Below are 72,089 nucleotides of genomic sequence, written 5' to 3' on the forward strand. Positions count from 1 at the left end.
AGGTTTCTCCCCTCTCACTCTCTCCGCTCCTCTGCCCTGACTCCTACAGGTCAATAGGGGTGGTGGAGTGATTATTACTAGTGTATTATTATTATTATTATTATTATTATTATTATTATTATTATTATTACCGTATTATCATTCATCATCATTATTATTGTCATTATTATTATTATTATTATTCACATAATCATAAGTGAATGAGCTGTTTCACGGTGTGCATCTGATGCTCCAGAAGGAAGTCACCCCAAAGATAATATGAAGAGTGCACACCTAACTCTATAAACAACCAGGACCTTCACATTGCATTTCGGACTAACTAGCTAGCTACTGTAGCAGAGTTCTTTTTGAGCTGAAATGTAACTTTTGACCGCAAAACAACAAAGGTAAGACGTGCACAGAGATATACAGCACGCATCTCACGCTGCCTCCTGTACAGGGGGCTCTCAGCTGCAGAGTGTGCAAGCCAGGTTTTTATTTGTCAAACAGGGAGCATTTGGCAATTACGTGGGACTTTCTGCTGTTAGCTGGGGGGCTGCAGCTAACTTATTGTTACTATCAGCAGTGATGAATACTTACTCTCTTGAAAAAAATTCGTATATCCATTCTTGTTCACGTTCTTCTCCTAATGCTGCTCTAGTCGGTTCTGTGTGCTCCGCTCCCGGTACACACACTGCAGGTACCCAGGTACCGAGTGCAACCTAGGTTGCAGGGAAAACGTGGACTGGATTTCAGTGATGTGGGCGTGCTCTATATGAACAAGTGGAATGGACTGGATAACGACGCACTGACTCTGACTCTCTACCACTTCCACTATGAAGTGAAGGGAAATTAAGATTTATGATCACATTTAAGTTAATAATAACTGGTTTATTTATTTAAACTCATAGTCTGGCCACATTATATTGAATTTGTCTGCACTTTTTTGTAAAAAAAAATAATTTAATAAACGAACATAAAATTATTCAGGGGGGCTTAAGAATATTTTAGGACTAAAACTCATAGCCAACTGGCCTACTAGGCCTAATGACGCCACTGCGGAAGATGTAGTGGCCCGCTATGCCTCTGTACGGCACTGCGCTGGGGTCTCGCTGTGCTGTGCGCTGGGCGGCACCATGTGCACCTATATAGGCAGGTGCCCGACCACACCTCTTCCTCTCTCTCTCTCTCTGCTGGATGATTCCTGTGGTGGTGGCGGCAGCCTGGCGTGGCGGAGCAGTCCGTGTGGCGTGATAACGTGGCCGCCAACGTGCTTCACGGTTGTCTCGAGGTAATGCACTCTGCCAGTATACTCTCTCCATTCCGGTGCGCAATCGGCGCCGTGTGCGCACTGGTGACACCGGTGTTTGTATGTGTGCAGTTGGCTGTTGGTGCGGAGGGACAGGTCGCCCCGCTTGGAGCCCGGGTTGGTTGGCGTCCGGTCCTCTTGGCGAGTTGGCGTTGTCTGCCCGGCTGTATCAGCTGGCACCAGACTCTCGGCTGACTGATGGCTTATTGCCCTTTTCATCTTCCTCCTCCTCGTCAGTGAGACTGTACCGTTGCCCGCCGGTAGGTGAAGGTCCCGTTTTTTTATGAATGAAACTCACCTCGACATGATTAATGTATCCGCCAAAATTGTTAATATAACTTAGTTGTGCCCTTTTTGTTAGGGGCTGTCAAGGTGCCTGGCCTGTCATCGGCCACCACCCCCCCAAGTACGCTGCTGCTGTTTTGTGCAGCTACTGACTGCAGCTGTTCGCTGCTGCTGGTTGAAGCGGCTGGTCGCTGCAGTTTTGACGTGGCTGCGCTGCTGCTGACCGCTGCTGCTTGCTGCTCTGGTCCCTTCTTCATTTTGATGCCTTTTGTTTGGTTTCCCATTTTCACTCCTTCGTTATTTAGTTATTTGTTGCTTTACGTTGTCTTAAGAATCTGAATCTGTTTTGTACTGTATTTTGTTAATATTCATTTGGTTGGTTGGATTTCGTTATTGTCTTTATTAATGTCCTTGTATTGTGTTTTTCTTCCAGACTTGTGTTAATTTTCTTTGTTTATTTGACAGGTGCTGTGGCCCCAGGCAGCAGTTCACTCCTCTGGTGGTAGGTTTCTTCACACTCCTGATTGGTTTGCTGTGTCACGGGTGATTTTTGTTTGGTTGTGGACTCCCATCCCTCGTTTTGATCCCTGCTGCCATGGTAAGCCCAGTCCTGTCTTTACCCTTGTTGGTTTCCCTTTATTGTTATTGTTTTTGGTTTAACTTTGTTTGGTTATTTTATAAATCATTTTTGCACTTAAAACGTTCTCTGCCCCCGTGAAATCTTTTATTGAACCTGTGTCCTGCGTGCTAATATCAAGTGAAAACACTATAGTAAAATAGTAACATCTTACTTTAATAAATTCCTGGGGGTGAAATTCCCCTGGGTGGCGTTGTCATGGCAACTTATTGAACCACTCTGTCACAGTAAGATGACCTATTTTTAAAAATAATCCAAATTGAAGTAGCTATACAACAGCTTTGTTACCAAAGCAAGAGTACATGTAATTCATTAATTCCACCCCTGCATTTACATATATCAATATATTCTTATATTATATAAGATAGAATGGCATAGAGAAGACAATCAAAAATTTTGTTTGAAAAATAAGAGAATAACTGCTATAAAGCTAATTACGGGTCTGATGGGATATACAGGCTTAAAGAGTGTATAAAAGTAGAAATGGACTAGAAGAGCGGTCATGAGTCGTGCAGTAGCCAATGATTTATGTATTACATAAAGAGACTTGCTCCTTTTGTGATGAGATGAGAGACTTGATGTTTTGTGATGATATTTAAACATAAATGTGTTCATATTCTGGTAATGGCTTATAATAGCAGCCAGTATGAATCAAGTCTGTTATAATACTCTCACACCTTGGAAGAATTGTCAATAAAATCAGGCAAATGTTTACCTGTGTCTGTGTGGGTTAATAACACTGTGTACATATAAGATCAGTTTCAGTTCCACTTGTGTACTATTTACTCTCAGCTATTCCACCCCAAAGCTGATGTGTTATTATAAACTTTAACATGTAAGTTATAAGATAGTATGTAAAACATGCTGGAGTACTACCTCAAAGAAGCCAATATGCGGGCAAAAGTATTAAATAGGCTACTCTATCATAAGAGTAAGAACAACTACAAGCCAAGTATACAGTACTTAAACTTTCTATATGTGAGGGCAGACACCTGAGAGAGAGAGACACACTCACTCTCTCACTCTCTCACTCTCACACTCACACTCACACACTCACACACTCACACACACTCTCTTACTGTTCATGAGGATGAGGGCGGGCACCTGAATTAGGAGCACTGCCCCTTGTAGGTAGGGCTAGAGAAAGCTCCCCCTCTTTATAAGGACAGGTGTGAGTCATTAGCACCTCTTTGTTTGAGGCCTGGTAGATGTGTGGTGGGACTGTTTTGTCTGTGCAGGTAAGAGAATTGTGCAGGAGAACACTGTAAACCCGAATAAATTAGCAGTACTCAAAAAAAGTGAGGTAATCAGTTGCCACAATTATTTTGAGTTCATAAACTCAAACATTTGAGTATATCAGAACTTATATATTTGGAGTTTATGGTAAATGTAATTTTAAATTATAATGAAATTAAATTTACTGATTAAGCCAACTCAAATATTTATTTATCTTTCTCATTGCAATAACTGAAGTGAACTTAATAATTTCAAGCATGAAAACTCAGGATTTTTATGTTTCATGAACTTAACATTTATTAGTTTTTTCAATCAATCCTTTGATTACTCATAACTCAAAAACATAGACTTGCACAAATCAAAATCATTTACCTCCAAACGTAAAATATTTGTGGCAACTGATTGCCTTAAACATAATAAGTACACTTGACTTATAAGTCAAACAAAAGAAACCCACATCAAATTAAAAGGTTTTTTTTTTCTATTCAGATGTTTAGTATAAACTTTTCTTGCCCAGTCTCTTAGCAAAAAAAATGAAATAAAAAAACAAACAAATAAATGCATAAATAAAAAATAAAAATGATCAAGTCTACTTCTGGCCTTTTTGTTTATACTTTTAGATGAACCATGTAATAGTAGACAATATTCAAACTCAGAAAAGCTAAAATTAGATTAAGAAAATATCTTTATGTCACAAATAGCTTATAAACTGTTAATACAACATTACCAGGGGGGCATCAGCAAGTCTTGGGTGGTGACCAAAAATTTGAGTTTAGAAAGATTATTTGCCCACACCTGTGCCTTTTAGCACAAAATGAAACATAAACAATATTTGAAAGACAGTAATAGTAATAGCAAAAAGGAGAATTAAAGAAACAATTACAAAGGCACACTTGTGGCCATCTGGCTGTAAACTTGCAGTGCAGCAATGTATAAACAAATTGCTTAGAAATTCTTCACAACTAAATCAAAATCAAATCAAATCAAATTTTATTTGTATAGCCCAAATTCACAAATCACAGTTTGCCTCAGAGGGCTTTACAATCTGTACAGAGACGACACCCTCTGTCCTTCGACCCTCGATTCGAGTGAGGAAAAACTTGCCCCAAAAAAGGCCCTTTTAACAGGGAAAAAATGCGGAAGAAACCTCAGGGAGAGCCACAGAGGAGGGATCCCTCTCCCAGGACGGACAGACGTGCAATAGATGTCGCATGTACAGAGCAGATCAACGAGATCACAATGTATTCAATTATAAGCGATGGTTGACAGGAGTGAAAGTACACAAAGATGTATTACAGCAATAATGATGAAATGCACATGGAAATGTGATTACTAGTGATAACAGTAGTAATGATCAATGGCAAGGATGGTATGTAGCAATGCAGTACGATAATAGTAGTGGAACGTATGTAACAGAGATGTGACTAATATTAGCGACAGTAGTGGTGGGTGTCAGGCAGGGTCATGGCAGTAGGTGCATCCACGATCAGGCAGGGCCATAGCAGTAGGCGCATCCACGATCAGGCAGGGCCATAGCAGTGGGCGCATCCACGATCAGGCAGGGCCATAGCAGTGGGCGCATCCACGATCCACGACCCGGGCGCGGCCAGGATCCAAGGGAGCCTGTAGGACTAGAAAGCACAAGGACTCCGGGGAAGAAGCAAGTCAGTGACATGCAGAGATGGGGCATGTATACAGGCATAATGTATACAGATGGAGAGGAGAGGAGAGGAGAGGGGAGGAGAGAGAAGCTCAGTGTGTCATTGTCCCCCGGACTAGGCCTATAGCAGCATAACTAAGAGCTGGTCCAGGACAGGCCTGGGCCTGTCCTGGACCAGCCCTAACTATAAGCTCTATCGAAGAGGAAGGTCTTAAGTCTACTCTTAAAGGTAGAGAGGGTGTCCGCCTCCCGGACCAAAACAGGAAGATGGTTCCACAGAAGAGGAGCTTGATAACTGAAGGCTCTGGCTCCCATTCTACTTTTGGAGACTTTAGGAACTACAAGTAATCCTGCATTCTGGGAGCGTAATGCTCTAGTTGGGTGATAGGGTAATATGAGCTCCTGGAGATATGATGGTGCCTGACCATTAACAGCTTTGTAAGTGAGGAGAAGGATTTTAAACTCTATTCTTGATTTTACAGGGAGCCAGTGCAGAGAGGCCAGTACAGGAGTAATATGATCTCTTTTCTTAGTTCCTGTCAGTACACGTGCTGCAGCATTCTGGACCAGCTGGAGACTCTTTAGAGACTTGTTAGGGCAGCCTGATAATAGAGAATTACAATAGTCCAGTCTGGAAGTAACAAATGCATGGACTAGCTTTTCTGCGTCTTTTTGAGACAGGATGGGCCTGATTTTTGCAATGTTACGTAGATGAAAAAATGCAGACCTTGAAATTTGTTTTATGTGGGAGTTGAAGGACATATCTTGATCAAAGATAACTCCCAGATTCCTGACGGTGGTGCTGGAGGCCAAGTTAGTGCCATCCAAACTCGCTATATCATTAGATAATGCATCTCTAAGGTGTTTAGGACCAAGTACTATAACTTCGGTTTTATCTGAGTTTAACAGCAGAAAATTGCAGGTCATCCAGGTCTTGATGTCCTTGAGACATGCATGGAGTTTAGTAAGCTGATTAGTTTCATTTGGCTTTATTGATAGGTATAACTGTGTATCATCTGCATAACAATGAAAGTTTATGGAGTGTTTCCGAATTATATTTCCTAGAGGGAGCATATATAAGGTGAATAGTATGGGTCCAAGCACGGAGCCTTGAGGAACACCATGACTAACCTTGGTATACAGGGATGACTCATCATTAACATGTACAAACTGAAATCGATCCGATAAATAGGACTTAAACCAGTTTAATGCGGGTCCTTTGATGCCAATTAAGTGTTCCAGTCTCTGTAGTAGAATGTGATGATCAATGGTATCAAATGCAGCACTAAGATCTAGTAAGACCAGGACAGAGACAAGTCCTTTGTCAGAAGCGATTAGGAGGTCATTTGTAACTTTCACCAGTGCCGTCTCTGTGCTATGATGTGCTCTAAAACCTGATTGAAAATCCTCATATAAACTATTTTTATGAAGAAAGTCACATAGCTGGTTGGCGACTGCTTTCTCAAGGATCTTGGAGAGGAAAGGGAGGTTGGATATAGGTCTATAGTTGGCTAAAGTTTCTGGATCAAGATTAGGCTTTTTAAGGAGCGGTCTGATTACAGCTAGTTTAAAGGATTGTGGTACGTATCCTGTTAATAGAGACAGGTTGATCATTTCTAGTAAAGATGTGCTAATTAAAGGTAAAGTTTCTTTCAGCAGCCTAGTTGGGATGGGGTCTAGGAGACAAGTTGTTGGTCTAGATGAAGAAACCATCGAAGTTAGTTGGTGGAGGTCGATGGGAGAGAAGCAGTCTAAATATAAGTCAGAATTTAGAACTGTTTCTGAGGTTCCTGTGTTTAAAGATACAATAGTGCCAGTTGAGGGCAGGCGATGATGGATTTTGTCTCTAATAGTTAAAATTTTATCATTGAAGAAGCTCATGAAGTCATTACTACTGAGCGTTGTAGGAATACATGGTTCAGTAGAGCTGTGACTTTCTGTCAGCCTGGCTACAGTGCTGAAAAGAAACCTGGTGTTGTTTTTGTTTTCCTCTATTAATGACGAGTAATAGCTTGCTCTGGCATTGCGGAGGGCCTTCCTATATGTTTTAAGGCTATCTTTCCAGGCTAAGCGGGATTCTTCCAAGTTGGTGGAACGCCATTTCCTTTCAAATTTCCGTGATGTTTGCTTCAATTTGCGGGTATCCGAGTTATACCAGGGTGCTAACCTCCTGTGCTTTATAGGTTTCCTTTTCAGGGGGGCAATAGAGTCCAGTGTTGTTCGCAATGAGCCTGCAGTGCTATCAACAAGATGATCGATTTGTGAGGAACTGAGGTTAGTGGAGGAGTCCTCTATTATATTGAGACATGGCATTGAGTTTAGTGCCAGCGGTATAATTTCCTTAAATTTAGCTACAGCACTATCAGATAGACATCTAGTGAAGGAGTTTTTGCCTAATGGTGTGTAGTCCAGTAATAGAACTTCAAAAGTTATTAAGTGATGGTCTGATAAAAGAGGATTCTGTGGAGAAACTGTTAGATTTTCAATCTCGATACCATAAGCTAGAACAAGGTCAAGGGTGTGGTCAAAACAGTGAGTTGGTTTATGTACACACTGAGAGAAGCCAATAGATTCTAATAATGAGATAAATGCAGTACTAAGGCTATCATTAACGACATCCACATGAATATTAAAATCACCTACAATAATTACTTTATCTGATTTGAGGACTAGACTTGATAAAAACTCAGAGAATTCAGATAAAAATTCTGAGTAAGGACCAGGTGCTCGATACACTACAACAAATAGAACTGGCTGTAAAGTTTTCCAAGTTGGATGTGAAAGACTCAGAACAAGGCTTTCAAATGAGTTATAATTTAATTTAGGTTTAGGAATGATTGACAGACTTAAGTCATAAATAGCTGTAACACCACCTCCTCGGCCGGAGCCTCGAGGAATGTGAGTATTAAAGTGACTGGGTGGAGTGGATTCATTCAGGCTGACATATTCTTCAGGATGCAGCCAAGTTTCAGTAAGACAGAATAAATCAATATTACAATCTGAAATTAAGTCATTTACTAGTACAGCTTTCGATGACAGGGATCTGATATTTAGGAGTCCGCATTTAATTCTCTTGTCTTGTTTTGAGATTGCAGAGTTGCTGTTAATTTTTATTAGATTTTCATGCACGACTCCTCTTCTGTGGACTTTTGATTTGATTAATTTAATTAATTTAGGTGGTCGGGGGGCAGACACAGTCTCAATGAAGTTTTGGGTGTGCAACTGATCTAATGGAAGCTCAGAGAAGCGTGTAAGACTGCAGCTCTGCCTCCTGGTCTCAACTCTGGGTTGTCAGGCTGGTTGTTGGCTAATGAAATGGGTTAAATTTCTAGAGATGAGAGCCGCTCCGTCCAAAGTGGGATGGATGCCGTCTCTCCTAATGAGACCAGGTTTTCCCCAGAAAGTCCGCCAATTATCAACAAAGCCCACATCGTTTGCTGGACACCACCTCGACCTCGACCAATAGGCCTGATATATACTAGAACTGCTAAAATTTCAAAACTGTACATTTACATGTACAAAGGCAGTGTGTAGCCTTCCTTTGGCTATCTGGTTCAAATCTAGCAACTTTAGGGTGCACTGTATAGCTTTAGAAAAGTAATTCAAACTCGAAAATCAGAATTAACAATATTAATAAGACAATAAAAAGTAGTTATTTGATCCATTTCCATAACAGAATAAACATTCCATCCTCAGAAGAAAATAAAGTCCCTATAACACTGTTTCCAACTAGAAAGGTGGCTACTTTACTGAAGTAAAGCAGCCTGAAACTCTGAGTTGTTTATTTATTTATGAAAATGTATCAATGAAGAACTTTCTTTTCAGATAAAAAATTATTTCCCAAAACTATATAGTACACCTTTTAAAAACAAAATGCCATAGTGTATAAACACTTAATTCAACCCTGCATTTCAGTTAAACAACAATAAAATTTACATTAACCAGTACAAAGACAGTGTGTACTTTGTGCCATTTGGCTAAAAACAAGTTGAGTAGAGCAGCAACTTTAACATCTACAGTTGAACAGTAGTCAACATGGACCTGACATTACATATTCTCATTGTGGACTGTGCTCTAACAGAGTGAGCCATCAGAATCCACCACTCCTTATTGGATCTTGAGTTACACATACAACATCAGGTCATTTTTAAGAGTCTGCAGCTTGGGTGACAGTTTAGAGTCATCAAGACCAAGTACGATTTTCTGTGTGAACTCAAAAGTGTTTGTCAGTCCCTTGGGATAACTGAGATGTAGTGCATAGATCAGGCCGAACATTACCAGGAAGGCATCAGCAAGCCTGGGGAGGCTGACAACCACATCACCCTCTAGGACGACAGAGACTCTCACTGGGTGGTAGTGAACTGGGCTTGTTGCATCATCGCTGACGGTTGTAAGGAGGACCACTGATGCATCCCCCAGGTCTGGCTCATCCATATCATCCTAAAAAATGAAAGGGAGATCATATAATCACATTCACTGAAACTATGGCTGTGGCAATTTTGATTACAGTTGGATGTCATATAAATAACAAGAAATACACAAGTCTGAAAGACTGTGACTTATGTGTTCCACTGTTAGGCTAATGACGGCTACTTGATTTTCTTTGCAGTTGATTTTTTTTGATGCCGTAATGGGCCCAAAATGACACTTCACACTTATGAACATCTTGCCAGAGGTTTGAAGTTGAAATACTGGTACATATACAGGAATTCTAGTGTGTTGGAAATGAAATGAAAATATGAATTGGTTAATTTACAGTACAATAGGCCTGATATCGCTTTACTTGGACTTACCACACATGTTCTGAAAAATCCAGAGACTTCCTCACGTAGATACACAGGAAGGGCATGGAGAACAGTGGTACGCCTTATGTGGACATCATGTAATTCCTAAGAAGATTAAAATAGTCTTGTGACAAGTTTACAATTCAAACCCAATGCTAAACAGTCCCAACTAATTATTAGTTAATTAATTTCCAGTATCTGCACATAAATCCACTAATAATCTGCTGACTCATCTGGTGCAATTGTGGAATTTAAAAGCTTATTTGAAGCATTAAACTCCCAACATTACACTAAGACTCTACCTGTGAAATGTACTGTATAATCACCTGTGTATCATGGACTTTGAAAATGTCTGCCAAAGCATCTGCCGTCTTTCCAGTTTTGGAGGCTTTCTGCCTAAATAAGGCCATCAAACGAGAAGTGTGGCGATCAAGCTCCGCGTAGAAAGTGTTAGGTAGGTTCTGGTTAGTTATCCGTTGGAACTCTGCATACACCTGCATTGGAGGAAAGGACAGTAACAGCAATTATTTATTTTATGATGAATGAAATTAGGCAACATTACAGACAATGTGACATAAGTAGCAAAGATAAAAACTGAAAAAGAACCTACAAAATGAATTTATTTATTAAATTTATTTAGCAAAGATAAAAACAGATGAAAGAGTTGACCCATATTACCTCAGACTGCATATGAAGAGCAGGCCAGAGGTCCATTAGCTCTTTCACCGGAGGACATGACATCACAATGGTCTGGCGTCGCAAAGCAAACGTGTTCTGCATCATCTTACTAATAAGGGGTAGGTTTTTCTCAGTCTTCTTTACTTCCTCAACAATAGCCTGCCTCAAAAGGTCAAGACTTGAGGGATCCTCTCCTTGAGGAAAGTTAGGCAGGAAGTTGACCTCTGCACGCTTAGGTCTTTTGATGTTGGAGTGTGAAGGTTCATTCTCTGGGTTTTTTTGGCTCCTTTTCCCAGCATTTACAGCGACCTCCTGACATCCAGCTCTTCTCATCTTGGTCCTGTAATTGCCCATTTTAAACTTGAAGCTGTTCTTCCAGCCATTCCATCCATTTTCAGATCCTGCTTCTTTTAAACAGGGGTGTTTCCTTACAAGAGCTTCAGCCACCATTGCTATCTCTTTATCACCGGGTTATGCCTTAAAACCATATATGGTGGATGCCAGTTTGTCTAAAATATTGTGCTTCTGGTCCCTTGACAACTGAAGAGGTCTTTCATTCTTTTCAAATTCAGCATTCCCATCTCTAAGTGTCAGCTCAACGTCAAACGCAAATGTGGGAATTTGAAAAGGACCTGGAGGCCATCTGCTCAGACGTTCTGGGGATGACACATCTGAAAGGGTATCAGTTGATGCAAGAGAACTGGAATCCTGTGTAAGTGAAATATGAACACAGGCTTTTTGTGGTAACTCCTCGATGTCAACAAGGCAAGTGAGTTTTCCATCAAAGTCTGGATCTTCGTATTGCAAACTGAAGTCACAGTCCAGTTCCAGTTGTTCTTTTAAAATCTCAATCAGTGCATCAACAGAGGCTGGACGGGAGCTGAGTTTTAATTTTCTTACACGGTCTGCCTCGATGACACGAAGGATCATGTTTTGTGGGGCTTCAGCTGCCATCACTTTAATAAATGAAGAGATTGTAAGGTTAAAAACACATCAGCACACAGACATTATAGTGAATTTATAAGTCTCACTAATTGTTTATAATCATTAATGACAACCTCCAATGTGTTCAGCATTCATAATGCTTTATACCTCCATGCCAAAGTGACTGTGTTTGAAAGAAAAATCTGAGACCTGGGTTCCACAGTACATTATGTCTACCATGACATTGGCCAGTTATATTTGTGCTTTTAATGCATTATAGACATGTTCTTTAGAATGTGTTACCAAAGAGTGCAATTCCAAAATGCAGGTAATGTATGTTGATGTAGCTATATAATGATTGGTTATACTGAGCACATTTTCCAATAAATGAACAATTAATGATTTATGAAGAATTACTCACCATAGAGTGGTCTTAATTTTGTCTCACTTGTATGAACTTCTTGGGAGTCAACAGCAGCAAGCCATCAATCGTGTATGCAGAGAGTGGGGTTGTATCATTGAAGTCAGACTGCAGGTGGATAGACTGGCTTTCCTGTGTGCCTGACAGCTCGTAGGATCGAAGATGCTCTATATACCAGGAGTCATAATCACAACAGAGAAAAGAAACATTGTGATTCACAAGGTAGATCTGTGTTAGTCTGCAAAATTTTGACAGTCCCCCACTGTTTCCAACTGACACAAACATGCCACTAGTATAGTCTGTGCCATCAATGGTCACCTTTGATGTACAATAGACAGTGTCACTAGTTGTTTGTCCTCTAATGTGAGCCTGAGCTACTTCTGGTAGAGCTGAAACCAAAACAGAGTCAACCCTGGATGTTTGTGTTTTTGGTTTGAAAAATGATGGTGAACCAAGGTGAAATGCCATCATGTTTTGGTGTCTGATTGCCAGTGTCTTCAAGACATTTTTGAAGTTTTGAGCATCATGCACCACTCTCTTAAAGAAACGATGTTTACCTTCAAATCGCATGGTCCAAACATGCACCAGGGGCCCGAAGCACTTAACTAAGGTGGGATAGTGCTCCACATAGTGATGCTTAGGACGACGCCTAAACTCAGGGAAAGCCTCTTGTAGGATCTGTCTGTGGTCACTGATTTTGCAAACAAAATAGTCCAATTTTTCATCAGAAAATGATGGGCACAATGCTAATTCCACCAACTCTTTCAAGTCCATCAAAACCTCCCATGCAACATTACCCTCTGGTACTTTACTGCCTACAAGTAACGGAAGTAGTCTTAACAGCATAGCATTTTCATGCCCGTTGCCTCCTATTGTTCTCCGGGTCATGAATGTTTTGGGAACTGGATGAGGTTTATTTACTTTATCAGTGTGCTGATATGGGAATGATGTGATCCTTTGGTTCAAATATTCTAAAGTGAAGTACTTAAGCCGAATCATTTCTCTGATGCAAAGTGCCAGTTCAACTGGAACGATTCCTTCCAAAAGATCGTGTAGTAGATCTGGAGGAAAACCTGTGATAGGGTGGAAGTGCTCAAGTGACTCACGGAAGACACAATCACCTTTAACCCCAAATTTGCTGCTTGAACTCTCATCTTGGAGGACGTTTTGTACATGAATGTCATGACTCGCTTTGGTTCTCTGGACAAATTCCTCCTTTTTTACCTCAGTTGTTTGAAACTGTTCACTTGTGGCCATGCAGAATCTGCAAACATAATCTGCTCTGAATGACTCCAAAAAGCCACCTAACCCATGTGCAGCCAGATTGTCAGCAGAAACACAGAAGATGGTGCCTTTCACATTCTGACCAACAGATTCAATGAAAACACCATCCTGTTCAAGTGTGTGAATATCACGAACCAGTGGAGCAATTACAGCTGCATATCCATATTTCTGGAGGTCTGTCACTTTAGCTAGCATGGCCAACTGTATAGTGTGCATTGCTGATCTATACTTGGGCGGCACATTTGCTAGGACCCAGTATACAGCACAAAGTTTGTGAACTTTACGTGATGTGCCGAGAGGGTTAGCGATTTCAAGATCGTCAATGTATAGCTGTATTGCTAGGTGTAGATCTTCTGTTGAGAGCAATTCATTTTCCTGGAAATGAGAGCCATCACGATATGACACATAATAACCAGGCTCAGTGTTTGGTTCTCTGATCTTGCTCAGGATATCTGTGTTTTTGAACAGCTCGTGAATCATTTGAAGGATTGGAACATACATCATGGTATGACCAGGTGCTTCTAAATGGTACTCTATTGGCATTACCAATGGATAGTTGCACTCTATAAATGTCTTTCTTCGCTTACAAGAGGACAAGTCTGCACCTTTGGAGGTAGCACTAAAAACAACATTAGAGTCCATGACAGCACTGACAACTTCATCGAGTGTGGAATCTGTTATATTGTGACCATGTCTCTGCAATATATCGTTAATTGCATCCTTGATCAGTGGCTGAGATAAAGAGAAGATCTGATTCAGGTGATCAACTATTTCTTGTGTAGCTGTGTTTGACACATGAAGGATAGTCTGCATCTTTAGAAATAAAGATGCTGCATTAAGTTTGAGCTGATCTTTTAGTTTTGAAGTATCATCCTGCATTTCTGTGCTCTGAACTGGACACTCTTCATCCAAATCAATAGTGACGTTAGAGCTGGTGGCTTGGAGATTCTGAGTATGCTCATAGACAATGTCACTACCAAAGTCTGACGCAAGACTCGCTTGATGCACTCTACTTTTATGGGTGTTAAATGAAGAGTATACATTTGTGCTATAGTTGCATCCTTTGTATGGGCATACCACTGTCTCATGCTTTTTTAAGTGTGTTCTTATGTGACTGAGGAGTACAGACTCAGAAAAAGGTTGCTGAAATGTGCATAAAGGACACTTGAACGTCACAAGTTGCTGAATCTCCTTTGCACTGCTGTTATGTTCTTGTGTATGATATCTTGACAGATGAGTACTCAGTGCACTAAGTGTCTGAAACGTGCACATACAATCATCATGGAGGCATGGGAGTGGGCTAGTTTTTGAAAAGTGGCTGTGCTGCAGTCTACAGTGTTTAAATAAACATGTTCTAGTTGTAAAAGAAGCTGAACACAACTTACAGTGCCAAGTCATATTTGTCGCAGCAACCTGAAAACACATACAAAAAAATATATATTTTACAGGACACCTGTCATGAAATTTAAACCTCCATCAGAACTATCAAAAACTGCAGTCATATTCTTCATAAGAGTACAACAATACACCAACATTGAATAAAACAAAGTAGATGTTTAAGATGCCTGATAGACTATTCAAAACACTTTTTTACACAAATAAGTCAAAGTTAGGTAAAGTTGGGCTGGTAGCACTCATAAATTCTTATCCTAGCAATAACAACAACAACAACAAAAAATCACACAAAAAAAACAGCTAACTTAATTTAACTTGGAGAGAATGACTTTCAGCTAGTCTAAGGCACGTGGAGTTAGCTTCTGCTTTCACTCACAACACTGACACAGCTCCAAAACAGATTTTTTTATTGAGCAGTCTAATACATGATACCTTACTATCCACCACTGCACGTTGGTCTCCACCAGAACTACACACCACGACAGAGCAACCGCTCTGCATTAGCCTAGCAGCTAGCTGTTGACTTTGCATGCTAGCTTGCTAACCTAACGGTTAACCGTATTACATTGCAAACGTGACTCAATTCGTCCGTTTTAAAAACACGTTGAACCTCCAGAAACACGTTTTATGTTGACTACTTACATTCACAACTCAGTGTTACCGTGCTCCGGTCGGTTAGTCTCCCGCTCTTCTCCTCCTCGGCTCCGGTGACGGTCGTCTGCTGCCAGTGCCTGAAGAGGAAGTGCACGCAAATACTACAAAATAAAATATGTGAGCGCTTCCAGTGGAAGCCTGTTTTTTTTCCCCTTGTTAAAAAAAATGTAATTTATTAACTAGCCAACCTAACATGCAAACTATTAACAATGAATTATTTATAAACGTATTTAATAACGTCCATCCATCCATCTATTTTCTTCCGCTTATCCGGGGCCGGGTCGCGGGGGCAGCTGCCTGAGCAGGGACACCCAGACTTCCCTCTCCCCGGACACTTACTCCAGCTCTTCCAGGAGGATCCCAAGGCGTTCCCAGGCCAGCCGGGTGACATAGTCACTCCAGCGTGTCCTGGGTCTTCCTCGGGGTCTCCTCCCCCCGGTGGGGCATGCCTGGAACACCTCCCGAGGGAGGCGTCCAGGGGGCATCCGATACAGATGCCCAAGCCACCTCAGCTGACTCCTTTTGATGTGGAGGAGCAGCGGCTCTACTCCGAGCTCCTCCCGTGTGGCGGAGCTCCTCACCCTATCTCTAAGGGAGCGCCCCGCCACCCTGCGAAGGAAACTCATTTCGGCCGCTTGTATCCGGGATCTTATTCTTTCGGTCACGACCCAAAGTTCGTGACCATAGATGAGGGTAGGAAGATAGATTGATCGGTAAATCGAGAGCCTCGCCTTACGGCTCAGCTCTCTCTTCACCACGACGGACCGATACAATGACCGCATTACTGCGGCCGCCGCACCGATCCGCCTATCAACCTCACGCTCCATCCTTCCCTCACTCGTGAACAAGACCCCAAGATACTTGAACTCCTCCACTTGAGGCAGGATCTCTCCCCCAACCCGGAGGGAGCAAGCCACCTTTTTCCGGTCGAGAACCATGGCCTCAGACTTGGAGGTGCTGATTCTCATCCCAGCCGCTTCACACTCGGCTGCAAACCGCCCCAGAACATGCTGGAGGTCCTGGCCCGAAGGAGCCAACAAGACAACATCGTCCGCAAAAAGCAGGGATGAAATCCTGTGGCTCCCGAACCAGATCCCCTCCGGCCCACCACAGAACCGTGGTGCAGCCATTTCCTCTTGGTCCAGTTTGAATGTGCTGTAGGCCCATGCTTGAGAGGTAGGCTGCTGACAACCCGGTGTTTAATCTCATCAGACTACAGAAATTATTAGTGATGTCTCCAATTTAATTCCTTAGGACATGAGTCAGCCTTTTCTGAGTCACAGTATAGAGCCAGTCTGTGAGGGCACTCTCTTGCTCTGTGAGTGGTGAATCAGCTCACTGCAATCAGGTGTGTGTGTGGCACTGATTGGCGGTGATAAAGCCCAGGTGTGGGGAGCCTTCTTATACCCTGAGTCCCCAGCACTCTGTGCTGACTCATTATCTCACCATCAGAGATAGTGAGAGGTTCTCTCTGTGGCGTTTCCCATTGTCAGTGTTCTGATCACACCAACCCTGAGCGTTTTTTCCCAGTGTATACTTTGGGGGTACTGGAGAGTTTATTGCGGCTCCAGCTTTTTTGTTCATCAGAGGTCTCCCGGGCAGCCTTGCCTTTTTATTTTGGGTTTTTTCTGGGGCTCCTGGACACTTTGGCTTCGAATCAGCTGCTGGGCAGCGGTGGTTTAGTTGTTCGTTTTAGTGCTTTGTTTCGTTAAGAAAGCTGGTAGTGGCTCAATACAGTTTTTGTTGTTTTTACTGTCAGCTGATAACCATTTGTGAACCAACCAAATACTAATATTGTATTGTGTTTTGTTTGGTTGTCAGGCAGTGGGAGGATCTGCGGGGAGTATCCGTGGTATACACACCCTGGTTTGCATGCAGTGTGGTAGGTCTGAAGAGTGGCAAGCACCCAAAAGTAGTCTGTAGATTTACCTCAATTGTTGCAGTGATTTGCAGTGGTCACGGTGTGCACGTGGTGGTTGCTATTGGGTTTTGCGATAGAATCTCCCCGTGGTGAGTACCCTGTCTGACTATTTACTTATCAGCAGGTAGTGTATTTTATACTCCTGCTTGTTTATATTCATTGTAATAAGTTATCTCAGCTACCTTTTTAGTTTTAAATATTTATTGGTGTTGTATTAAAGGTATTGTGCTAAAACTAATTATTGTTCTTTCTTTCTTTCTTTCTTTCATTATCAGGTTCATTACAACCATTTAAATTCAGTTTGCATAATAAATAGAATTTTTGACTTGAATGCACGTCTCTGGCTCTCCTTGTACCTGGGTATAAATTTGTTTGTGGGTTTTATGCAGAGACCCTCACGCTGGGGTTGGTCACAAACTGGCGTTGTTGGCAGGATTGAGCCCCAGACGTGTATTCAACTTGGTTGGTTCATTGGTGTGAATTTAGTGTTTGTTTGGACTGTACCCTAACTGTTTTTTTTTTTCTTCTTTTTTTTCTTTTCTCAAGGCAAAGCAGCATCTGGCAGTCTGTGTAATTTTGGAGCATCCCCACCATTTAGTGATAGGTGTAGGTCTAATCCCTCTTTTCTAGGATGGACGCGCAAAATGTATCTCAGCCACATTCAGGCCCCTCTAGTCCCTCTGGGCAACGCGACTCCAGTCGAACAGAGTCCTTACCCCATGAAAGGTTGGTTTATATCCCTAGGGAGAGATCTTGCCTGCTGTTTAGTGGTACTGGGGAAATGGGAGCCCAGAGTTGGGTTGAGGAAATAAAATCCATTATGCGCACTCGTAGGCTTGCTCCTATTGACAGGGCCCATTTCATTTATGACCATTTGATTGGTGATGCCCGTGAGGAGATTAAATACCGGCCCAATCAGGTGAGAGAAGACCCTGATCGTATCTGTGATATCCTCCTGGCTCAGTATAGTTGCCCCATGTCCTTTATTGCAGTTAAAGAAGCATTTTATGCTAGAAAACAACAGGAAGGTGAATCCTTGAGGGAATTCTCTCACGCATTGTTTGTGCTGATGGACAAGATGATCCAGAGTTGTCCAGAGAAACGCATTCCTGAGGCTACTAGCTTACTGCGGGACCAGTTTGTAGAGTGTGTGGGGGACGGGAATTTGAGCCGGGAACTTAAGAGAATTGTTCGTGACCACCCTGATTATGACCTCCGTGCTATTAGAGATGAAGCTATTAGGTGGGAGCGGGAGGGCAAATCGGGGGGGAACTAGGCAGACCCCAGCGTTATTCTGTCCCCTCAGTGTACAGCATGCAACATACAGGGCAGGCCAGAGCACAGAAGGATACTGTAGGTTCAGAACTGGCTGAACTTAAAGAAATATTAAGACAGCAGTAGGCTCAAATTAATCAGCTCACGCAGGAATTGAGGTCGACTCACACTTCATTTAAGAACAGGAACACTCAGAGAAGAGGACCAATCATCTGTCGACGGTGTCAAAAACCTGGCCATTTTGCCAAAGACTGTGAGAATGAGAGGGTAGTTGCCCCCACACCTGTTAATTGTAGCCAGAATTCAGCTGCTCCACACCTCTTGCCCACCCAGCACTCCCTGTCCCATCAAGCGGAAAACTAGCTCCCTCTATTATGCTGAGCCACATTTCAGATGGGGACATTACTGGCTCCTATGATGACTCTCAAACCCCTGACCCCACGTTCAACTTGGTAGGCCCCTGTCCAAAGGTTACCATTAGTATGGGGGGGTGGATATCCCTTGCCTATTTGACACTGGCTCTATGGTTACTACCATTACAGAGAGTCTATTTGCCAAACATTTTGAAATATGGGGCCCTGAGGGGCTGAGGGCATGCCATTGGCTAAAGTTACGTGCAGCGAATGGGCTAGAAATCCCCTACATTGGATACATGGAACTTGATTTTCAGGTATTGGGCAAGCAAATCCCCAAGCGTGGTGTTTTAGTTGTCCGAGACCCACCAGGTACCAGCCCCAACTCAGAAATTTGTGGAGTTCTGGGTATGAATGTGGTACAGGAGTGCTACAGGGAACTGTTTTTGGAACATGGCCATGCACTTTTTGACCTCCCCCCAGTCAAACAGGATCCCTGGCAGGGGGCGTTGCAGTTCTGTCGCAGGGCCCAATTTCAGACTGAACCTCAAGTGAGTGGTCCTGTTAGAGTTAAGGGCCCAAGAAAGATCTACATACCTGGAGGTACAGTGAAATTGGTGCCCACCACCTGCAGAAAGACATCTACAGTCCACACTGGGTCAGCCCTCTTCGAACCATTAGATGCAGGTTTGCCACACGGTCTCCTTGCTTCCCCAGCCCTGGTCAGAGTGGTCAGTGGCATTGCATTTATCCCTGTCACTAATGTAGGGGCTATGGGCATAACTTTATTCCCCCGCATTCAGATTGGCACCCTCTGCCAGGCCAACATTCTCAGCAAACCTAATGGCACCAGTGTGACCTTGGAGGAGGAGGCAGCAACCAGAGAGAGTGTGGCTACCATAACAACTCAGCGTGTGGAAGCGAACCCACTGGTGGCGGCAATTGAATCCCTTGATATGTCCACCCTCACAGCTGAAGACCAAGTGAGGGTAAGGTCTCTTTTGTGCGACTACCAGTCTGTTTTTTCTTCACATGACAGTGACTTGGGGTGTAAAAATTTAATTGCACATGAAATTCTTCTTCTAGATGAGACCCCAGTTCGCCAGCGGTACAGGCGCATTCCACCTTCCGAATATGATGCTGTCAAGGCACATATTCAGCAGCTCCTAGAGAGTGAAGTGATCCGTGAGAGCTGTAGTCCCTTTGCCTCTCCAATTGTGTTAGTGAAAAAGAAGGATTCTACAATAAGGCTTTGTGTGGACTATCGGCTCCTGAACTCTAAAACTAGAAAAGATGCCTTCCCTTTACCCCGAATCGAGGAGTCCCTTGATGTCCTGTCTGGTGCCTGCTGGTTTTCAACATTGGATCTAGCTAGCGGGTATAACCAAGTCCCAGTTGCTGAACTTGACAAGATAAAAACAGCCTTTTGTACCCCTTTCGGCCTGTTTGAATTTAACCGAATGCCTTTCGGCCTGTGTAATGCGCCTAGCAATTTTCAAAGGCTAATGGAAAGAATATTTGGGTCACAGAATCACCAGTCTTTACTGCTATATCTCGATGTCATTATCTTTTCTTCTAGCGTGGAAGAACATGTCCAACATTTGGCAGCTGTGTTGGAGATCTTGCGTGTGCAGAATTTAAAGGCTAAACTGGAAAAGTGCCACTTCCTGAAGACAGAGGTAAAGTACCTTGGCCATGCTATTTCCAAGGACGGTGTAGCAACTGACCCTGACAAAATCTCTGTAGTGTCCACCTGGCACATCCCCAAGACTGTTGCTGAGCTGAGGTCATTCCTGGACTTTGCAAGCTATTATCGCCGCTTTGTCCCGGGCTTCGCAAAACTGGCTGCACCTCTACATCGGCTTGTGGCTGACTTGGTTGGCCCGAAGACAAAAAAACCATCCAAGCGGTTGCTACAGGAAGTATGGACAGAACAATGTGATCAGAGCTTCCAAGATCTCAAAACCAGGTTAGTGGAATCCCCTGTACTGGCATATGCAAATTTTTCACTCCCCTTTATCCTGGAAATTGACGCAAGCCATTGGGGACTCGGTGCAGTGCTTTCACAGCAACAGGAGGGTAAAGTGCGGCCTATTGCATATGCTAGCAGAGGCTTAAAGCCCGCAGAGCGGAACATGTCAAATTATAGCTCGATGAAATTAGAGTTCCTGGCCTTGAAATGGGCTATGACAGAGAAATTTAGAGAATATCTGTTGGGCCAGAACTGTGTTGTCTATACAGATAACAATCCTTTGAGTCATCTGTCCACTGCAAAGCTTGGGGCGCTGGAACAACGCTGGGCACAACTCTCTTCCTTCGACTTTTCCATCAAGTATCGCCCAGGTCGCACCAATGGCAATGCGGATGCATTTTCTCGCCAGTATCAACCGTCAGAGCTAATGACATCAATTGAAGCTCTGCTGCCTGGCACCCCTCTTCCCACCACTCTACTTCAGACCAAAGCCATGCCTGACCAGCAGGTAATGCAAGCTGTTGTCTCTGTCTTTCCATCTCACTCCCCTGCTGACCTTGCTGCCTTACAGGAAGATGACCCGACAATCAGTGTGTTTCTGAAATTTTGGCACAGACGTGCTGGGCCAAACCAACAAGAGAGAGTGGGTTTGCCTGCACCGGTGCTGGAAATGCTACGTCAGTGGATAAAGCTGGTAGAAAAAGATGGAGTCCTCTACCGTCAAGTGTTTCAGCCTGAGGGCGGGGAGGGCATACACCAGCTAGTGCTGCCACAAAGCCTAAAAGGTGAGGTCTTACACCAGTTGCACAATGACCATGGCCACCAAGGAATGGACAGAACACTGGAACTGGTGCGCCAGAGGTGTTATTGGCCAGGCATGCTAAAAGAGATCCAGAACCATTGTCAACAATGTGAACGTTGAGCACTGGCCAAAGCAGTTCACCCCAAACCAAGGACAGTGATGGGCCACTTCCTGGCCTCTAGGCCAAATCAAATCTTAGCCATGGATTTCACATGTCTTGAACCCTCCATAGATGGCCGTGAAAATGTGTTGATTCTAACTGATGTTTTTTCTAAATACACCCAGGCCATTGCTACAAGGGACCAGAAGGCAACTACTGTGGCCCAAGTACTTGTCCATGAGTGGTTTTATCGCTTCGGGGTCCCTGCCAGAATCCACTCGGACCAGGGGAGGAGTTTTGAAGGGGCTGTGAGCCAACAATTTTGCCAGATGTATGGTGTGGAAAAGACTCGTACCACCCCATATCACCCACAAGGTAATGGACAATGCGAGCGCTTTAATAGGACATTGCATGACCTGTTAAGGACACTGTCACCTGAGCAGAAAAGGAATTGGCCCAAGTACCTGCAACAACTCACCTTTGCCTATAATACCACTGTCCATCAAACCACGGGCGAACAAGGATATTTCCTGATGTTTGGTCAAGAGTCCCAGCTGCCCATTGACTTCTTGTTAGGAAGGGTGGGGGAGCCGATGCAGGGCCCAGTTCACAGCTGGGTACAAGACCATCACAAACGCCTTAAAGTTGCTTGTGAGGGAGCCCAGAAACGAACACAGGCAGCAGCACATAAACGTGCAGACCGTCAACATGCACCCGCTTCTGACCCACTGCAATTACACCAGCTGGTGTATGTTCGCGACCACAACATCAGGGGTAGGAATAAAATTCAAGACCACTGGAGTCCCGTCCCCTACTGTATCCTCAAGGTCCCTGACGGTGCTGGTCCAGTGTATACAGTGGCGCCTATTCACCATCCAGAAAAAGTAAAGCACGTTCACAGACAACTCATCAGGCCGATTCCCAGCAACCTTTGTGAAGAAATCAAAAGGAACTCACAGAGGACTGATGGGCCCAGTAACCACCCACAGCAACAGTTGGAGACAGAGGAGGGAGATTTCTATGTGCTGCAGCAAAATGAGCCTCAAACAGGTAACATGTGCCCTTTTCCATCTACTCAGGCTGAGTCCCAGACAGAAAGAACATCAGAACAACCCAGCACTTCGTCGGATCCACAGCCCAGTGCTGGACTTCAGCTAGCCCCCCTAAGGGTACATTTTAGTGCTTCTCCTCCCTCACTCCCAAATATTGCTTTTAGAAGAACAACACGCTCTACTGCAGGACACCATGCTAATATCCATCGCCTGTCACAGTCAGCCGCTGCAATGTTGCCTAGTGCCAACTCTATCTCAGCTTTTTGTAGACCCTGGCTTTAAATGTGCATTGTTGGGACACCAATGCAAAAACCAGGGGGTAGATGTGAGGGCAGACACCTTAGAGAGAGACACACACACACACACACACACACACACACACACACACACACACTCTTACTGTTCATGAGGATGAGGGCGGGCACCTGAATTAGGAGCACTGCCCCTTGTAGGTAGGGCTAGAGAAAGCTCCCCCTCTTTATGGACAGGTGTGAGTCATTAGCACCTCTTTGTTTGAGGCCTGGTAGATGTGTGGTGGGACTGTCTTGTCTGTGCAGGTAAGAGAATTGTGCAGGAGAAGAACTTTATTTGGTATTTTGGGGGATTTTGACCAGTATCCTTACAGAACCGTGGTGCAGCCATTTCCTCTTGGTCCAGTTTGAATGTGCTGTAGGCCCATGCTTGAGAAGTAGGCTGCTGACAGCCCGGTGTTTAATCTCATCAGACTACAGAAATTATTAGTGATGTCTCCAATTTAATTCCTTAGGACATGAGTCAGCAATTTCTGAGTCACAGTATAGAGCCAGTCACCTCCACCGGTGCCAGTGTCTGACAGGGCCCCAGACTGAGAAGGTAATCTCGACTGGTATGGTAATGTAGGAGGGTTATTCCCTCAGAGGTATGTTTGCCAGCCAATTTTAATGGCTGTGTTCTTCCTTTTTCAGATTTAGTGCCAGACTGCTGCTTTGCCTGGGCTGATGTGCCATGCGGCCTGGTTGAAGTTCTCCTAATAGCCTCTGAATTGCTGTGGATGTAAACCAGCTCATCATAAGCTGCCTATTGTTTTGTATTGTTGCTGGGACTGTTTTTTTACTGTCAGCTGATAACCATTTGTGAACCAAACGAACACTAATATTGTATTTTGTTTTGTTTGGTTGTCAGGCAGTGGGAGGATCTGCGGGGAGTATCCGTGGTATACACACCCTGGTTTGCATGCAGTGTGGTAGGTCTGAAGAGTGGCGAGCACCCAAAAGTAGTCTGTAGATTTACCTCAATTGTTGCAGTGATTTGCAGTGCTTTGCAGTGGTCACGGTGTGCACGTGGTGGTTGCTATTGGGTTTTGCGATAGAATCTCCCCGTGGTGAGTACCCTGTCTGACTATTTACTTATCAGCAGGTAGTGTATTTTATACTCCTGCTTGTTTATATTGATTGTAATAAGTTATCTCAACTACCTTTTTAGTTTTAAATATTTATTAGTGTTGTATTAAATGTATTGTGCTAAAACTAATTATTGTTCTTTCTTTCTTTCATTATCAGGTTCATTACAACCATTTGAATTCAGTTTGCATAATAAATAGAATTTTTGACTTGAATGCACGTCTCTGGCTCTCCTTGTACCTGGGTATAAATTTGTTTGTGGGTTTTATGCAGAGACCCTCACGCTGGGGTTGGTCACATATATAAGGCAAGAATACTTCATTATACTTTTCTTAAGTATATCTCGATCAAAAGATTAAGTACAAGTATAGGCCAAATATACTTAGACTTTTAAACTAAAAATAAGAAAGTATGCTTTCAGTATACTTTTTTATGTACTAATCATATACTTGGCTTATCTTATATAAGTATACAGAAAAGTCTAAGTATATTCTTCTTTGAGCTTCTTTGAGGTAGTACTCCAGCATGTTTTACATACTATCTTATAACTTACATGTTAAAATTTTATAATAACACATCAGCTTTGGGGTGGAATAGCTGAGAGTAAATAGTACACAAGTGGAACTGAAACTGATCTTATATGTACACAGTGTTAACCCACACAGACACAGATAAACATTTGCCTGATTTTATTGACAATTCTTCCAAGGTGTGAGTATTGTAACAGACTTGATTCATACTGGCTGCTATTATAAGCCATTACCAGAATATGAACACATTTATGTTTACATATCATCACAAAACATCAAGTCTCTCATCTCATCACAAGATAGTAAGTCACACGCTCGGGTTAAAAAGAAAAAAACATCCATGTCACCTCCAGGGCTCCGTAGGTAAGGACTTAATGTTTTGAGAATATTCTTTTTGTGCATTAAATGTATCAATATGGAATTTAATATTTGTAGTACTATGTTTTTGATCCAATGTTAATTTGGACCATATGCAACAAACTCTCTCTGCTTTGTTTGAAATTGAAATAACTTCCATCATAAATCACATGTAGTGACTACCTGAAAATAAGGAGAGCAAGCCTCGGCAGAACTGAGTGGGTTGACATAAAATGGAAAGGAGGAGTTCTGACCCATCCAGTTCAGCGTGATGGCAGTAGCTGCTGGGTCATTGTCGTAACGGTAAGTGCTTTCAGTAATTAAAGAGCTAAATATGTCATGTTATTATCAGTCGTGTTAGCTCACAGTCTATGTCTTTGTTTAGCTACCTATGCTATTACTGTATCTTTTGCCATCTAATAATATGGTACAAGTGTACCTATGAAAGATTGAATAACATACATTTTGGTTAATGTAGTTATGCGTCACAGCAGCTGTAAAGTACAGGAGTCAGACAAATATGATGTTTTGAATATTTGTGATGGTCTAGATGGCAAAGGAAGTGATTAAGGCCTTCCCGACTGTCCCAGTAATAACATTTGGGACATCCAAAAAGGAAATGGCAGATGAAAGAAGAACAATGGCTCTGCAGATACTGGAAGCATCAGGTTTGTAAGGAAAGTGTTTTTCTTTGTTCTGGAGGAATACTAACCTAAATACAGCTTAATCAGGATATGTCAATGTCTGGAAGATTTAATTCACATGTAAGTTAAGAAGTATTCTCAAAGGCTATTTTCAGTTGAGGCGGTTGGTCATCTCATAGGGATGCCACCTGGTCGCCTCCCTAGGGAGATGTTCAAGGCACTTCCTGCTGGGAGGAGGCCGCAGGGCAGACTGAGGACTAGTTGGAGGTATTATATCCCCTGCCTTGCCTGGGAATACCACAGGATCCTCATATCATAGCTGGCTAATGTAGCCTGGGAAAGGGAAGTTTGCAGCCCCCTTCTGGAATTACTACTTCCTCAACCCGAATTCAAATCAGTGTTTGAAGAACAGACAGACGGATTCATGGAAGAATAACTCCCAAAGTTTACACACGGATCTCTTAATGATGTTAGACAGTTTGTCTGAGCATAGAGCTTAAAGCTGGGGTCTGCAAGTTGGAAAAACCATCAAGACCGTGAAAGATTTTGAAAGTATCCAGCCAGTAAACTCCGCCCCCTGCACTCAGGCCTCTCTCCGAAGCCGCTCCCCCCAAACAATGAACGCGCACCGTCCGAAGACTGCCGAACACCGCCGACGGAGTCCGAGTCCTCACGAGCGGTGAGGAGGACAGCGCATCATTTTGTCTCACAACGTCCGACTACCAATAACTTTACGATGTCTCATTCACCTGTAAGTAAACACCTAATATAATCAAATTGAATGTATACAACCAACATAGCCATTGCTAGCACTGATAGCTGTCAACTTAGCTTTTTTTTAGCATTGAGACATTGTTTTGAAAGTGTGTTTTGATGTTGTAACTCATTGCTGGTTAGCTAGCAGCAGCTGGCTATGCTAACATTAGATATGGAAAAGCTAAAACATCAAGATTAGTGGTGGGCCTGCTACGTGTTTTATTTTTTCCCTCAGTGATTCAGACGAACGTGAATATTGTATTGGACTCATGATGATACGATGTTTTGCATGTTAGAGCTTCCACGATGACAGCATTGTTGACTGATGATGAAGACACGCCAGAGCGAAGCACATCATCCCGTCACAGGAGGACATGAGTGGAGGCAGAGGCCGTGGACGTGAGGGCGACAGGTCAAGGAGCAGGTGTTCATAGATCGAGTAGATCTTCAAGCTCAAAGGATTGCACATGAGCAGGTCAGCATCTAAAGTAGAACATTACTGGTGCTTTTTGTCCCCTGATAACCACCTACAACTATTTGTGTTTGTACAGTATATTGACCAGGCATGTAACTTGGACACACGTGCCCTGTTCAGAATCACATTTTTTGCCAAGTAGTTTTTCACCATTTGAATTTGTGTTTTGGTGCATAACAATAAACACAGTAAGTAGAAACATGTAAAGAAAGATCAACGGCTGGTCCTTTTTATTTTTTAATGTAATATAAACTGGGACATCTGTACAGTTTTGTCCAGGAATGTATAAAGTATTGACCATTGAAAGTGTGTATGTTTACAGTATTCTGAGGACAGTCGAGTTCTGTTCCATAAAAATATCTAATCATGTTGCTCATCTGTTGCTTTACAGGCCACAATTCAAGGACTATGTTTGGAGCAGTCACATCAAGTGCTGAACTCTGCCTGACACCTATTTATTTGTCGTTCTGTATTTTCTCCTTGTTTTGCATTATCTCTAACTTGTTTGAATAAAGTCTTGAAAATGATAAATGCCTTTTCTCTACACTTCCAGCATAAACAACCATCCCATTACAGTTCTTACACTTTACATGATGCACTAATAATAACAACTGAATTAGGTAAGACTCTTGTTTATTCCATTTCTTGGAACACATGTAAGTAAATAAAACTACAAATATAGTATACAAATAGTATACCTTTTATCGTTTACACAATATACAGTACAATTAGCATAAACAACTATATACAGGAAGGACATCCAGAGGTTTCTTGACTGGTTATGCTGTTGATGTCGGTACTGTCTTGGCAGCAACTGTCCTGTAGAAAGAATAGCACAATTACTATCTGACAGTAAATGCAGCTTTTCAAGGCCCTTGAAATTAATTTCAATTTATTATAACACCACAACCTGAGTTGCATTTTATACAGTGACAAATATTCCTGAAAACAACCAGAAATAGTCTCTGTTACATCAGAATTGTGCCATTTACAGTCATTTCATATTTACCAATTCTACTTTTTGAGGGGTGAGCAAAATGTCACTTTCAGAGTAATTTACATAGTTTCACATTCTCATTGTTTTTTCTATGCATTTTGACAGTAGTGTGTACAAGCTCTACTTGCTGGACTTATTGTTGTACACCTTAGAGTACCTGGCCTAAGAGAAAGGAATGTCATCCTCTGCAAAAAATTACAATAATTACAGAAAACTGGATAAGGATGGAGAACTCAATGTGTTTACAGGACATAAAGTTACATCTAAATGTGTTTATGGGGCATAAAAATTTTATTGATTCGCTCAAAGACAACACAGGACTGTTGCTATGTAAAAAAAAAATGAAGTCTGGGGTTAGGTGGGTGATGGGAAGCTTATGTGATGGTGGCAAGCGATTATTTATAGGGATTGTCAGGTGCATTCTGTGTTTCCCACATTCTGCTGTGGTCAGCTGACAGTCAGATGATGAACTGAAATGCAAAGTCTATTTTCTTTTAAAAAATGTCTTACTAATATGCAATAGTCTCAAGCAGTAGGCCAACATGTGACTGCTAGGACCAGTACTTGAAGCATTTTCCTGGTGCAGCTAAAGAAATGATGTAATTCCTTTTCCTATTGTATCCCTGCTAAGGAGCACATTCATGCACATAGAGCAAACCAACTTGATATGAAAGAAGGACACATGCATACATGAAATGTTTCCATCAAAGACACATATTACATGAATAACAGTGGTTTGATCCATGTTGCTATCAGCATCAAGTTACACTCACCTGTCAGAGAGAGACTCTGCAGAAATAGTGGAAACATCAGGGCATGGTTCTGCTGTGAACTGACGCTTCAAGGCTGGAAGTTGATGCGTCCCTCTCATAACTATAGGACACAGAAATAGGCAACATCAGCACATTTCTAAAACGTCTAGTTCAAAGGCTATAAAAATGAACGTCACATGAGTACCATCTTACAACAGCGGCTAGCAAATACAATGCAAACCACAATCACAGATGTATGTAATCTTCCTATGACCTCTGAACAGTGGACTTGGCCTTTCACATGTGTTGCACACAAGAACTAGTCCGCCCCTCACATACAGCTCGTCTGGCTAATGTCCAAACAGCCCAGAGTAGCAGTGTATGTGTGAACACTTCTGTATGGATCAGATCCACAATATATGTAAACGTTGGTCTGCGTGTAAACGGTGACGTCACATGTAAATATGTTTCATACGGCAGCAGTCTGTTATTTTAGCTAGCTAGCTAGCTAACGTCAGCTACAACCTGCTAACGTTAGCTAGCTAGCTAACGAGAGCTAGCTAGCTAACGTTAGCTACAACCGGCTAACGTTAGTGTTGGGTGAATACATGCGACAGCAACATAAGAAGCTAACGTTAGCTACGTTGACTACATAATGCAGAGTAATAATACATTCCCCCTATGGCGAGTGGATAGTGCCAAACCAAGGATTACCAGGAGAAGGAGAAGGAGCAACCTCCCCTCCCGTCGCCGTCAGACCGTGTGGATTTTTGAATGGGGGTGAATGGGACAGCAGATGAGAGACCGGCGGCGACGTCACGGCGAGTGCACTGAAAGAACGTGTGACGGCGGCGACGTGACGACGGCGTATGTTAGAATTACCAACAAAATGTACGCCTGCTCTGGACGTCTGAACTAGGTACGTCGCCACCAAAGACGTGTGAAACTCACGTCGTTTCTAAGTACGTCGCCCCATGTACGCCGTCGTCAGTACAAGTCCTTGAGTTTGTTCATTTAGTCAGCAATGAATACAACATTTTCCAAGACGTGAAATGTTTCAATTAGGGCCTAAAATTTAAACAGTAAAGTTAATCAATAAAGCTAAGCATAATTGACCATAAGGTAATATTTTTCATCCTTGTGTATGACTTTTAGCCTACACGGAGTGTAATCCTTGCACAGTTATCATCAATTTGTAGGCTATTTGTGAATATCCAACAACTGGTAACAATGCACTTAAATTTTTAATGTGGGTATAATGTTTTTAGTGTATGAGGTGCTTGCAAACGTAGCCTACTGTTGTTGAGTTAGTAATCAATGTAGGCTAACAATCTTTTGTTTTTTTTATGTAGCATACTATTCAGCCATCCATCTGTTCCTTTCTGCAAAATAGTAAATTAAACATCCCAAGGACCTTGAGCTTTTTTTTGTTGTTGTTTTTGTTCGTACACTACACATATAGAATATAGCATACTGCACACAAATCTACACTTCTGTAGAAAAGTTTGGACACACTATCCTAGGCTATTTATTTGAATTTAAAAGTCCATTTCCAATTTTAACAATGTTTCCCTGCGAATTTCTATATTTAGAGGCTTTGAATCAAACCCTGGTCCTGACAGTGGAGGACACCTCACAGTGCAGACGTCTGCAGCCAGACTGTGTTGGATCTTACCAAAGATACTAGGCTACACCTTACCAACTAGATGTTGCCATTGTTCACAGTGCAAGTCTGATAGCTCTGAGTTTTTATTTATCCGTTTCTCTATTTTTTGTGTTTCTGTATGTTTTTGTCGTATTTTGTCTACTGATGACTACTTTACTTTACTTACGCTTCTGTCAGTCTGCCCCAGGGCAGCTGTGGCTACAGACGTAGATTACCACCACCATTGTAATGTGTATGAATGAATAATGGTTACTGTAAAGCATCTTTGGGTGTCTTGAAAAGCGCTATGTAAATGTAATCCATTATTGTTATTATTATTTTGCATGGAGAGAACATTCTTCAGGACAGGAGCTTCTTTCAGTGACAATGGAGCAAGTCTGGAGGATAACACCCTGTTCCAGATGAGATGAAGAGGTGATGTCCTGGTTGCCATGCTGGTGGTGAAAGGGTTGAAGGCCTGGAAGTGGAGATGAATCATGGGAAATGTAAACTCTCTGCCCAACAAGAGTGATGACCCAGAAACTTGACTTATTTTTTCATATCATAACAACACTTGTGTACATCCCACCAACGGCTACTGCTGAAGTTCTATGTAAAGTTCTGCATGTCTTTGCTAGGATACAGGCCAAACATTCTGAGGCACCTGACTTCAGTCCTGTTTCCCTGATGGACTAACTGGGGGATATGATGAGGAGATGCACACTGAAGATGTAGGAAGTCATTCTGAACAACTGGGATCATCCACTTAATGGCAATGTGATGGACCAGGAAAGAATGGAATGTGTCAGATTATATTGTTATTCCAATTTCTTTTCACAGATCCTTCAGTCAATCTCGGTTCTTTTCAAAAATACAAATTTTTCGTTTTTTCTTTTATTCTTTTAAATATGACTAAAAATGTCAGCTTAAAGGAGATTGGAAGCGAGTGATTTTTTATTTTTCAGAGCCTTGGCTCGAATATGTCAAAGATTAGTATCAAACTGATTTGATGCATTATTCATTTATTTTTGTAGTTTCATTAGGAAAAATAATAAATAAATTCACAGTTAAAGCCTACAACTACATAAAACATGTAACATCTGCAATAAAAGTGTTTTTTCTTTAACAGAGGGGGTGATTTTGGCAGCTTTTACTGTTCATGTTCATGTCGTGAGTGTCACAAGATGGCGCCATAGTAGTGCCGGTGGAAACAAACTGACTAAATTTGTCAATGGTACTTTAGGGTTTGTAGGTGGTGTTGAGTTGTAGAGCAACAGGCAAACTGACAGATAGACAGTAGTAGAGCTTCCCGGGTCACTTGAGAGAAAACCAGTGTTTCTTGCCCATCATGAATAATGACTGTAATTCAAATATTTCAGCGTCCTTATGATACTGATGGTACCCTAATGGTATTATGCAGCATAAGTCATCTTTACATTGACATTTATAGCTTTAACAACGACGAACATGTTGTTGTGTTTGTTTGTTTTTTTCTGTTTTTTCTTTTTTCCCCCCCAAGAACCATTGCCCCCCCTGCATTATACCTGTTTGACTATAGTTTCAGAGAATATGAATGTGACATAAAAACCTATGTAATGTTAATAGTCGATGAGGATGATCTAGGTAAAATGATTTTTATCCTCTACTACATGTTATTATTATTATTTTTTTTTTAATTTAAAAAAGAAAACGATTATGTCTACGCTGGGGTGTGTCTAGGTCAAGACAAGTTATATGTATTTATGGAACAGAATAGAATATAAGAAACTAATCATCCCCAGTAGGGAAATTCCAATTCCAATCTATATATATATATATATATATATATATATATATATATATATATATATACATATATATATATATTTGACTGTAGCATATAGAATAGTTATCAATTTGGGTATGATGCAAATTAGCGACAACAGGCATTAGTGGATAAAAGCAGTAATAAAGTAGTAAATGACACACATTTCCCATCTGAGGTATGAAACTGATTTTATTAATGCCAACATACTATTTAAATTTATATTGTAATCTGGTTTCATGACAGACATTCAAAACTTCATCATGACAATGATAACATAACAACAATAAAAACAAATATGTGCGTGTATGTATGTGTAGTTCAGTGCAGGACCTGACATGACTTGCCTGGTTGAGCCAATGTCAACCACTTGTTTCGGACTGTCTGTGTATGTCCTCAATGACAGGCCAGATGCAGCATACAGTATGTGTGTGTGAGTGAGTGAGTGAGTGATGCATTCGTGAGCAAAGTAAGTTCAAAACAGTCATGTAAATTACTGTGCCACTAAACTGTTCCAGTTCATTACGATCCAATTTTAGCACACAGTTAGGATTTTTTTGTATGCAGTATAGATGGCTCTGTTCCACAATACTGTTTAGAAGCTTGGTGTCGAAGAAATCTTTAAAGTACTGATTTGGCAGTGTTATTGCATCTGCCTCAGGAAGAGCAGCTTTCCACACTGGGACTTCTTTTGCAGAGTTTGGTTTCACTGACTCCCACTCTACCCTCTGTGTTTTCGTTCTGATAGCAGCTGCTCTTGCAGGAGTAGCTGTGCTAGGAAGTGGGAGGCAGTACATTAGAGTCACGACGGCGTACATGTGGCGACGTACTTGTCAACACGACCCTGACGACGGCGTAGGTGAGGTGACGTACTTATCAACGACGACCTACACTGGCGGCGTATGTGTGGCAGACGTCAATTCCACACGACAGTCTCCTTTGGCTGGGTAACCGTGGCACTATCCACTCGCCATAACCATCACTGAAAACCCGCTCCGATGTTGACTCGTTTTACTTCTTGCACTGTCTAACTTCTTTTCTTGATAGCCTTCTTGAGTTCAGTCTTTCTTTTCTGTCTCTGTTCAGCGGTGTAAGCTGCTGTAGGTACCGCTGGTGATGAGAAGTGTGGCTGTAGTTTCTCTGCCAGTCTCGTCGTAAACAGTCCGCCATAGCTCCAGTGTAGAAAGCCGGTCACGCGCAATGACTGCTGCGCAGACTCAGCAGAGGGTGGGGCGGGTGGTCAGGTAAGGGCACATTGATTGACAGGTAGTCCGTCCATACAACATCCTCGGGCCGTTAACAAGGATTGGGAGACGTTTTTACAGCCCTGGAGCTGCCAGAGATAATGGACTTATTTTGGGGGTTTGACAAGGGTGCCAAGACAGCAGGGCCCAATTTCAGAGAGCAGGATTAGTGAATACTCTGAGTTAGTTAAGCCTGAGATGAGGGGAACTTTGGGTGTTCTGTGTCAGAAAAAGAGACAACTCTGGGTCAGTTAATCATTTTTTAATTTATATAAGACACTGATCAATGATCAATCATTGTCCTATTGTCATTGATTGCACTGATTGAACATTCCTATCGTAGTCATCATATCATGTTGGAGATGATGTGAATATTTGTGTGTGATGGTGATTGTAGTGCTGATTTAAAATGCAGTTTGAAAGTAAACACGTTGAAATGTAGAAAGCTGTCGAGCACATTAAAAAAAAAAAGATTTACAGTGGATTTGACTTAGACTTAGACAGACTTTATTGTCATTCTGTGAGCAACAAGTAAACAACGAAATTTAGTTTCAGAGGCTCAGAATAGAATTAAAATGAAAGTATATAAAATACCACGATAATAAATATCAAAAACAAAAACATACTAAAAGTGCAAATTATTGGAAGCGACATAGTTGAGTTGGGTAGTGCAAATGTTTGAAACTGATAATGGCAAAATCATTATTACTGTGTCGGACTCTGACTGTACAAGTAAGTGTAAGTAAACTATGCGTCTGACTTGTTTGATCCATATTTTCATCTTCAGTTGCTGTCACTTGTCAAATGTAACTCTAGGATTCCAGCACATTCAAGAAATTCATGTCAACTGAATTTAAATGATAATTATGTGGAGTACTCTAAATACAATTTGAAAGTGTTGAAACTTCTTGACTCTCCATGCTAGTTTTTAAAGATAAATGTCATGGTTTGCACCGGCTCACATTCATATGTCTACCTTTGTTTTGAATTGGAGGCTCTGTCTTAGTTGTTAAGCTTATGTGGAATATGGGAATATAATATGGAAATATTATGGAAATATGGGAATTTTACACAAAATTGCTGTTGTTCATATGATACATTTGTTTATATTTCTCCTTACATTTTAGTGTTCGACTCGGCGAATAACTGTGCAATGTGTTCTACGACAAAGCCTCCTGGACCTTGGCCTCCACTCACAAATTGGGTGAGTTTTTCCTCCTTTTTTTAGGGTTGGTGTGTGGCAGGATTTTAGTGACAGGCTGTCTTGATTTTATTTTTGTTTCATTGCCTTTAAACTTTGAGATAGTAGCATTTGTAGCCACCTATGCTGGTGGTCTGTAAGGGGAAATGGGTTAGGAGTTGAGTATTTAGATACATTAACATACTGTCAATAAACTAATTTATGAAATGTTAATATTCATATGTATTGTATGAATAAAAAAAATTGTGTTTTCAGTGTTTGGCTGCAACACTGACTTGAAGAAAGAATACAGACACTGAAGTTATGTTAGCAACATTTTTCTGAAATACTGACAGGTCTATATTTGTGAGAGTAACATGAGAATCATGTTTGAGATAACCATCTTTTCATTTTGTAGATACAATGCGAAACATGTCAACGATGGTACCACGAACAGTGCCTAGGCATGGACACCGCAGCCCTTGAAAAGGCCAGGGCAGACAGCTGGGATTGCTGCTTGTGCCTTTAAATAACTTGAGTCACTTTTGTCTTAGCTCATTAACAGAGAAAACATTTAAATCATAACGTGGTTATTGTATTTTTCATTTTAATTATGAAAACAGTATAGAGATTTTTTCCTTTTTTGATTGACCTATTTATTTTTTCACTTTATTTATTTTGTCAAACACATATTTAAACATTTTTGTGTTGTCACGGCCGTTCATTTACCTGTTCAACCAGCCCAAGTAAACTCGTGAATGTGCCTTTATGTAGCCAGTGAACATGTTTTGTGGTCAACTACTTTAGTTATTTTTTTATGACAATAAATTATTGCCATACATACGTTTTTGCCTGCTCAGTTTTCATAGGGAATGTATTTTTTTCTTATAACTTACTATTACTTATGGTGACTTTAATTTTATGTATCTGACCTTTTTTTAAAATGTAATTTGCTTTAGTATTACATTATATGATTATACAGATTGCATTATTTGTATTATAAGTGTTATAAATAAATCTAGAGTTTTAATGACTGGTATTAGAATGAGGTCATATGTAAGGCTTCAAACTGACATTTTATACATCCTATCTGGGTCCCTGTGACAATGTAAAAACAGTATTTATGGAGTATGATCCCATTTGTCGATGTAGAAAAAATCTTTGCAAATTGACTAATCAAGGTATCAGTGGGCTTTAATTTTGAAAGTCCACATCGGAACTTCCTGATATTACATGAGTGAGTCTCTGAGGTGGGGTACTATCATTCTGAAGTGAAATTAGTCTGTGGAAACAGGGAATTTCCTTTTAATGTAATTCTAAATTTGGGGAAAATATTGTAAATATTTGACATTTTAGAGGGCTTTAATTTTGAAAGTCCACATCAGAACTTCCTGATATTATATGAGTGAGTCTCTGACATGGACCACTATCAGTCAGAAATGAAATTAGTCTGTGGAAACAGGAATTTTCCTTTTAATGTAAACCTCAATTTTAGGAAAATATTGACAATATTTGACATTTTAGAGGGCTTTAATTTTGAAAACCACATCAGAACTTCCTGATATCATATGAGTGAGTCTCTGAGGTGGGGTGCTATCATTCTGAAGTGAAATCAGTCTGTGGAAACAGGAAGTTTCCTTTTATTGTAAATCCCAATTTGAGGAATATATTGACAATATCTGACATTTCAGAGGGCTTTAATTTTGAAAAACCACATCATAACTTCCTGATATTACATGAGTGAGTCTCTGAGGTGGACCACTATCAGTCTGAAGTGAAATTGGTCTGTGGAAACAGGACGTTTGCTTTCAATATCGATCTGAATTCAAAGGGAAGTATTGACAATATCTGACATTTCAGAGGGCTTTAATTTTGAAAACCCACATCAGAACTTCCTGATATTACATGAGTGAGTCTCTGAGGTGGGGTGCTATCATTCTGAAGTGAAATCAGTCTGTGGAAACAGGAAGTTTCCTTTTATTGTAAATCTGAATTTGAGGAAAATATTGACAATATCTGAAATTTCAGAGGGCTTTAATTTTGAAAAACCATATCAGAACTTCCTGATATTACATGAGTGAGTCTCTGAGGTGGACCACTATCAGTCTGAAGTGAAATCAGTCTGTGGAAACAGGAAGTTTCTTTTTAATGTCAAGCTGAATTCACATGGAAATATTGAAAATATTTGACCATTAAATTGGCTTTTATTTTGAAATTCCTCGTCGCAAGCTCCTGATATTGTGTTTACTTTTTTCGTTGGACTAATTATTCATACAGATGAATTGCCAGGGCCTCCATCTGCTAAGGCTTCAATGTGATCAGAGTGAGGCTGGTAAAATGATTTACATGAATAATCAATGAATGAATTCCTTAAATGCACAATTAATTAATCAATTAACTAATCGTTAAATCACTTCAACAATTAATTAACAGACTGACTGACTGAATGAATGTGAAATTGCAAATTGCGTTCATAGGTCTGTGCTTTTATTTTGAATTCTGTTCTTGGACTGCATTACCGTAATATGTAGTATATGCAGGCACCACCAAATGACTGGGGGCTAGCTTGACCGGGGTTTTTAGAGTGGAGGCGGGCTTGACCCATGGATCTATAATATAACCTGGATATGACGACGCCTCTCAGCAGGCACGCCGATTTTTTCCAGTGGCCACTCGCGGTATTGCAACAAAAAATCCCATGGGGCCCAGAAAGCATTTTTCCCATAAGCCGTAATAGTAAAAGAGAAGCCTGTAAAACTGTTCTCAGGACACCTCCAGCTGTCACCACTGTTAATTGCTAATCTTTGTATTCCATTTTTTTAAGTCATGGACTTTTAAACCGTCAAAAAGTTTTCTAAAGGCCAGAAAAGCCCCCCCAAAGTCTCATTTTCAATGGTGACGTCACAGCTGTGTGCGTGAACTCCCAAGCGCGGTCGTGCTGTGTCTCGGGAGCGAGGATGCCTGTTGGCTTAATGACAGCTCTGAACGGGGCTAAACGTGGTGGGAAAAGTGAATTAAACGACTCCAGGGTGAGTCTTTTTCGAGACAGAGTTGTGATACAAGTTTCATATTTTAATGCCATGTATTTTTAAATGCAATTTTAAAGGTATTTTGGCGTTAAATCACCCGCTTAATGACCACATTTTCACTTACTGCCGTCCACTGCTGTGGAAAAGTCAAAAAGTTATTTACCATGCATGTGATAGTGTCGGTGATGATGACTGTTTAATATCCTTTTCATCCTGTCATAACGACCTTTTATTACGGTTTGAACCGTCTCAGTCTGATGGCCTGGAGTCATGCAGTCTGCAGCAGAGCATACTGATGATGATGCAAGTATAAACGACAACGCAATAAATAATAAAGCTGAATAAAATAGAAAAAAAAGATAAAATGAATTAAGAAATGCACATTTTAGTTACGTAATGTCAAAGCATTCTCTATTTAAAGAAAGTAAAAAACAACAGTCAACATGCAGTCACATGTTATACTCTCACTTGGCTCTTACAAACTATTTTTCTCAGGTTTGCAGACTGTAATCACAAATTAAACAATTTTTACTTGGGACAGATTTGTTTGAGCCTTGGAAATATTTTACAATTATTTTTTTTATACATATATGAACAATCAACTTAATGCACATGAATAATGGCACTTGCACTTCGGTAGATATTTGCACTTTATTGGATTCGCACACAACATTGTTTACACATCACAGCAGCTCCACCTGAAAGGGAGAGTCAGGATCCTGAATAGAGGGAGACTGGACATGCTGTATCACTTTGTTAGTATTTGGTGGAACATGTGCCATCATTACTGTGTCTCACATGTGTAGAATATAGTGCCATAGGTGTGTGCATTTAGTTGAGTCACTGTGTTCAGTATGAAACACTAAACAGACAGTCGCTCTGGCCACAGGCTCAGCTCTCTCGTCTCGGTGAAAAAAAAAAAGCTCCCATCTCTGTGGCACCGTGAGTCCACGACACGTTACGCGCCCCGTAACATGTAATCTGTTGTTTATGACAGATCGGACTACACAAATACACACAACATAACATGTATATGATAATCCATCGATCCACCGATTGACTTCGCTGAAAACAAATGCATACGACCGGGAGGAGGGTTAGGAAAACAGCGGAGAACAACGTTTTATCCTTACTTAAAAAAAATGAAACAACACAAATTTACCATGTATAGTCTATAACCATGACTTTGAGAACATCATCGGTTGATGTGCGCTATAAATCCATCATTTGATTGTGTAGATTTGTCGTTACCAGTCAAACTCATCCACAAGCACTCATGAGCGCGCAGCGCTTGTCCAGAACGCAATTTGCTCGTTCTCATTGCCCCAGGGCATGATGGGAGGCCCCAGAGCATCATGGGGGGTGGCTCAACTGCGCATGCTCTATGGGCCCCATAACGCGGAAGTAAACCCGGAAGTCAGAAACTTTTTCGGCGTATGCGCCAGGCGAGCAACTCCGTTGAAATCAACGGCGGCCATTTTCCGGTCCTGTATCCACTAATAATACATCCATGGCTTGACCGCAGTCCGGCAAGTCACTTGTACTAGCAGCAGTGGCAGCTAACGTTACCTCAGCACCTGCTGCGTCTTCGGAGCACTCAGCGTCAACTTCACGGGTCCTCTGTTCTGGTAGGGAGTGGGACCACTGTGCTAGCTGCACCAGCATCGTCTTTCGGTGCCTCTTCATCTCTGAGTGTCACCTTTTTGGATGTGAGCCCAAAGTGTGTGACTGATACACTCTGGTTTAGCTTTCGCTTGCTAGCCACTTTTAGTACGACTTCTCAACGTTATGTCTTTCTTCTGTTTGGCACACATGGCTAATTTGCATACGTGCACAGGACCAGCTGGCTCCGCTTGGCAAAAAATAAAACATATTTGTGAATAAATGTTTTGGATTCTGAATACTGGACATGGTGAGCTTAAACACATTTTAGTGACCATTAATGACAATAAAATATTTTATTTTTTATTTTTTTGACAAAATTTGGGACCCCCTTCAAATGTTGCTTTCGAGGCTTTCAGGGGGTCTCATGGGTTAATCGGGGTCGAGCCCCCTCGGACCACCCCTGTATTTCGCACACTGGAGTCATTGGCCATCAGTGATGATAGTTTTGTTATCATCCTCCTCTCTACCACCACCTGCACTGAGTCAAGGGGGCAACCCAGGACAGAGCTGGCCTTCCTGATCAGTTTGTCGAGTCTTTTCCTGTCAGCGGCTGAGATGCTGCTGCTCCAGCAGACCACTCCAAAGAAAATGGCAGAGTCGTCAGAGAAGATCATGGTCAGGTGTTGAAGAAAAATAGGTAATAATTGAACCTATACAACAAGTAGTTCTGACCAAGCAATCTGATTGGTCAGCTAGACATTTAGAATATGCTCAAAGACAGCACACCTAACCATTGTCAATTGAAAACAATGCCTCATCACTATCATATATCGCTGCCTATAACTTATTTACTGAGACTGTGTGGTTATCTATTGTAACCCGCTTCAAAAGCCAGTGTTGTCACAGAACAAAAAAAACAAGTGATGCGTGAGAACTTTATATTATATTATTTGTCATATTCTATGTGAGCTTTGCCTGTATTTGTATTGCTTTTCTCCCCCCACTGGCATTTAAGAGTAGCTCATTACCTTGTGTTTAATTCAAGCTTTTATTTTGAAAGGTAGATTTAGTCACATGACAGTGTGCAGAGTCTGATCAGGAAAAGCATAGCTTCTACATGCCATGCGGTCTGCTTGCAGCTCCAGCTATGTCTCCTTTCCTCCCACTGTTTGTGCCTAGGAAATTATCGCTTGTGAGTTGTGTTCACATTTTCAGTTAATTCTGTTCTTACACGGATTCCTGTAGTGCATTTTGAAATATTGCATAAATGTTTACTTTCTTTACATGTAAATTGTGCTAATGCTAAATTAACAGTAGACTACAACTACAGCTATTTGTATTATAATTTCTGTGAATATATTATGTTATTTTAGTGACAATACAGTAATTTGTATTTGTTCCTTTGTATCATTTCAGTTTTACAAAAAAGTTGTTTCATGAGAACGAAGACCTCAGTAAAGGCCATTCAACTTTATTCCCGCCTCTGAGTTTCTCTTGGAGCTTGTTCGCTATCTGTCAATTTGTGTAAAGACACACACTGAGGACAGAATATTAATTGTGTATTTTAAAAGCCTATTGCATAGGTTTTTGATTGAAATAATCTGTTTTTTTGTTGCTCTCAAAACTTTTCCTACATAGGCTGAATATCCATTTGTAGGCCTACACTGGAATCAGCTTTTAATCAACAAATCTGTGATAACCCTGATCTTAAAACAAAAAAAACTGAATGGTCTATTAGCAAAAGCCCCTAAAAATGTCTTGAAAAATGTATTGAAATGATATTCCTGTTCAGCTTTGACCTCACTGGATGCGTCTCTCCTCTCTCAGCTGGCGCTCTGAGTCTGTGACAGCGTGTATACAGTAACATCTAGGTTGCTATGGACGTTACTAAGGAGGATCTACTTGCTGTTGGACATGAAAAGTAGCACAAAGTGATGCCAACTGACCTCGGCGCAAGCGCGTTGGTCCTGACTGCATCACTGTCATGCCCAAGCATAAAAATCAAGAACCATGATGAACCATTTGAACCTCACACAAACGGTGAGCTCTGTGAATAAAGGCAAAGTAGCTGTAAATGCATCTCAAGGTGCAAGCGTGTGGCATAGCGCGCAGGCCACCATCACATCCAAGCCACATTAATGTGTTTGTCTTTTCCTGGAGGCTTTTCATCAAGTGTCAAAGTGACTAAATCTGGCTTACTGTGCAGTCTCTTGCGGCCATCTAGTGGCCCTGGCATGAAAACACATTTCAACTTCCTCTCACAAATGACTGTTCTGAAGACATCAGCAAGATATGACTGCCAGTGTCAGGCATCAGTCATGTAAACAAGATGTTTTATTTATCATATATGCAGAGTATTATTATTGCACTTGAATATTTAAACAATGTTGAATGACAGTAGCCACAGTTATAATTGTGATTACTGTAATAATAAAAAACACAATCCAAACTATATGTTTTTAAGGCCAGTTTTTACTTTTTAAATTCTCTTTCCACTGTCCTCATTCCCGCCCCCCTTTTCCCCCCTCATTCATGCCATCAGCATCCATTAGTTTTAAAGACAAAGATAATAATAATTGTGTGACCATGTGAGCTGACATCAATGTCCTGTTTAGCTTCAGCACCCTCATCCATAGCATCAAGCACTCCCTTCAGCAGCTCCAACCTCAACCTCTCCTTCACAGGGAGTCTGAAGACCTCCATGCTGGGGCCCGGACCCCCTACATTGGTCTTCTAAACGGCAGGAAATCTCCCTAATTTTCGGCAGTTAACGACAATTCACAGGCCGAAAATGCCGGGGGAAAAAAAGTGCCGAAAATTGTCGGAAACGAACCATGACGTACGTGGAGCTCGCGGAGGTGCGAACGGCTCTAATTAGCGTATGAATAGCAGCGAAACCACGTCTGGCCAGAGAATGTGTGGCCTGGCTTGAGTTTCCCCACTCAGGATTCGATGAAACCACTACTTTTAAACACGAAAAATCACTCGTGATTGGTTGGCAGATCTGTCACTATTGGTCACCCTGGGTCATTATAAATGTAAATGCACGGGCGTCAGTGCAAAATTACTTCTTTTCTCCGACTCTTGCTTTTTCGTTGCCATTTCGGAAAAAAACACAGCTTGCTGTCAAGCTTGCTGTCAAGCCTGCTGTCAAGCCTGCAGTCAAACGTGAGTTGTGGACGTGAGTAGTGAGGCGCAATCGACCAGACCAGACCACTGTCATGGAGAAGGGGGCACCACAGAGGCGAGGGGGGGTGGCCTATAATAATTCATTTTGCGAGCAAATAGTCCTGATTGTAGAGTGAAATAGCATCTATAACATACACAGTACTTGATTTCACATTAAAATCTCGATTATGATTACCATGGTTTTGATAAGTTTTTCATCAATGTATTTTGGTGCCCCCCAGGCGTCTGATGCCCTACGCACATTGCGTATTGTGCATAATGGTAGCAGCGGCGCTGTATGTTATTGTTATTTCTTTTATTTGAGCAGGGACAGTGCACAATAAAACATTAACCCTGCATATAACAAGGAGAGATGCATTGCACCGGGTTTTAGCAAGTTGCTATTTTCCACCCGTAGTCCCTGGGCAGGTAGATGGAACATACAATAAATTAAAAACAGTTACTAAATATACAAGTTATGAATACACACATTACCATAACACTAAAATTAAAAAAATTCAAAACAAATTACCCACCTCCCGCCAACTTTTATAAACAAATATACCCCCCCATCAAATACACACACACACACCCACACACACACGCGCGCACACGCTCACAAATGTCTACAAGGTTAACACAAAGTTAACACAAACTGATGCTCATCTGTTGTGGTTAGGGAGTGACCATGTAGATTACTGACTTTTTAACCAACTGGTCACAGAGGGTGCTTGTTAATGGCTCCTACTCTGACATCCTCCACACCTCCACTGGCTCCCCGCAGGGCTGTGTCCTATCGCCTCTGCTTTACATCCTCTACACCGATGACTGCAGGTCCACCCAGCCAAATTGTCACTTGGTTAAATTCGCTGACGACACAGTCCTGCTATCTCTGCTCTCTACCCTAAACCTTCACCACAGCTCTGTTCTTCAGGACTTTATCACCTGCCCACATAGCAAGCGGGTCCGGGCCAGATCCGGCATCAAGCCGGCACCTCTGGCCTACATCTGGCATGGCAAATAGTATGTTAGCCAGATGTGGGCCAGGTCTGGCAGTGATGGCACCGTTTATGAAATGGTACGCGATACATGGGCCAATTGTGTTTGAGTTTATTAGATGTGGGCCAATTGTGGTTAGTTATATGTGGCCCAGATTGTAGCAGACAAGTCTGGGCCAGATCTGGCATCAAGCCCGCACTTCTTGTCTATTTCTGACAAGGCAAATAGTATGTTAACCAGATGTGGGCCAAGTCTGGCAATGATGATACCGTTTATGTGATGGTACGCGATACATGGGCCAATTGTGTTTGAGTTTATTAGACCCTAGAGTGACTTTGACTAGGGTCAAAGGGGACTATTTAAGGTAAAAAAAAAAAAAAAGAGACAGGTTTTACACATTTGATTTTTTTTTTTTAAGTATATTTTTGGGGCTTTTATGCCTTTAATTAATAGGACAGTTCAGAGAGTGACAGGAAATGGGAGGCAGAGAGGGGGAATGACAGGCAGGAAAGGGCCGCTGAACACGGGATTCGAACCGGGCCCGCCTGCAGTGAGGACTATAGCCTCAACACATGGAGCGGGTGCGCTACCAACTGAACTAAACACCGCCCCAACACATTTGAATTTTAAAAAGGCAGGACAATCCCTTTTCTTTAATAAATGATCAGTTTGTAAAGTCCCCAGCCCATACAACCTTCAGAAACTTGAAAGGTCATGCGAGGTCAAATAACCCCCCTTTTTTTTTAAATGTCTAAAAGACTTATAGAGCATATTGCAGGTTAGACACACACACACACACACACACACACACCCCGAAACCAATGCTTAGAAAAAAAATGTAGGAACAAGTTTTTCTTAAAACTATATTTATAAATACACGATTAAGACTTCTGTAAGAAAAGAGCACAACCGTATAACTATGAGTCCATTATGCACACTAGAGAGCAGAGAGACACCAGGGGGAGAATTAATGGCCAGAGGAGAGAGAAATTGAGCTGTGGTGTCAGGACAGTCAGTGCAGAGTTGGTCAGAGACCGGTGGCTTAGCTTTCCGTATACGCATTAGCTACGGATATGCTCACATCACAACATCATACAGATTACTACCATGTATCATGCAATAAAAAAAATAGTATTGATTATCTAATATATGTCGGAGTACGGTACTGATACTAACCAATGACAGAATATATAGAATATTTAGATTGACTACAGTAACATTATGACACAAGTTTGGTGAGAGAACATACATGTTATTAAAAACTGAATGAAACAATGACTTGTGAAAGTCATGACGTCAATTCTTCCCCTCAACAGCCAGCAGATGTCACTATTGCTTCAGAAAGCTTCGGTTTCACCACCACTAGGCAAAAGTTGCAATGATGGCTAAAATGACCCATTCAATGGGTAAAATAATAATAAATAAAAGTCAGATAGCCAGCTTTACAGTGTCACATTTCATTGTTTAATTTGGTTTTCCTGTTCAACCACTAGTATGTATAGCTAGGCTATTTAAATGTCTCAAATACAATAAATTTGGTTCCACAATAAAACACACATTAACAGATACACATCATGGATGCCATAGCGATAATAAAATCAAATTACACTATCATCAAAACTGTAATTAATAAAAATTTTCCAGAACATATTCAGTTTATATTTGGCTGGCAATATGCAATCAATCCAACTATTTACAATTCAACATTTGGAGAGTACAACATAACACAACTCACCATTTAAGAACGCACTCACTCATCACTTGTATTGGAATTTAGCTCGCCTCTCTTTCAAGCAAGCAAAGCGATCAATCACCCTCTCATTGAAATCAGGACCGCACCGCAGCAGCCTCTGAAGTCTGGACTTTCGTAGATGAGAGAAAGCTCAGCCCTGAGCCTCTCCTTGTGTAGCATGGGGTATGCCCTCACGGTGGTATTCAGAGCCTCTTCGGGGAATGTTTTCAGATGCCGGTCAAACAGCTCTGCCTCTAGCAGCACAGCACTCGCAAGGTAGCTGGTGAAGGAGAACCTGTCTTTGGCATGGCCCAGGATTGTTTCACAGATCTGTTAAAATGATAAAAATGTATAGTCAGTAACACACAATTGTAAAAAAAAAAAAAATTCTGCTGGTGTTGGCATGAATGTGGCCATGATCTACTGTATCTACTGTCTCACAGTTCCAAAGTATGCATTTTATTATTCATGAAGACTTATTACTGTATCCTTGTGTGAGTATAATGGACAAGTAATGGGTGAGTAAAAAAAATGACTACCATCCATTACTGAATCTAACTCTGTAAAAACAGAGATTGTGACTTTATCACTTGGTTCAACACTTGAGTATGCCTACATCATTGGTCAGTAATGAATGCAGATACCTCTTTTGACAGCCGCTGCTACTCTTGTTCCTAAGGCTCTCCTTGATCTTGTGGTACCTGGTGCTTCTTGCTGCTTCTGTTGAGAGGAGCTTTGGTCCCTGAAGGGAGACAGATCAAAAGTGTGAAAATATGATTACAGTATGTCAATGCCATTATAAATAATTACTGTCTTTAAAAAAAACAGTAATACTAGTACGTAATAAAAAATTGCCTGTGTTGCACAACCTTCTGGAAATGGCTGAAAAAATATCACTATTTCTGGATGTGCTAAACTTACTTATGCACACAAATGCAGATAACTAAATTGGCTCCTTACTTTTGAGTTCCTATACATTATAACCATCACAGCATGCTGACATTTAGTGATGAACATGTGCACAACTATTATTATAATTACTCTATATTATCTTACCTGATGGCCTGAACACTGCTGGTGAAGTTCTGCAGGGCACGTTTGATGAACGCCATGTCAATGTCCCTCTTCTGGAGCTGTTGGTACATCATGTCAACATGAGGCATGATTTGATGAAACAGCTGTAGGAAAAATACGCAAACAGCTGTAGGAAATATACGCGGCTCTCAGCTGGATCAAATTTCGTTGTAACGACTTGTAATGACACCAAAGTTATCTGGGTGAGTAAATGATCGTATTTTATGCTAGAAATAAGGTCCAGATTGTAAAAAACGGTAATTATCCATTAATAATCAGAAGAAATATACCATCTGACCCATTTTTTAAAAACAAACAGTGTTATGAGTATGAAAAGCCTCTGTGGAGTTATCAGCGTCCTGTATTAAATCATGAATGCTGTGCAGTGAAGATGCCAACAGCTTCCTCCTTGTTGATCTTCTGGAGGGATGTGGAAAGGGGAGCCGCAGCAGACGAGGACAGGACAGTGCTGCACTCTCAGAGAATCCATGAGGAGCCAAAAATGCTGACAGACATGAGAGACATATGTGAAAGGCAGAAGATTACAGTACATAAATAACACATGATATACAAACTGAAATACAAGTTATGATACTTTTCCATCAGAAATCACAAGAAGACCCTTACCTGCTTTACTTTTGCACAAGTTCCCTCCTGCATCTCAATGTTTCCTTCGGTTGGAGTTACTTCAGTTTCTCCACAACAGGCTGGGCAGTTAGTAAACAGAGACATCAGCTGGCTTTGGCACACAATGAACTTGTCAATAGCCCTGAAAAAAGAAAATTACCTATTAATTTGCACCATGACACATCTTGGGCTGTGCCTGGAAAGCTAGGATAAGAAGAGGTCAATCTTTATACAATTATGTAACTTCATACATTCAATGGTTGGTTTACTACATATACCCTTGTCCAACCTGCAATCCCATACAACAGCTCTGTCACAGAATGTGTTAAAGTGTGTAAAAAATGGAGGTCAGATAGTGTTGGAGTTGTACCGCCTGTATGCATATAGATAGCATATATAATTAATTCTCTATATGAGTTATGTTACACTACCTGTTTCACAATGAGAAGGTCTGAGGCTGCACTGTGAGCTGCAGTGGGGCACTGAGGAGCCAGGGAAAGCCTGTTGCTGCAGCACTGACTGTCTGCTCCCCTGCCTCATTACTGCCGATGTCTCCCAAATCCTCATAAAAATACATAAAATACATTAGGAATGTTTTAACTGTGCAAACAGGGTCACTGGGCTATAACTAAACTTGACACTTCTTTTGGCAAACCGAGTGCCTTTTCATAAGATAGGTTGTGCAAAAAACGTTGCTAACGCTAGCTAGCGTTAGTTTAGCATTGCTCACTTATTAGCAAGCTAGCTGCGCTGCTCTACAACAACATGTCATGTTGCTTCTTATGTACGTCCAGTAAATGGGTAATTAGCAAATGTTATAAAAGAAGACTTACAAGTGGCTGTTCACGTTCAGCTGAGTCTCTGTCTGATCTGTGACTGTCTCCTGCCGGGGCGGCAGCACCAGCAGCTGCTGACAGACAGCGGTCTGGATGAGGCTGTCGGCACCGAAGGCACCGCACCGCACCGCACCAGGGGTTGGGCTTCGGAATCCCAGTTGAACTCCATCAGATCGCTGGAGTGATAATCCTCTGGTTTAAAGTGAGCAACACACAACCGAGTTTTCGTAGCTGACGCAGAGGTGAAGCCCCTTCTCTTCAGCTGCACAACACGCACCCGGGCACGGAAGATAGCACCGTTTTTTTTCTGTTGGGACACCGGTGGACTCAGTGTCGTGACAGGCTGGAGTTTGTGAAACCACCACAAACTCAATAATTTACCATGTCCATGATAACGCAATCCAAACCTGCTGTAAACACACTGACTCACAATAAGACGGCCACTCTGACAGATAGCCATCTGCTCCCACACTAAGCGATGGCAGCGGCTGGCATACAACTCCCTCTCATGACGTAATATGACGCGATGTTGGAAAAAAAAGAGAGTTTTTAGGCGCTGTGCTCACTTTTTCGGTTAAATTTGTGCTCTTGTGTCTTGAAAAAACATTTCCAATCCTCACTCAACTTTTCAAATGGTATTTTTCACACAACATTACATATTTATTTTGTAAACCAATATAACCTGCAATATGAAAAATCCTTAGGCACACTTGTATTGGGGGGTCAATCACCGTGCAAAATTTAGGGTCTCTAGAGTCAAAGGGGGCCGTTTAAGGCCAAAAAAGACATGTAAAAAATATCAAAACTTTATCCTAAATGAACATGATTTGAGTATGTTGCTCAGTTAAAATTGTAATACAAGAACATTTTGTTCCCATAGTTGGAGCTTTCTTTGCTTTCCTAGTGGCCAGCAGTGGTGAGCTTTTGGAATAGATAACAAGTTTCAAGTCATTCAGTTTGTTGGAATGGTGAGCCTCATTTGGTTTGAAAATGTGGAAGTTTGAAGGCCCGCCTACCAAAAAGTAGATGTCTAATCAAAGCCAAACCAATGCTTATCTACTCATCTGGGGCTACAGAACAACATATCAAAAGCTCAGACTTCCACGACCTCTATAAAAAAAATGCTATAAATTTGTCAGTATGTCAGAGGGTGTAACACCCTTTTGAATTGGGCTTTTGAAAAGGACCTTTTTTCTAAATGACTTATATTTTGCTTTCGTATTCTTGTGTAGGGGCCCCAAGACAACTTCCATGCAAATTTTGGGGTCTCTAGGGTGAAAGGGGGTCGCATGGCAGCCAAAGAGACAGGGGGTATTAAAGGTGAAAAAACAGGATTGAAGGGATTTAGCCAGATTTTTATGTTGCTCACCTATAAGTGTCATACAAAAATATTTTTGTCTCATAATGATTAGAGCTTTCTAAAGCTACTTAGCTTTCCTATTCAAAACACGCTGTACACATTCAGGATGACAAAATCTCTGTTATTCCTCTTAATCTGCACACCAATGCACCAGTCTGCTTCGAGTCGGATTACGCTGACCACTGGGGCATACCTTTTGTGCAAGAGTGTTACTGTTCTGTGCATTTTTAAAATACTTTTATTAAAACATGTTACTGTATGTCCTACTGTATAGCCTCCCTTTTCACCCCCTCCATGCCCCTGGCTTTACTGTGTGGCCCCGGCCGGTGGAGCCCCTGCTGCACCATCCACCGGGCCGCCAGTAATGCTCCACTGTCACACCAACTGGGGTAAAAGTCCTTGCAGACATCCCATGGCACACATAAATAATCAAAGTGCACATGCAGCTAGTAGAAACGAGCCAGGAAAGAGCACGCATGACAGCGTGACATGAGCATTTCCTCAGAATGATTGACATGTTGGAGGACAAATAAGATGATCCACCCGGGGTGCTGCATTTGCAATGTTATAAAAGGTTGGCCACCAGAAAAATATCTATGACCCAGTAGGATTACAACCTATATGGACAACCCAGTTAATTTTTTGCTTGAAATCCAATATGACCACCACAATATTAGCCCCTGTATAATTGAGGTGAATAGGATAAGAGATATCTCCATGAAACCCTTAACCTAACCCTAACACTGTAAAGTAACTCGGATTAATGGGTAGTCGGACTTTTGGGTGGTCGGACTGACGTATGCTCCCCTAATTCTGTATGGAGGCAATTTCCCGAGCAGCATCAGAAATCTCTCTAGTGAGAGGGAGAAGACAGACTTCAAAGCCAAGGCTGTTAAGAGAGGACTCAGGGTGGGGGAGGGGATGCCACCACAGGATGCCACTCAACAGGCTTAGAAACTGACCTTCAGTGTCACTACACTGAGCTGCCAGAGCTAAAATATCAGTCTTTCCTAAATATTGTCTCAATATTCAGCCTTCCATGATAAGTCATTTTTTACAAGTAACAAAATTTAATAGAAAAGAAAAATTCTAATTGTATTTTTTATTTTATTTTCAATAGTAATTTAAATATACATATCTGGTATAAAATATGTGAAAAACCCTATTAAAGATAAACAGCATTTCAAAAGTTCAGACTTCTGCTGCTCTGTATCTCAGATTGATTAAGTGCCATACTATGTGCTCCTCTGAAAGTTCACAGTCAGGTCAGCTGCAAGTCAGGGTGGGGGAGGGGAGCTTTCAATGCACCTGCACCTCCAAACTCCCTCCAAAAACACTGCTGCGTTCAAGGCAGGCAGGAATTACTGATTTCCTGGAACTGAATAAATAATGATTATTAATACATGTATAACTTCTTAATCCCTTTATGATTTGAAATTATTTAAAGATAAAAAACTATTTTAACTCGTTTTTACTAATCAAAACCATCCCATGGCTTGCATGACTGAGAATATTAAGATTATTTCATTTTTAATAGGCAGTTTTTGTATTCTTCACTCTGCTTAAAACTATATTTGAAGTAATTATTTAATATGGGAGTAATTACCTCAATCTGTAGTATTTTTGCAATGAAACATTTGATAAAAGTTTCCTTTCAATTTGAGGCCGTAACAGTAGTGAAGTTTCCCACTGCCTAGAGCAGTGAAGTTTCCCACTGCCTGTGAATCCAATCGGAGAAGCGGATCGTGCGGGAAGTCGACTGAGGACTGGAGGTATGTTTGCGGTACTATTTTTTTAAAATTAATTTTTGCATGTTATCTTGTCGACATTCAAATTACCCCATTTACTAAATGTTTGAAACCTTAATTACTATCGTCTATCGTATCCTCGTAGCATGAAGTCCGCGAATAAAGCCAAGCCAAGCCGTATTAGGTCGATTGTAACGTTACAAAATACATAAATTACGAGATTGAAACAAACAGTGAAAGTGATTCAGATTTTAATGATGAACATCTGTGATAGACTGCCATGAGCTGTTCTCATGGCACAATCCTTTGTGCATATGGTGGCATGCAAGGTTAGCCACAACCACTAGCCACAGCTGTAGTCACCAAGGATGTTATTTCAACCAGTATGTAACAAATTACGTTTTGTCAGCGTGTTCGTTTGTTTGAGTGAAGACATACAATGACGTTCCATTTAACTATTTATTTAGAATTGTATCATTAAGGAAGCATGATCATGGACCTTTCTCTGTTAAACAAATCACAGTCAGCGGATTGCTGTTTCTCTGTAACCCGTCGCCCAGAAAAAGGATGCAGATATTCACATTACAATAACAGTTATATTTTTGCTGTTGAGGTGTTATAACTTCTCATTGGTCAAAAAGGTGAGGAGGCCGTGGTCTAGACTTTGGCTCTCCTTTCGTTGGTGCACAGGCTGGTCCCAGCCTCTTGGCAACACGATTTCTCCAATCCGTGAAGACATCGCCCTGTGGAAAGACCCTCCCTCTTCCTGTTCTCTTCCTGTTCTCTTCCTGTCTCATCCTGCACTGCTTCTGCACTACTTTTGAGTTCCTCTAAGTTACACTTTGCTATCATTCCACAGACAGATACTGCTCACCACAAGGTCATCATGAGCAGGCAACATTTTTACAGAGATAAAGGCAGCTGTGTTCTCTCTCTTATCCTGGCTTGTTTCTCCAATGTCTTAACCCTTCATAACATGGGGTCAATGCTCCTGTCAACCTCATCTATCAACAGGATAAGTACAGCTCTATATGGGGACATCATTAAGTGAACATGTGAAGTAGTATATGACTAAAAAGGTGAAAAACTATTAAATCTCAACAATCCCTCCTTTCATACCTAATAGAACAAGTGAAAAGAAGAAACAAGAGATAAAGAAAAAACAAAACAAAACAACTCAGAATTCATAACCAATCCAAAAACAAAACTTACTAAATAAATCCAAACAAAAACAACTAAATCAAACTAAAACCAAATTAACTAAACCAAATCAAAACCACACCCATAAAATAAAAAACAAAATCAACCAAAAAACAAAACCACTAATTCAATCCACTAACACACCTAATGAAATCAACCTAACATCACACCTAATGATTCAGTCACACAACCAAGAAGAATAAATCTAATGATTTATTCACACATCAAATAATAAACCTAATGATCAAACCACTACAAAGGCACATCTAAGAAATCAAACGCTACTATTGTCAACTGGGCAAACTACAACTTATCCTTGTCAGTGATCGAGAGGTAAATAAGGATCAGTTGTAGTTACTGAACATAATTGATGCTATCCATAGAGTGATGGGGAAAGCCAATCTACACGTTCCTGTCCAAGTGGGGGGCAGGATATTACGCAAGACTTTACCACCACAGTACGGGGAGAAGCTAATACTACTAAGCAACAAAAAAAATTACACTGAGACCACAGTCTAAATGGGTGCCATGGCCTCTGTCTCTCCATCGTCACACGTGGGCAGCAGCAGGCAGAGTTAAAGCCGCTCAATCAGATTTATTTTACTGTTTTAAAGTGTTTAACTGTTTTGAGTTTCCAAATCAGTTCTAACTTCGCTCAAAGGACGTGTTGGTGGTCAGGCTGGTACACAATGTGTCAGGTGGTGCCAATTTGCTCCTGTTTAACCCTTTACTCGGACTGCATGCGAGGTGCACTCAGTTACCTCATATGGTCCTGTCCACCTGGGCTCAGACCACTTTCTCTTGTGGACCTTTACCTGTATCCAGCCTCCCAAACTTACAGCAGGAGTCTTCGGTTGAGTTGTCTCTGGCACCTCCTCCACACTCTGCACCTGTTTGCACAAAACTTGAGTCATGTTAGTCAGAGCAGTCATATAGTCGTCACAGTCAATCTAACACAGATCCAAAGTGGGGAGGTGTCCCCCCTCTCTTGGTGGGCCTGGCATAGGACTCCACTCATGTGGAGTCAGGTGTGTCTTACCATAAGGGGAATTCCCTCATTGATATTAATGCTAATGGCAGGGCATCAACCTGTTAGTTTAGTACCTGCACATATTATAGCCATTTTTCTCTTTAATGTTTATGTTTGCTCTCTCAACTATCCCCTATGAAGCAGGATGATAGATAGTTCCGAACTTATGTGTGATCCCTAATGCTAGTTCTACTTTAGCTAAGCATTTGTTATTGAAATGGGAGACATTGTCTGACTTAATGGAGCGTGGTACTCCATATCTGGGGAAGAGTTCATTTTTCAACCATTTTACCATTGATAGTGCAGATTAGCTGACCTGCACCCAACTCAAGACGCCTTCAGTAGTTTTGAGATTGATATTCTTCTTGGGGCCAGGCACTCTGGGGCATCTGGTGAGCTTGGGGAACTTGTCCTCCTCCTATTCCATCTCCTTGTATCACTCCTCCTCCGCAGGGTGTGGCCTGCTCCTGTTGTCCACTCTGCCAGTAAGCCCCTGCTTTAGGAAAGTGTCTTATTTGGTGATCGGTTTCACCACATCTATAATAATGTCCAACCATTCTGGGATATCTGTGTCCTCTTGATGATCCTCCTTGACCTCTGTAGCTGCCATATCCTCCGGGTGATTGTGTGGCATAAGGCTGGGCACTGACTGCTTCTGCCGCAACTGGCTGTTGTTGGGCTGCCATAGCAGTCTGAACTGCTTTTGCGAGTGCCTGTATGTCATCGGGAGTGAGGGCTGGGGAGGTGACCACCATTTGCTTAGCTTTAGCTTTCTGCTGGGCATTCTTCTCAGATAGTTGTTGTTTCAGCAACACCACACTCAGTTGTTCCATTTCATCTTTTTCAGCTGCCTTCTTTTTTGTGTGAGTTCTCCACCAATGTATGAGGTGTTCTCTCAATTCTTTGTCTGACTTGGAGTCCAGTCCGACGACCTCCTCTAGCTTTTGTTGCACAGCTTCGGGCAGGCCTTTCTGACATTTATCTCTCCAGAGAGCGGTCATTGCGTCGCTGGAGTCATATCTGTTTCCAGTATGTGCTTCCCACACATCTTCCGCTCTTTTGAGGTATTCTCGTACATCTTCGCCCTCCTTCATCTGGAGTGACTTCACAGAGTGTAAATCACTGGGTGTAGGGTAATGTGTTCTTAAAACTTTCCAAATGTCATTGCGATGCAGGTCGAAAGTCCTGTCATTGCTGAGGCTGGCTTTGGCTCTAGCTGCTTCAAGGAGTTTCTGGGCTTGTCTATTTCCTTCGATCCTTGCCAATAGAGCTCTCATGTCCCCGAGGCACAACACTTCGCCAGCTGTAAGGCTTTCGAAGGTGGTGATCCATGGCGAGGTTCCTCCGATGAGAGGTGGCAGCTTGTCCACCAGGCCCTGCATGTCTCTGTGTTGAAATGGGATGTACACTGTTCTTCTATCACCAGCCACCCTGAGAGGATAATTTCCACGTGTCGTTGATTCACGGCCTCCTTGGCTCCGAAGATTGTATGGGTGTGGCTTAGTTGTTGGTTGGATCACGTGTCCCCTGAAAGTTCCAGTCACAGAGCCTTCCATCAGCTGAGCGTCAGTAGGAGCCCAGTCATCTGGGTCTGGAGCCAGCAGAAAATCAGGTGGAAATGCCACCTCTGAGTCGATAGAGAGTGGATCTCCTCCAGTGTTGTCGACCGCCTGGTTCAGTGCAGGCGATTGGAAACGTATCCTTTTTCGCAGTCCTTCAGAAATCCCCATGTCATCAAGGAGAGCTGGAGCGATTTGAATTGATGATGTTCTTGGGTTGAGGCTGGCGGCACCGTTGGTTTCATCATAAAGATTTGTCAATGATTGCTCTGTGTGGGTCATGTTCTGTTCCACTTCTCCAGATGTCTGCACTGTCCCCGACTTCCTCAATCCTCTTGATGTATTTGCTTCTCGGCTGCGTTCCTTGGCTGAAAGTGACAAATCTGCAAGTTTAGCTGTCTTGGAGGTCAGTATTGCCAAAATGTCAGTTAGTGCCGATCCTTGCTTCATTTGGTTTAGTACTGGGTCCTCAATCTCCAATACTCCGCCAGTAACTGCGAGGGTGGGAGCCTGTACTGGTAAGCCTTGTTTTTGCCTGAATGGGTTTGTGTCAGATAGAGCAGTAGGTGAGTAGGGAGGGGGTGAGGTGTGCTCTTCTAACCCAATTAGGCTTGGGTATATCCCTGTAGCTCCTCCAGGGGGTGCTGTAGGGCTCTCCGTGGGGCCTGTTGGGGAGGGGGTTCCTTCACCAGCCGGTTGGGAGCGCTTCCTCTTCTCTTTGTCACTGTCAGTCTTCATCTTTCCTGCTTGGGACATGAGATTACACACCTTTGCAGTCTCATCAGCTCTCTCCTTCTCCTTTTCTACGGCTCTCTTTCCCCACAGATGTCGTCCTCTTCTCTCCCAGTCAGTTTTGACCTCCTTGTATTTTCCTGTTGCAAGTGTGGTAATGCACAGAATGGAGCTTTGATTGGGCAGGGGCGCTGTTGGGTCTCTGGAAATTAACCCTTGGTCTTCCCATTTGCTCCAGAGTTTCTCAATCTCCTTCCTGAGCTCCTTGTTGCTCATCTCTTTGTCTTTGGTTGTTTCTTCTCTCTTCCGGAAAATCCATTCCTTCAGTTTACTCAAATTGTTGGGGTTCTGTGTTCCTTCCATTGCTGGGGCGAGAGGAAAATTAATTGTGTTTAGGTTCCTTTTTTAATTGTCAGTGTAGGATATATGTATTTCTATGTTTTATATATATACATATATATATATTTTTTTTTTTTAACTCCGTGAAACCCACCTTACAGCAAGACACACCTCCTCTATTTAACTTTAACTTTTATTAATTTAATACGCCAGGTGAAACTTAATATATTTTCCAATCTACTTTTTGACCAGTAGTTGTCAGCATCAAATGTCTTGTTGAGTTTTTTTTATTTTTTTTATGCAATTTTTATTTTTCAACCACGAGGTGGGGCAATTCACAATTTTTGATGTAATGTTTATTTTAACCCACTAGATGGAGCCACACAAAATTTCGAATGTAATTCGATTTTGCTCTACCAGATGGAGGTATTTTCAAAATTTGGCGTAATTTTATACTTTGTCCACTGGATGGAGACAAGAAGTTCCACCAGCTTTTTGCTTAACACTTTACGTTTGTTTACACCGTTATTTTTCCCATCCACAGAAACTTCAACACGCAACACAACACAACACAACACAACACAACACAACGCTTACAGGATTATGAAAAAGGTTAACCAGACTTTATATACACTATTTTTTTTTTTTTCGTCTTCTTCACGTGAGGCCTTTCTCTGCTCTTTTTGGGACTTCCACCCTGAGGGATTTCAACCTAATTTGCATTACTTCCTATCAACATCCTAGTGATCTTGACGGGACTGCCTAAAATCTTAATTATCGGAATTTTTTGGGACTTCCACCCTGAGGATCATTCAAACCTAGATTTGCGTTACTTCCTATCAAGATCTTAACGACTTGACAGGACTACCTGGTCACTAATTTTTAGAGATTCAAACTCAAGGACTCTCGCCCCGTACTCTTTTCCGGCATTAAGGACGTTAATGATACAATTCTTTCAACATATAACATAGCATAGATTTCTATAATTTCAATTCATTTTCATGTCAGAACAATCTTACCTCCTCCTCACTCACATTAATTTGCTTATTGTCAATATGCAGAATTTGGTTTGATATAACAACAGGTTTCTGCTTACCTTTAGTTTGGGGCGCCCTGTGAGTGTTGAGGAGTTCAGTCGTCCAACTCCGACACGGCAGAAAAGTCTGCTCGTCTCGGGCCCAATGTGGAGGATCATGTCTCCTTCTGTCGAATGATGTCGAGTCTCCCTTCCTCAAATCACGTCGGGGTCACCAAAATTGTCAGCGTGTTCGTTTGTTTGAGTGAAGACATACAATGACGTTCCGTTTAACTATTTATTTAGAATTGTATCATTAAGGAAGCATGATCATGGACCTTTCTCTGTTAAACAAATCACATTCAGCGGATTGCTGTTACTCTGTAACCCGTCGCCCAGAAAAAGGATGCAGATATTCACATTACAATAACAGTTATATTTTTGCTGTTGAGGTGTTATAACTTCTCATTGGTCAAAAAGGTGAGGAGGCCGTGGTCTAGACTTTGGCTCTCCTTTCGTTGGTGCACAGGCTGGTCCCAGCCTCTTGGCAACACGATTTCTCCAATCCGTGAAGACATCGCCCTGTGGAAAGACCCTCCCTCTTCCTGTTCTCTTCCTGTCTCATCCTGCACTGCTTCTGCACTACTTTTGAGTTCCTCTAAGTTACACTTTGCTATCATTCCACAGACAGATACCGCTCACCACAAGGTCATCATGAGCAGGCAACATTTTTACAGAGATAAAGGCAGCTGTGTTCTCTCTCTTATCCTGGCTTGTTTCTCCAATGTCTTAACCCTTCATAACATTGGGGTCAATGCTCCTGTCAACCTCATCTATCAACAGGATAAGTACAGCTCTATATGGGGACATCATTAAGTGAACATGTGAAGTAGTATATGACTAAAAAGGTGAAAACTATTAAATCTCAACAGTTACCATGCTCGACGCTTTTTTTTTTTTAATGTCGACTCACTCGATTGTGATTTTATATAGAGGACGTGTTGAAAATATCAAGATTAAACTCTGCAGGGGAAGTCAGCACCGTTTTGGGAGGAACCCGCATAGTGAAAAATGACCTCCTACTGTTTGACAAACCACACCTTGACCTTGTTGGAAAGCGTCATGACGTCAAAGAAAGATGTGAAGGAGAATTCAAAAGGACTGAACTGTCTGCGGCGCTCAGAGAATCCGACTACACTATGTCTTCAGGTGTTATTGACATGGTCTGTGAAGGAACAGAAGCACATGGCTAATTCAAATGCAAAATAATGTCATCACACTGTTTGGACCTTCTCTTGAATTATAATCTGTAATTATAAACTTGAGAGGCAGAAGAAACTTTCCTGGAGAAATGTACTTAATAACCCTTGTGTGGTGTTCATATTTTTGTACTCAACCTGTGGGTCTGGTGGACCCGCTGCTTTTTGGGGTATTTAATTCACCACAATCAAAGAATTTCATGTTAAAGTAACAGTTGTTTACTTTATCCCTATACACACACACACACACACACACACACACATATATATATGTGTATATATATATATATGTATATATATATATATATATATATATATATATAGATAGATAGATAGATAGATAGATATGCATATATATATGCTAAGTACACACATTTAAAAACAAACTTCACTTCACTTACAGTAAAAAAAAATTTTTTAAAAAAGGGCTGTTGCGCTGCCTGGCTCACCTGCAGCTGGGCTGTCAGAGCAGCTCTGCTCTCCCTCTCTCTTCAGCCTTGTGTTTGGCTGCACTTGTACAAAAAAAATCACAAGCACTTTCAAAATGTAAAAGCGTGTGTTTTATTGTTACTTCTGTAGCCAACACACCACGGAGCGGCGCTCTGATCACAGGAGCACAGAAAAGAGAAACAAACTATGCATGATGTTTACCTTCATTTTAACCATCGTTAAACAGCTTCAGACTAATTGTGATGTTAGTTAAATGACTTGTAGCTTGTTACAGAGAGAGTTGAGGCTCCTTCCACACCGCTGCTGAAAACCAAACCTGCATGATCAGAGCGGGCGGACCCGCGGTGTCACAGCTCACGTCTCTGTTGCACAGAGTCCACATTCAGTAATGTGGACGCTGGTGAAGGCTGCAGGCCACGAACATATCTGTCCTTCGTTTATTATTTTGCTGAAGGTAATAGTTTATGCCGTGAGACCTGGCTTGTATGGTCTGTATCTGTGAATAAATGTACAGCGTGGAAATCCCTCCACTTCGTCTCCTGCCTCACAACTTTATTTTATGCTGGAGCTATGCTAATAGCATCCGTGGCTAAGCTTTCCGCCAGCTCCACGTTACAGTGTGTTGGATACAGAAATAACAATAAAACACACGCTTTCACATTTTAAAAGTGCTTGTGATTGCAGCTAAACACAAGGCTGAAGAGAGAGGGACAGCAGAGCTGCTCTGACAGCTCAGCTGCAGGTGAGCCAGGCAGCGCAAGGGCCCTTTTTTGTTTCTTTTTTTTTTTTTTTAACTGTAAATGCCGGCACTGTCCCTACAAGTGAAGTACAAGCACACAGACGTCCATGTAGTTGTTGTCTGACCTTCTTCCTTCACGGGGACTGCCCTGGATTACTGGCACACGCCAAAGCCGCATGCATTCTGTTTTAAATATGAATATTAATATTAACGATTAATCGATAATTGATTGTTAATTTTCCCGATGATCGATCAAAAAGACTGCTTCAAATGCCCATCCCTAGTAAGCAGAATCAATACCTGTCACAAAATCTGTTTTGTTATTGCTCTATTTTTTAAACACAATTTGTCTTGTATTTTCCTTCTTTGCAGGGCTTACTTTGGGCCAAAACTCCAGGTACATTAAAAAGTGTAAGCATTATGGAGGGGACTTGGGACTACAATGAACGGAGCAATATGAGAAGAAGAGCATTAAAAAAAGTTGACAAACTAATACAAATATTAGAAAATAAAACCCATGATGAAAATGTGGAGGGCTTAAATATTGAAGCATCGGGTGGGTTTGAAGAGATGCACGCTGTAGATGACAATGTGGGGGGCTTAAATAATGAACCATCGGGTGGGTTGGAAGACATTCACACTGATAGTGGCGGAGAGAGTGAACTTAGTCTGAGTATGGAGGAAGAACATAGGTTTGATGATTCTGATGAGATGGAATGCAGGGATGCATGCAGTGAGAGCGTTCTTGATTTAGGGTCTTCTCTGGCAGACTGGGCCATTGAATTTGAAATGAAATTTGCGGTAAGGTCCAGCTACTGTTAATTTGAATTGGTATTGTTATTTCCTTGCATACTAGATGGACTGTCTAATGCACCAGCCTCTTTAATTTTGTTTATTCCCCTCCTCAAGAGCATATACCATTCAGAAAACTACCAACCAAGGAGGGGCATCTTTGCAACACAAAACCAAATAAATCCAATGCTTATTATGCTGATTGCAGAGTCCATCATACACCCGAGGTGAAGCTGTGTGTCCTCCAGCCTGCATCAGAGAGGCCAGTCATCCCATCAGCTGCACCAGAAAAGCCTTTCATCACTTAATCTGCACCAGAGAAGGACCGTTTCATCTGAGCCACAGCCACTAATAAGAATACCACAAACAAATTTTAACATGTGAGCATTTTATTGATTTATAATTGTAATATGCTGTCTATAACACAATTTTTATATGGTCAGATGTTTAACTGCTTATCCCCAAAACTTTTTTTTCCTCCTACCTGACCTGTGAAATATTCTGCCAATGACAATCATTTCACTGTCCGAGGATTGAAGTCCATAACTGAAGAAGAGATGGGTGTCGAACCAAATAGCTGCCGCCATTAGCTGATCATCAGTAACCTTGAGGAGCGGCTCAATAGTTCGGATTTACGGTAACTATTACACATGACACACACACACACACACACACACACACACACACACACACACATACAAACATACACCATTAGGTAAACTTAGATAAATCTAAGTTTCATAAGGAGTTTCAAAGTCTTAGGTTAGGTTTTGAATGAAAGTTGTGAGTTCCTTGTGCTTGTACAGTGGGTACTACTTCGAAATGGACGTTTCACTCGCGGGGAACGAGATTCACGCATTGCGTGAAATGTAAGTGACAATTGAAGCCACTAGGTGGAAGCATAGTACTGTGTGAGGTGCGGATATCAGGAGGAGTCGCTTTTGCAAGTAAAAAATATAGACTTTATTTCCTATTAGTTAACAATTCTAAAATCAGGGGAAAGGTTAGGTGGAAAAAGTTACTGTCTAGCGAGAGTGGTCTTCTCTCAGTGGCGTCAACCAGGTCCCTAATAAGCCCTGAGCCCAGACGCTCACAGCTTCAGCTTCTCCACAGCTCATCTGCGATGCTGTCCATGGTGCTGAAGGTGACAGTTTAATTTGACACTCAAACTGCAACATACTGAAATGCAGCTCAAATGATTTTGGGATAATTCCACGTTTGACCACAATGTAGCTGCAATGGAAAATGGCGCTGTTTATGGGCCTACTAGGCTGGGCTACTTAATTTGCAGCTGTGGTCGAGAGAGCTAGAGAGTGAATGGAGAGAGGGACTGCTACGCCAGTGAATCAGATCAGTGTTGTTTTCTGATTGTTTCACATTGGTTACGTTCAACAAAATCAGTGGTCAGTGATCAGTGGGACTCCCGAGCGGAGCATTAATGCACATCTGTCAGCAGCTGATCCAAACACACATTTTGCAGGGACAGATTAGATGTTGATTTTGTTAACAGTGACTTTGTTGCATCCAAACATTTAGCATATATCTGTCGGGTGCTGTCTCTTATCTGGTACAAAGTGGGAGATGACAGAACTACTTTAATCGAAGGCAAGCTACATTGTTGAGAGTTGAATCTGGCCGGCGTATAGGAAGCTATGCGCAGTGCACAGTGTTTCGGCTGCCAATTCGGTCATAGTTTATTTGTAGCAACGTGTTTTCTTAATTCTTCATTAGGCTAATGTTAACACTAGAACCACTAAGACGGTCTCACAGACATTTGTGTTTTTCTTACATAAATGACTTTGTTTACATTAAAACTACAGGTCTCTCAGTCCTTGACTTTTCCATATTTGATGGTTTCTAAGGCTTACATCTCATACAAATGAAACACACTCGATTTCTGGGCATTTATACCTTGGGCCGACAATAACTTATTTTTTTCCTACCTAACCTAAGGGTGAGAAACAGAGGAGGGATCCCTCACCCAGGACGGACAGACGTGCAATAGATGTTGTTACAGACAAGAAAACAGTTTATAACACAGAATATGGAAAACAGAAATGTTAACAAGAGCTGATGGAGGCAGCTTCTGGTGGGAGGAAAGGCAGGGAGAACACGCCAGCTTAATGGGAGGACTGGATGGCAGACCGGTTCATGGGAAGGGAGTGCAGGCCGGTTTAAGGAGAGGAGAGGAGAGGGCTCCATGTAAACAGATGTGTCCCCCAGCAGTCTAAGCCTATAGCAGCGTAGCTATAAAATGGTTCAGAGCTACCTGAACCAGCCCTAACTAAAAGCTCTGTCATAAAGGAAGGTCTTAAGCCTAGACTTAAATGTAGTTAGAGTGTCTGCCTCTCTGACCCAGAGCTGGTTCCACAGTAAAGGAGCCCGGTAACTGAATGCATCTGCCACGGGCGATCAGCCGCGGAAGGCTCTACCTCGCAGACTGGGAGGTAGAGCACATGTCGACGCGGTGTGTCTTGTTGTGCTGTGCGTCACCTGGCTGGCTGAGAGTGTCACCAGTCTCATTATCACGGTTTGTGTTGTCTGTCAAATGAATGAAACCTATCGACTTTCTATCGGCCGCGTCTTGTAGCCTATTTCTATCGAGGAAAAGTTATTTCAGGATATCATTATGTTTTATCGCCCAGCCTGAAAGTGACATAGGCTATTGCCCGTTCACACACCAGCAGCAGCGCCCACTGAGTTAATTAACTGCTGTGTGGAAAACCATGCTGTGGTCCGTAATTGTGGTGCGGACGGGTGTGTTTGGAGCTGACGAGAGGATCTAAAAAATTGAGTGAAACGTATAGCTGCCATTGTTACATTTTTCTCATTGAAAAACTATATTGTATTATTATATTGTCTGTCCATTTCCCATTCATGTTCACTGCTCCCTGCTGCTGTATGTTGTCGTCGGCCTGCTCACAGATGCCACCTGGTGGTTGTTTGGGCACACTGCCGCTTCTCATGAAAATACAATTGATGCTCCACTAAAACGGCGCGTGACTCTCACGTGACTCACAGGAATGGAAGTACCTACTGTAGCAACAGCAGGGGGCTGCCATTTGTGAAGCTGCTGTGTGTCAAACACATTTTTTTTTTAGACTAGTCTAAATCAGGGGTTTTCAAAGTGTGAGAGAGTAAATCCCTGTAATGGTTTTTTTTCAGTGTGTACTTGTTTATTCATTTCTACTGTTTTGTGGTCTCTGTCTGATACAATAGCAATTAATTTTGTGCATGTTCTTACCTAACATCGTCTGATTCTTGTTTTTGACGCCTGTTGCTGACCTTGGTGTACATTGTAATCTGTTTCAGCAAGATAAAGTTCACTTGTAGGGGTTCTGACACATTCTAGAAAAACCCTCTGTTCAATTTATTATTTGTCCCATTCCTTGCAGACTGCGTTGCACTCTGTTTGACTGAGAACCGTCTTTGCAAAGAATAAAACCCTTAAAAGACAGTCGATCTCAACATCTTTATTTCAGATCTTGCCAAACAAATTTCCATAACATCCCCCCTCAGAGAAAAAAATAACAGCTGCACCCCCCCAAATAATTACTATTGCTATCATTACTGTTAATATTTTTGCTGTTGCTATACGTCATGTTTCATGCATTGTCAGACATTGGGATGGCATTTAGCTCGGCAGCAGCAGCTTCTCCATCATCACTGAACACAATTGAACTCCCACTCCCACTGTTCAACAACCAAATGCTGATATAGTTGGCACTTAGTGGCACACATTAATGAACTGAAAGTGTTAATGAAATGTGTCATCTTCTCTGACCGAACAGGACCATGGCGTCTCCGAGTTGAGGTGGTAAACGCTGACATGCTGGTTTGCGAGTGTGGCTACTGTTAGCAGTGCTAGCAGCAGTTTGCTCTCCGTGCAGGATAACATCCACATGCTTGTACTGAATGTGGTTATGCATTGCTCCGGTCGAGCACTTATACCGGTATGCCAGTTTACTCTGACACAGGCTACATCCTTATTTACTGGGAGATGCACGTTAATGGCCAAACACACTGATGGTTGTTGGAATGTAATCATATTTATTGAGCTAGTCATCAGATGTGTCACTTGTGAACGGTGATTTCTGACTTCTGATGCCACAGACCAAGAAATCGAAACCAGGATTACAAAATGGTTGCAGAAAGCACCTGATGGGAACAGCGGAGGAAGTGAGTAAATGAGAAGGATGGACAATGAGAGAAGCTCTTATGCGTAATGCATTTTAGACTTTTGATCTGAACTCTTCACCTTTAGTAAGGTGCTACTGCTGGTGGAACACATGGAGACGTGATGTTCCTAGGCATGGTGTGAAAGTCTATGCCAAGTTGTTTTGTCTAAAATATTCAATGTTGGTTTTTAAACTGAAGATATGGCAGTGAATGTTAAATTTGTAATAATGTTCTGTAGACTCTTGACATGTTGTGTTTGCTGACAGATGATGTTGTAAGAATATGTTAAGGTATTATGCAACATTCTGCTGCATTGTATGTTTTTGAACAGTCTATGCCAGTGGCTCTCAACTGATGGGTCAGGACCCAAGTGGGTCGTATATGGAAAAAAGTCAGACTTTTATTTTGAAGTCTATACTTTCTGATACTGTGCTTTTATTATGAAGGGTGTGTGTTTACCATGAATGCAGCATGGCTGCAGTCATATACTGCCAACTATACAACTTTTCAGTGTTAAAATGTTGCCGCTTTTTGAATTGTGAAAAAAGTACTGAATGTTCCGATGTATATTGAACTTGGTGAACTTTGCATTGATTATTCAATATTGGAAATGTATTTTGGTAATTAGCTGTGAAAATAAAGTCATTTGTATAATTGTACCACTGTTGCTTTTTAATCCGGGCCAGATGCAGCATTGATTAGGCTGACGTCTGGCCCAGCTCTGGTCCACATGGGGCACTTGCACTTGGCTGACATACTGCAAAGAATGACGGTCCCCCCAGTGGCCCAAATCTGGTTAGCCAAAGCTGGCTCACACATGGGCCAGCTCTGGACCAACTGAAGCACTTGCATTCGGGTGACATACCGCAAAGAATGACGGCCCCCCAGTGGCCCAGATCTGGTTTGCCAGAGCTGGCTTACACATGGGCCAGCTCTGGACCAACTGAGGCACTTGCATTCGGGTGACATACAGCAAAGAATGACGGCCCCCCAGTGGCCCGGATCTGGTTTGCCAGAGCTGGCTTACACATGGGCCAGCTCTGGACCAACTGTGTGTGTTTGCAGTTGGCCCAGAGCTGGCCCATGTTTGAGCCAGCTCTGGCAAACCATATCCGGACCACTGGGGGCCCCCGTCATTCTTTGCGGTATGTCGGCCGAGTGCAAGTGCCTTATGTGGGCCAGAGCTGGGCCAGACCAATTTTGCTATGTGGGTGGTGTGAGGGAGCCTGTCTCCAGCTGAACTCAACAAAGACTAAATAGGTGATTGTGACATTCTCCAGCAAGCAGAGACAACTGGCAGAGGCCATCACTACCACCATCTGGGGGAACCTGTGGAGGTGGTGGAGGAATACAGGTACTTGGGCACAATTTTTGACGGCCTTCTGAGGTTTTCCAAAAACACTGCGGAGATCCTGAAAAAGTGCCACCAGAAAGGAAGCTGAGATCGTTTGGAGTGAATAAAGTCATTCTCCTGACCTTTTACCACTCCTTCATCGAGTGTCCTAACATTTTCATTCATCTCCTGGTTTTATTCCATCAGCCTGCAAGATCGGACACGTTTACTTAGCATCACCAAAGTCTACTCTAAAATCATTGGACACCCTGTTAGAGCTCTGTCTGCTTTCTGTGACCAACAAACAATCCGCACTGCTCACAGGATCCTACATGACCCCTCACACACTCTACACTCAGTGTTTGAGTGGCTGCCACCAGGCTGCAGGCTGTGCTGTCCACGCTGCAGAACACAAAGGAGGAGGGCCACCTTTGTCCCCACAGCAGTCCAGCTCCTGAACTCTGATACCTCCCTGTCCCAACATCACTGCCCCCTCAACTGACTGAATGAACACAGCACACAGCACTTTACCACGAAGCACAGAGCACTTTGACTGTGACGGTCACTGAAAATACTGACTATAGCACTTTATATGATTTTAAGTTGATATTCTGTTTGTCCTTTTTTTTTTTTTTTAACATTCTTTTTAACATTTTCAAAATTATAACAGTCCAGCACAGTATATACAGATTATATGAGATATGTAGCAAATCCAGAATACATCCACAGCAATGATCTCAAAGGTCCTTATTAGGTCTAACATTTCAGGCAGTTCCCAGGTACTCCAACACTTTGCCAAACTTTGCTGTAAAAAGGTCCTTCTGACCATTAATACCAAATCTTAGTCTTTCTAGAGAAATATAGTCTGATATCACAGACTTCCATAGATGTACTGAAGGTGGTTCATCTCCCACCCATTTGGTCATAACAGCCTTTCGGCCCAACATAAGCAAAAAATGTACAGTGTTCTTATGTGATCTTAGCGATTCAGGGATATATCCCAATAGACATGATATTAGATTAGGTTGTAATTGCTGCTTGATTATCACACTAACCTCATCACATACAGTTTGCCAAAACCGTCAAATCTTTTCGCATTCCCAGAGGCAGTGAAATCTTGTCCCTAAAATAGTCTTACATTTTGGGCAGTTTGGGGAGGCCCCTGCTGTATATTTACTATACGTATGAAGATAAATAGACATTTTGTAAGATATTATATTGCATTTCTCTGAGTCTGTAACATATGGATATTTTCGAAGGTAGAAGTAAAATTTCCATATTTCAGTCTCTATTGTTGTTTTTAACCCATGAGTCTCCCATGATTTCCATAGGAATGATAGTCTGTCTGTATTCAAATGTTGCAGCTTGAAATAAAATTTGGAGACAAAGTGACCTTGACTATCTAAAAGAGTCTTTTCTAATAGTATCCATCTTAGTATATACATAGTGTCTGACCTGAAGGTATTTGTAAAATTCTTTTGTTTGAGTTGGTATGTTGCCTGTAATGATTCAATTTTTTAAAATTTCCCCCTATCCCAAAGGTCATAAATATGGTAAATTCCTGCTTCATTCCAGTTCTGATAGTTAGATCAAATGCCCCCCCTAGTTAAATCAGGATTATCAGTCATTGTTGTTAAACAACTCAATTTATGTTTAGTCCCAAATAATTTCCGTAGAGAATTCCAAGTATTACCCACATTAGTAATTAAAAAAATGTCGTTCCCCATAATTGGTAGTTAACTCCTGCGTTTATCAAGAAAGTTGACAGGAGAGTACGGTTTGGAGACTTTTGCTTCAATTTCAAACCATGGTAGCTTTGGTTGAGCAGTTGCCCATATTGAGATAATTCTGGCTTGCTTTGAGATTGTATAGTGGGGAGGCCCCATCCTACTTGTTCTTTTGGTAGTTGTAAAATATCTAAATTAATTTTAGGCTTTCTGCCAGCCCATATAAAGTCAGAGAGAGCTTTATTTATATCTTTAATGTTGTTTCTCTTCAGAGCTATGAAAAGCATAGATAGAGGATAAATAATTTTGGGGATAATTATCATCTTCATAAGATTGACTCTGCCAAGAAAGGATACAGGAAGCTTCTTCCAACTTAACACCTTGTCCTTAATGTGTTTTACCATGGCGTTAACATTTTCAGCATAAAGTTGACAAATTTTAGGTGTTATTTTAACCCCCAGGTATGTGAATCCATCTGGTGCCCAGCGAAAGGTTTTTACAAAGTCAGGTTCATACTCATACGAAAAACCGAGAGGCATGATTTCAGATTTTGTAAAATTAACCTTATATCCAGAGATTTGACCAATCTCTTTCACACAGTCGATTAGCGTAGGTATTGAGTTTGGTGGGTCTGGTGTTAATGTCAGGAGCAGACGCGGATTATTGCATAGGCTTCCCTAGGCTGCAGCCTAGGGGCCCCACATGTGGAGGCCCCCCCCCCACTTTTAAAACAAGGTGATTTCATCGACCCCACTTTCTCCCAAGGTATTAAACCGTTTGCCCGCCCTCGCGGTGTACCAGTGTATTGAAATGGAGCGCACCTCAGTCCCCTATACATGAAAACCCATTGGTCAAGTTAGATTGATTGACAGCCATCAAGCCAATCACAGCCATTTGACCAAAAACATGTATAAACACTTACATGCTAACACGGAGCTGCCGTCACTCGCTGCCGCAGAGAGCGAACAGAGCAGAGGTATGAAACGGTGATTTAACTAGTTAATAATGAAGCATTGTGTCTGTAATTAACTAAACTATGTCTTGCTTTGTGGCATGTCCGCTAATATTAAGCAAGCCAGCTGGCAAACAAAGTTAATACAAGCCAGGTAAAGTTAATGGTAACTGACAGATCGTTTTCTAGAGACATCCACTGATTTTGATATTATTCAACATTATCATTATTTATTTATTTATATATTTTTTTCTTGCTGTTGTTGTTTGTTTGTTTACCATTTCCTCCTGTGTTGTACACAAATGATGTGGTTTTGTTGTGTTTGGTTTAATAAAATAACTTCAAAAATGTAAATAAAAAAAAAATAAAAAAAAAACATTATCATTATTCTTTTTGTTAGGAATGCCAAACATGAAGAGGCAGCAGAAGATTGACTTCTTTTTCAAGTCAAGTTGTCATGTAAGTGGAGTTATGTGACAGGAGGGAAACTCCATAAATGCACTAATTCAATTTTATAGTAGTACATTCATATTCTTGCATTAATGCCATGTAGGTGTTCATTTACATAACTTAAAGCTATTTGTTGGAGCTTAAAACCTTCTTTTAAATGAAGAAAATCCCCTACATCAACTCATCCCTGCTACAGCTCTCAGAAACTAGAAAAGAATAGAAATGAAGACAATGAAATGCAATAAAACTATTAAAATCTTAAATAATAAGAGGAATAAAATAATATACAATAAAGGCTAGGATGAAAGATTAGTTAAAACAGATTAGAACAACAAAATATATGTAAAATAATTAATAAAAAGCAGATAAAAGAACAACAAAAGAAATGAATGCTTCCTTATCAAATCAAGGCTGTAGAGGTTTGTTCTAAGTTTACATAAAATATTTCAACAGTTCCATGTTCAGGAATATTAACATTGAGTTCTTTATGTAGGATGTTTATGAGGAAGGGAAGTCCAGCAGTCAGGACAAAGGAGAGCATGGAGAAGATGAGGGAGAGAACAGAAGAGAAGTTGGAGAGAAGACAAGAGGGGGAGAACATGAGAGAAGGAGAGGGAGATAACAGAAGAGGGAGAGAACACAGTGTTCTTGCCAATTTCACTCACTCACACTTGTTCTTTAATAAGACATATACATTAATTCCTTAATACCATGGTATGTGATTGCTTGTGAATATATAATATCTTGGCTTAAAGAGTGTTGTGCTATAATGTACATTTTGAATGCAATATTATTGGCATATCCTAGTGAAGAAAATCTAGGAAAGCATTGCATTAGTTTTGGAGACTGAAACAGGGGCCCAGGGTGGTTGCGGTGATCATGTGCTACCCCAGAACCCCCCCACATTTAAAATTGCTGCTCCACCCCTGTGGAGGGGTCCTTGAATTGGTCAGATTATTTTTTAGAAATTTAAATACACTTGTATAATTATGGTACTTGTACAATAATGGAAAATGCATTGACCTCTATTGGTGCATGGGGTAATAAGCAAACAAAACAGCACTGATTGGGCAGACATGGGTCCCCTCATCCAATCAAGCTCATCGATTCGATTTGACCTACCTGTGTGCTAACTGGAGTGTGTGTGGATCATGTTTGCCAAATATTCTCCCGCACTGTTACACATGGTGCAAATTTTTTTTTTTTCTGGGAGAGTATGATGCATAAGGGGGGGCCCACATAAAAAATAGCCTAGGGGCCCATGACTACCTTAATCCTCCTCTGGTCAGGAGGATATCGTCCGCGTACAGTAGAATTTTGTGCTGTGTTGTTCCTATCACCGTTCCTTTGATATTCGAGGTTTGTCGGATAGCTATGCTAATGGCTCTATAGCTAAAGAAAACAACAGAGGTGATAGTGGTGACCCTTGAGCTGTACCTGGAAAACTGGCTTGTTAAGACCGAGGCAGTGAGCATGTTGTATAAAAGCTGTACCCATTGAACAAAATATGATTGAAAGCCAAATCTTTTCAACACTTCAAGCATGTATTTTCGCTCAATGCGATCAAATGCTTTCTCTGCATCCATCGTTACTATAGCACTTGGAGTTTGATGAAAATTAAGATAGTGAATAATATTAATTAAACGTCTTGTGTTATTTGACTAAGTACGGCCTTTTATAAACCCTGTTTGGTCTGCATTAACTATATCGGTCACCACTCTTTCTAGTCGATTAGCCACTATTTTTGAAAGTATTTTTACATCCACTCCAAGTAGGCTAATCGGGCGATAAGAAGCGCATAGTTCTGGATCTTTCCCTTTTTGGGGGATAACTATAATATGAGCTTAGCACATAGATTTTGGGAGTTCGACCTCTTCAAAAGATTTGTTGAACATACGTTGTAATAGTTTGTTAATTTTACTTTTCATCTTTTTATAAAACTGTACACAGAATCCATCAGCCCCTGGACTTTTATCTGACTGGAGTGAGGAGATTGCTTTATGAATTTCTGTTAATATAACAGGTCCTTTCAACAGTTTAGCTTGTTCATCTGTTAGCTGAGGCATCTGTATGCCATCTAAAAAATGATTACTGGTAAGTGTATCGTTGTCCAATTCTGAGGTATACAACATTTCATAAAATTTCTGAAAGCATTCATTGATCTTTGTATTGTTTGACGGTTTTGATCCTCATCAGATATTGCAGCAATCAAAGGTTTTTGGGGAGAGTTTCTTGCAAGACGAGCTTGCGATGCATGTAAGCTTTATAAGCTTCCCACACCAATCTCGGATCAGAGTCATTGCAGTCATTTACTTCTAAATAGAGGTCTGTCTGTGTTTCCAAGAATTTGATAAAATTATCGCCATGAAACAGTGATGCATTCATTTTCCAAGAGAACGATTGCTCTGGGGGCCTAAGACACTGCATTTTCAGAGTGACAGGAGCATGGTCTGAAAGGGCAATGGATCCAATGCCAGACTGTTCTACCAAATGGGCTAGGTGTTCAGATATAAATATATAGTCAATTTGTGGGAATGACAAGTGAGGTGGAGAATAAAATGTGTAATTTTTGTTATTGGGATTCATATATCTCCAACCATCTAACAGGTTAAATAGCTCAAGAAAATGTTGTAGTGCTCTGCCAGATTTTGACTGATCTTTATGATGGGGGTCTCTAGCTAGAGAGGGGGAAAAATAACAATTAAAATCACCTCTAATTATCATATTTGTACAGTCCATTTCAGTAATTTTACTGAGTAGGAAGGCAAAAAAGTCTGCGTCATAGACATTAGGAGCATAAACAATACTGATTCTCCATACAGTTCTCCTTTTACTAGAACTATCCTTCCATCTGTATCTTTATAACTATTTTTAGCTGTAAATGGCAACAATCTATGAACTGATATAATTGCACCTCTTTCATTTGTAGAATAAGATGTGAAATATACCCGTCCGACCCATTCCCTGAGATATTTGTTGTGCTCCTCCTCATTCAAATGGGTTTCTTGGAGGAATGCAACCTGGACACCTTTCTTTTTAAGATGCAGACAAAGTAAATTACTGTGAAAAAACTGATACCAGGATTTCACATTATTTTACTGTATTATTTCACAGCAAAATACTGTATTCAAAACATCCTTTGTGATAACAGAACAAATTACTGCAAAACTTGAATTGTGCTTGAACCGCGCTGCATTGTGGGATCAAGAAGAGACAACAGGTGGATGGATACCGTTCTCTTTATGGTGGATAATGTTACGACTTGACACACATACCGATAGAAGAGCTCAAAGGTAAGGTTAACATTATTAGCCTAAAATATTAGACAGCTTGTCACAACTTTCTATTAGTTGTGTGAGTTAGTGAATGAACAATCTTTTGGATCAAGGTAACTCACTTTATGCTCCACTTTTGTTGGGACCCACAGATGAAGTCATTCATTGTGGATTTCAAAATGGACTCTGAACTGAACTCAGTGTCCCAGAATTCCCCATTCTTCTCCACAAGCTCTCTTCTCCACAAGTTCTCTTCTCCACAAGCTCTCTTCTCCTCACGCCTCTCTTCTCCTCCAACTTCTTATCCTCAAGGGCTCCTCTCCATCTCCCCCCCCCCACGGGGCTGCCTGCCCTCAAGATCTCTTCTGGGCCTAACAGCTGCGGAGAGCTGCAAGC

The 72,089-nt window shown here is 41.5% G+C and overlaps 1 protein-coding gene and 5 long non-coding RNA genes across 7 annotated transcripts; 2 read left to right on the top strand and 4 right to left on the bottom strand.

Moving 5' to 3' along the window:
- Positions 1–11,051: 11,051 nt before the first annotated feature.
- LOC311258206 lies at positions 11,052–15,320 on the bottom strand. Its single transcript, XR_014622706.1, has 4 exons — positions 15,235–15,320; positions 14,583–14,610; positions 11,914–12,080; positions 11,052–11,524 (listed from the first exon to the last, which is right to left on the bottom strand). It is a non-coding gene; the product is annotated as an uncharacterized lncRNA (long non-coding RNA).
- A 10,935-nt stretch (positions 15,321–26,255) lies between these two features.
- Positions 26,256–27,389, top strand: LOC311258757. Its single transcript, XR_014622773.1, has 3 exons — positions 26,256–26,382; positions 26,684–26,862; positions 27,254–27,389. It is a non-coding gene; the product is annotated as an uncharacterized lncRNA (long non-coding RNA).
- A 66-nt stretch (positions 27,390–27,455) lies between these two features.
- On the bottom strand, positions 27,456–31,747 carry LOC311258758. The gene is made up of 3 exons (XR_014622774.1): positions 29,326–31,747; positions 28,633–28,732; positions 27,456–27,681 (listed from the first exon to the last, which is right to left on the bottom strand). It is a non-coding gene; the product is annotated as an uncharacterized lncRNA (long non-coding RNA).
- A 519-nt stretch (positions 31,748–32,266) lies between these two features.
- On the top strand, positions 32,267–35,319 carry LOC311258528. The gene is made up of 3 exons (XR_014622741.1): positions 32,267–33,007; positions 34,432–34,508; positions 34,903–35,319. It is a non-coding gene; the product is annotated as an uncharacterized lncRNA (long non-coding RNA).
- Positions 35,320–44,675: 9,356 nt separating this feature from the next.
- On the bottom strand, positions 44,676–48,024 carry LOC311258543. The gene is made up of 6 exons (XR_014622746.1): positions 47,552–48,024; positions 47,150–47,280; positions 46,719–46,860; positions 46,074–46,596; positions 45,662–45,759; positions 44,676–45,347 (listed from the first exon to the last, which is right to left on the bottom strand). It is a non-coding gene; the product is annotated as an uncharacterized lncRNA (long non-coding RNA).
- Positions 48,025–51,113: 3,089 nt separating this feature from the next.
- LOC311258390 (uncharacterized protein) lies at positions 51,114–57,286 on the bottom strand. 2 transcript variants are annotated; one of them, XM_084354638.1, is made up of 3 exons: positions 56,619–57,286; positions 53,209–55,548; positions 51,114–52,752 (listed from the first exon to the last, which is right to left on the bottom strand). In XM_084354638.1, exon 2 carries the CDS (start codon positions 55,544–55,546, stop codon positions 53,231–53,233), a length of 2,316 nt encoding a protein of 771 aa, XP_084210764.1. In that variant the 5' UTR covers positions 55,547–55,548; positions 56,619–57,286; the 3' UTR covers positions 51,114–52,752; positions 53,209–53,230. The 2 variants fall into 2 exon arrangements, with proteins under 2 accessions (XP_084210764.1, XP_084210763.1); XM_084354637.1 differs by having other exon boundaries at positions 51,114–55,548.
- Positions 57,287–72,089: the final 14,803 nt, after the last annotated feature.

This window comes from Pagrus pagrus (assembly GCF_965226575.1).
Source record: "Pagrus pagrus genome assembly, chromosome: 6".
NCBI classification, from domain to species: Eukaryota; Metazoa; Chordata; class Actinopteri; order Spariformes; family Sparidae; genus Pagrus; species Pagrus pagrus.

What these genes read in the sequence shown, in the direction of transcription:
- LOC311258390 (XM_084354638.1), bottom strand. Translation starts at nt 55,546, where the DNA reads ATGGAAGGAACACAGAACCCCAACAATTTGAGTAAACTGAAGGAATGG.